Source organism: Lactuca serriola, chromosome 9 (assembly GCF_051521515.1).
Source record: "Lactuca serriola cultivar US96UC23 chromosome 9, Lser_US96UC23_V15, whole genome shotgun sequence".
Classification (NCBI taxonomy): Eukaryota; Viridiplantae; Streptophyta; class Magnoliopsida; order Asterales; family Asteraceae; genus Lactuca; species Lactuca serriola.
This window is the reverse complement of record NC_136416.1, coordinates 115987700-116059788: the sequence shown is the minus strand read 5'-3', so window position 1 is coordinate 116059788 and position 72089 is coordinate 115987700. Positions and strand designations below refer to the sequence as shown.

Here is a 72089-nt window from a genome sequence, read left to right as displayed (position 1 = left end):
ATGGAAACATTTCCATATTTTCCAATACTATACTTTCAACTACTCACAAGCGACCAATCCTCGACGAACTTTGGATTGTCCTTTGATAGCTGTTTAATTATCTTAGTCAAAACCGATTCTTGTCCCTTTTCCCTCTAAATGCGCTAGACATTTGGAAATTTTAAAATGGTCAAATATTATAGCATTTTCAATCGATCCTATACCCGAAGCGTATGGGACACAATGCATAATGTCTTACATAAAGATTTGATACTTTATCAATCTCCCGCCATAATATTTCATTTGCTATGTTCTCAAAATTCGAATTGTGAAGAGGAATGCCGTAATCATAATCGAAATTTTAAGAACACACTATATACCTTTGACTAAATTTATTAACATTCCACAACCTAAGCCTTTAGATTTGAAATGAAGCATAATATTCTCTCCCTTAATTATAGCAAAACAACTTTACAACTCTTACGACTTTGCAAGGTGCAACTCTTGTTTTTCTATAATTAATATTGCCAACTTGCAATATGTGCCTTAATAATCATACAATCATAACTTTTATGCTCCCACTATCATGATGATTATTATAAACATAACACTTATGCTCCCACTAGCTTTGACTTGTATTCAGAAACAGCTTAACTTTCAGAAAAACAATGCTTATTGAATTTCTTAAGTTCATGTTTCTAATACTTAGTGCTTTAATAATCTTTTATCAAGACTTCTTGAACTTATACACCTTTGTCTTAGATAGTTCATATGTGTGTCCAAACAATTAAGACTAATTGCCAAACCTAACAATTCAAATTATGGAAAGGGATACCGTAACCATAATCGAATTCGAGAATGCAATTTTATAATCACTATCTTCTTAAAATATTTCTTAGTGAAAGCATTTCCTCACAATCATTTTCATGAAGGAGGAAATCTTATGACACTTAGATTTAAACGGTGTATGTGTTCCTATCCAAGTGAATTTTTCAAAACCAAAGTTTACGACAAACTCATTTGGACCGAACTTTCTTAATCTTGATTTCTTGCCTTATGGTAGCACAGCTGCCCACCATGTCTTCCAAGTAGTTAAGCAACTCACCTTTTCCTATCAATGTACTTTTCATTGATCAAGTGCTTGCCTTCTATACATTCAAATGAGAACTCATAGGACTCACATGCATAATTAACTCGATTGGATTGGCACAGAAACAAAATAGTGTCAACACGATAGGTTGCAAACCTCAACCCGTGTGCTAGTGATGATCGATAAGGTTTATTTTGATTTGTTCTTGAACCTTTTCAAGACCATTAAGACTCTCACTGACTTCTTGACATATAAGATTCTCTTGTCAATGAACATTTCTTGACAAACAAATATTCAAGACTTAGTGTAGCTTTTATCAAAACACTTCATAAATTGGTCCTAGTTGGTCTTTGTCTTATCCAAGACATCACAACTTACCAATTTCAAATGTGCAAGAATAAGAAAACCTTTTTCCATATTCTACATTTGATGAATGTTATAAACAGTAACGCCTGTGTTTCTGGGCCTGTCATTAATGTTGATATAATAGTCTAGGTTAACCTTTGTAACCCATTTTGAAATAATAGAAGTGTATTATTTGAGTATTATGTGTTTTGTGCTTAATTGCTTAATTATGTGGTTGGATTAATTAAGAATAAAAATAAGCATCAAAATTTAAGTGTAAAATAAACTTGATATCTTTGGATAATGTTGTAGTAGTTGAAACGAGGTTTCTGAATATATAAAGAACGCCCAAATCTGACTTTGTATGAGGAAGTTACGATTTTCTGAAGTTTCGACTTAGCGGTATGCAGCCTGAAATACTCGATTTGAGATCGAGCGGTTTTTAGCCGAAACAATCTAAACGAGAATCGAAGATCTCGTTGTTGGTATCGAAGCGATGAAAAGTTAGGCGAGAACGGACGTCAAACGAAGAAGTTATGAATTTATAACGAAGTTTTTCTGTCCCGACTTATTAAAAATAAATAATAAAAATAAAGTCAAAATTAGCCGACGGAGTCTAAACGAAAGTTGTAGAGCGTAGTCTCACCTACGCGTGGATATAAAGAAGTCGAAAACAGAGTTCGTATGAAGAAGATATGAATTTTCGAAGTTTATTAAATAATTAATAATTAAATTTAATTATTAAATCCGACATTATCCGAAGAGGAGTCATCAGACTCATACGAAGTACGCCCAACGTACTAGCGTACGCCCCGCATACAGCGAAGCATGACACGCCTCGCACTCGAGTTCTTCGGATACGTAGGCAATGACGATTCTGAGGCAGTACGCCCCGCGTACTCCGAGGCTCCAGCCTCCTATAAATAGGATGCGAGGGCAGCCGACTCCTTTGCTATTTTTCTCTCTTCTCTCGCCCGTTTTGCATCGATTTGCATGCCAGAAGTACCCCGAAGCCCCGGTATCATTCTCGAGTCCCGAAGCAAGATCCGAAGCCCCGAGAATCCCGAAGAGCGTGAGTCCCGAGCTGAAGCTCTGCCCGCGAGAAGTTTGATTTTTGTGAAGATCTTCCAGATCTGCGGAGAGATACTACTTCTACAAGCCGTAGTGCTGTCTGATCGTCTTCTGATCAAGTGAGTGTATACTACCTTTCATAAACACGATAATAATACAAGTATGGTTTGAGTGTATTAAGTATATTGTTGTTTATGTGTATAATTTTGTTGTTATAAGTGTGAATGTATATTCATTCTCTTCTATCTCATAGATCTGATTTACTTTCTATGAAATACGTGTTATGTGGGTGTGCCTCATCTGTTATGTGGAATATGTATTGAATGAAAATGATATACAGGTTTTAAACTATGTATGAAAATATATATTTTTATCTACTAATATGTTGGGTAGAACATGGGTAGATAGTTGGTGTGTAATAAACAGATGAGAGGCCTCGATGTTGTTGTTGTTGTTGATCTAGTTATTCAGCGGAGTATGGATAACGACCACGGACTCTTTCTAGACAGTCCAGTGGAACGCTAGCAGGTTCATAACCTGTAGGTGTTGTGAACGATGTGTTCACCGGTGTACTCTATCCCCCTCATGGTTGCCTTTAGGATATCTATTGTTGAGGAAACCCCTTAACAGTAATGTCTGTCCCGATGAAAATCCTAGATTAGGTCCCTTGAGATAGATGTTATTTTAGGGACGTGAAGTGAGGATAACGGGAATGGGTAATTGGGATAGTGATTGGTTGGTGAAATTAAATATAATTTATTTATTGTGGGTTGAAAACCCTATATGCTCACCAAGCTCCCAAGCCTGACCCACTCTGTTTTATTTGTATTACAGGAAGTGGCGCAAGGGCGTAAGATGGATGAATCATCGAGTTGTTTTGTTTACAAGTCTGTATATGTATATATTTGTTGAACGACTTGTAATGTTGTCGTTTATGCTTTATGGTCTGTATCGGAACATGACATCCCGAGTTTTGACTATATAATGAAAATGCATCTCTTGATGAAATGCTTTGATAAATATTATTTTATCATGTTTTGTTTTGGGAACAAATTCCGCAACACTTTTAAATCAAAAGGATTTACTCTGAAATTATTTTAAAAAACATAAATGAAATCGGTCTTTTCTGGCCGTGATTTTGGGGATGTCACAGTTGGTATCAGAGCATTAGTTTAAGCGAACTAGGAATTTGTAGGATTTCTAGACTTAAACTTAGAATGCTAATTGGAGATTGTGAGAAGTGTGTCTGATATATTATGGACACGAGCACTAGTTTATTTTAGGAAAGTTGCCTAAAATGCTTTTATGTGCTAAATGTTATATGTTGCCATATATGATATTAATTGTTCGGATCTACGGTCTGTTGCCGACCGGATCTGGAAACCTTATGTGTGTAGGATTCTAAGCATATGCCTACGTTATTAGAACTAGCATGTAAACGTTTCGGAGTAATAAGGATGATTTGAATATCTATCGTGAATGAGGATCTAATTTCACCTTATTTGGTGTGTATATCAAAAATGGTGAGAACAAGGAGTGGCGTTGGAAACGCAGATGAAAACAGGAATCAACCGCCAGTGATTGAGCAAATACCTGTTGTAGCAGCAGCACCAGAACCAATAACAATGGCTGGGGTGCAAGCCATGATTCGGGCTATGCTAGCCGAACAAAGTGATGAGATGCGACAGATGTTGCATGATAATAGGGACGAACCTATCATACCTATTGAGGAACCCGAATTGGTTCCCGAGCAATCGGAGTAAGGGAACAATAGTCGCATTTTGAGTCAAGTTGGGACTCAAGGAGAACGAAGGAACGATCCGGAAAGGAGAAACAACAAGGATGGGCGAATGTACAAGAACTTCTTGGGCGCCAAGCTGCCAAGTCTTTCTGGAAGCCCAAAGCCTGTTGAGATAATGGATTGGATCTCCGAAATGGAGATGGTATTTGAAAGTTAAGACTGTAGCAACAAACAGAAGACCGTCTGTGCAGTTAGACAACTAAAGACTGGAGTATTGAGTTGGTGGAAGTTGTTGGCAGATACTATGCCACGAGGAGAAGCCCTGAAAATGTCATGGGAGGAGTTCTTGGAACAACTAAGGGTGCAGTATTGTTCAGAGATAGATCTGATTGATCTGAACAATGAGTTCCAAAACTTGAAGAAGGGGAGGATGAGCATAGATGACTATGCTACTGCATTTACTGAGAAAATGAAGTTATTTCCGTACCTGGTGCCAACGAAACTCTCCAAGATTGAGAGGTTTGCTAATGGACTGCCTGCCGACTTTGGTCCAACAGTCAAGATGGCAACTACTCTGAAAACGGCTGTTCGTGCAGCTAAGAATGTGGAGGCCCAACAGAAGGAAAAGCGTTTGGAAAGGATAGATGTTGCTGAAAAGAGGAAGTTCGATGGAACTTCAGGGTCCAACAAGAAAAACAAGTTCTCGAAGTCTGGTTCGAGGGGAAGTGGAGGCGAAGCGAAATGGTGCGACAAATGTAAGAAGAAGCATCATGGGAAGTGTGAAGTGGTGGCCACATGCTACAAATGTGGAAAGCCAGGGCACTATGCCAACGAATGCACACTTACCAAGAAAGTTTGCTATGGTTGTGGTGAGGAGGGTCACATGTCGAGGGACTGCCCTAAGAAGAAAGAAGCAGCAAGACCCAACATTCCACCAAAGCCGAAGGCGAGAGCATTCCAGATGACACTGGAAGCTGCTAAAGATGAAGCTGATGTCGCTTCAAGTACCTTTCTCGTTAACAATTTGCCTGCCCAAATTTTATTTGATTCTGGAGCCAACTACTTCTTTATATCGCATGAATTTGGTAGAAAACTAGCTTTGCCTGTTGATAGACTAGATAATGCCTTATTAGTCGAAGTTGCTAGTGGCAAGTTTGTACCTGTTAGCCATCGTATGAAAAACATCTTAATTGATCTGAATGGGAATAAGTTCCACGAGGAATTATTGCCTATCGAACTTAATGGTTTTGACATCGTGCTTGGAATGGATTGGCTTAGCACCAATGATGCCGAAATTTTATGCAAGAAGAAGATAGTTAAAGTAAACCCGCCTGGGAAAGATTCGTTTATGGTGTATGGGGGCAAACGCAGAGTGAATTCTGGAATCATTTCCCTAATGAAAGCCAGAAAATGTTTGACCAAGGGATGTACATCATATTTAGCATTCGTGATCAATGCTAAGAAGGAAAAGAAGGTGATGCAGAATATTCCTGTTGTGTGTGATTATCCGGAAGTATTTCCCGAAGATCTTCCTGGATTACCGCCTGATAGACAAGTGGAGTTTAGAATAAACTTGTTGCCAGGGACAACGCCAATAGCAAAAGCACCTTATCGATTAGCACCGACGGAGATGAAGGACCTGATGATGCAACTTCAGGAGTTATTGGACAAATATTTCATTAGACCTAGTTCATCGCCCTGGGGAGCTCCGGTGTTATTTGTGAAGAAGAAAGATGGAAGTATGAGAATGTGCATTGATTACCGAGAGCTAAATAAGGCAACAATAAAGAATAGATATACGTTTCCAAGGATTGATGACATGTTTGATCAATTGCAAGGTTCGAGCTATTTCTCGAAGATCGACCTAAGGTCAGGATATCATCGGCTGAAAGTAAGAGAGCAGGATATAGAGAAGACTGTATTCAAAACCCGATATGGACACTATGAGTTTTTGGTTATGTCGTTTGGACTAACCAATGCTCCAGCAGCATTCATGGATTTAATGAACAGAGTTTGTAATCCGTTCCTAGATAAATCTGTGATAGTGTTCATAGATGACATTCTGATTTATTCGAAAAGCCAAGAGGAGCATGGCAGACACTTGCGAGAAGTGTTAGAAGTCTTGAAGAAGGAGAAGCTGTATGCAAAGTTCTCCAAATGTGATTTTTGGATTCGTGAAGTCCAATTCTTGGGTCACGTGGTCAACCAAGAAGGGATAATGGTTGATCCAGCGAAGATCGAAGCTGTGATGAAATGGGAACAACCGAAAAGTCCCATGAAGATCCGAAGCTTTTTGGGATTAGCCGGATATTACCGAAGGTTTATCCAAGGCTTTTCTTCGATCGCTACTCCATTAACAGCTTTGACCCACAAAGGAGCTACTTATGCTTGGAGTGATAAGCATAAAAAGCATTCGAGAAGCTAAAGAAGAAGCTATGCGAGGCACCGATACTTTCTCTACCCGATGGGGTTGAAGACTTCGCTGTTTATAGTGATGCGTCTGGGGTTGGATTGGGTTGTGTTTTGACCCAAAGAGAAAATGTGATAGCATATGCGTCTCGACAGCTGAAGGAGCATGAAAAGAACTACCCGACTCATGATTTGGAGTTGGCAGCAGTAGTTTTCGCTCTGAAGATATGGAGGCATTACTTCTATGGCACGAAGTGCAAACTTTTTACTGATCATAAGAGTTTCCAATATCTCTTTAATCAGAAAGAATTGAATATGAGGCAACGACGCTGGCTAGAATTGCTCATGGACTACGACTGCGAGATACTTTACCACCCCGGTAAGGCTAATGTTGTTGCTGATGCTCTCAGTCGGAAAGTCAATCTTGAAAGGAAAAGGCCAAGAGCATTGAGAATTGAAGTTGTCTCGACCATTGTGGAAAGTATAAAGAAAGCTCAAGAGGAAGCTTCTAAAAAGAATGATCGAAAGGAGGAACGTTTGGGCAAAACGTTGGTATTCGGTGTAAACAGTCATGGACTGAAGGTGTTCCAAGATCGGATTTGGATACCTAAGATAGGAGGAGTCAGAGATCTTCTGATGGAAGAAGCTCACAAGACCATGTACTCGATTCATCCCGATAGCACTAAAATGTATAGGGACCTGAAACCCTACTATTGGTGGCCAACGATGAAGCTTGATGTTGCAAAGTATGTGGCTGAGTGTGTGACTTGTGCAAGAGTAAAGACACAACATCAGAAACCGTACGGGAGTTTAGAACCATTGCCTGTGCCTATGGGTAAGTGGGAAGACATTGCTATGGATTTTATCACTAAACTGCCCAGAACAATGAATGGTCACGACATGATTTGGGTGGTCGTTGATCGATTCACTAAGAGTGCGCATTTCATAGCAGCCAAGGAGAAATGGTCTATGGAGAAGCTTGCAAATTCTTACGTGAAGGAAATTGTGAGGCTTCACGATGTTCCGTTAACGATTGTGTCGGATCGTGATAGCCGTTTCACCTCGCGATTTTGGAAAAGTCTACAAGAGGAATTGGGTACCAAGTTGTGTTTAAGTACAGCTTACCATCCGCAGACTGATGCTCAGAGCGAATGGACGATACAAACGCTTGAAGATATGCTGAGAGCATGTACCTTGGAATTCCTAGGTAACTGGGATGAACATTTACCTTTGGTAAAATTTTCCTATAATAATAGTTTTCACTCGAGCATTAAGATGGCACCTTACCAAGCTTTGTATGGACAGAAGTGTCGTACGCCGTCTTGTTGGCTTGAGGCTGGGGAAAAGCAGTTTATGGGACCGGAGATGGTTCATCAAACTGCTGAAAAGTTGAAAATAATTAGGGAAAGAATATTAGCAGCTTAGGATCGTCAAAAGAGCTATGCTGACAAAAAGCGAAGACCGATGACTTTTGAAATTGGAGATTCGGTTTTGCTTAAAGTCTCGCCGTGGAAGGGACTTATAAGATTTGGTAAAAGGGGAAAGTTGAGTCCAAGGTTTATTGGACCGTTTAAAGTTCTTCAGAGGATTGGGAACCAAGCTTACAAGCTCGAACTACCAGAAGAACTGAATGGAATTCATAACACTTTTCATGTGTGTTATTTGAGGAAGTTCACGGGGGAAGTTCCCGACATGATTCCACTTTCGGAGTTGAGAATCGATGAGAACAAAAGGTTGATTGAAGAACCAGAGGCAATCGTTGACCGAAAGACTAAGAAGTTGCGACGCAAGATGGTCAAGTTAGTGCTTGTCCGATGGAAACACACGAATGGGCCGAATCTCACCTGGGAGACGGAGAGTGACATGATGGGTCGCTATCCGCAGTTGTTTGTTGATGTGTGATTCCGGGGACGGAATCATTCTAAGGTGGAGAGAATTGTAACGCCTGTGTTTCTGGGCCTGTCATTAATGTTGATATAATAGTCTAGGTTAACCTTTGTAACCCGTTTTGAAATAATAGAAGTGTATTATTTGAGTATTATGTGTTTTGTGCTAAATTGCTTAATTATGTGGTTGGATTAATTAAGAATAAAAATAAGCGTCAAAATTTAAGTGTAAAATAAACTTGATATCTTTGGATAATGTTGTACTAGTTGAAACGAGGTTTCCGAATATATAAAGAACGCCCAAATCTGACTTCGTATGAGGAAGTTACGATTTTCTAAAGTTTCAACTTAGCGGTATGCAGCCTGAAATACTCGATTTGAGATCGAGCGGTTTTTAGCCGAAACAATCTAAGCGAGAATCGAAGATCTCGTTGTTGGTATCAAAGCGATGAAAAGTTAGGCGAGAACGGACGTCAAACGAAGAAGTTATGTATTTATAACGAAGTTTTTCTGTCCCGACTTATTAAAAATAAATAATAAAAATAAAGTCAAAATTAGCCGATGGAGTCTAAACGAAAGTTGTAGAGCGTAGTCTCACCTACGCGTGGATACAAAGAACGTCGAAAACGTAGTTCGTATGAAGAAGATATGAATTTTCGAAGTTTATTAAATAATTAATAATTAAATTTAATTATTAAATCCGGCATTATCCGAAGAGGAGTCATCGGACTCATCCGAAGTACGCCCAGCGTACTAGCGTACGCCCCGTGTACAGCGAAGCATGACACGCCTCGCACTCGAGTTCATCGGATACGTAGGCAATGACGATTCTGAGGCAGTACGCCCCGCGTAACGCAGTACGCCCCGCGTACTCCGAGGCTCCAGCCTCCTATAAATAGGATGCGAGGGCAGCCGACTCCTTTGCTATTTTTCTCTCTTCTCTCGCCCGTTTTGCATCGATTTGCATGCCAGAAGTACCCCGAAGCCCCGGTATCATTCCTGAGTCCCGAAGGAAGATCCGAAGCCCCAAGAATCCCGAAGAGCGTGATTCCCGAGCCGAAGCTCTGCCCGCGAGAAGTTCGATTTTTGTGAAGATCTTCCAGATCTGCGGAGAGATACTACTTCTACAAGCCGTAGTGCTGTCTGATCGTCTTTTGATCAAGTGAGTGTATACTACCTTTCATAAACACGATAATAATACAAGTATGGTTTGAGTGTATTAAGTATATTGTTGTTTATGTGTATAATTTTGTTGTTATAAGTGTGAATGTATATTCATTCTCTTCTATCTCATAGATCTGATTTACTTTCTATGAAATACGTGTTATGTGGGTGTGCGTCATCTGTTATGTGGAATATGTATTGAATGAAAATGATATACAGGTTTTAAACTATGTATGAAAATATATATATTTATCTACTAATATGTTGGGTAGAACATGGGTAGATAGTTGGTGTGTAATAAACAGATGAGAGGCCTCGATGTTGTTGTTGTTGATCTAGTTATTCAGCGGAGTATGGATAACGACCACGGACTCTTTCTAGACAGTCCAGTGGAACGCTAGCAGGTTCATAACCTGTAAGTGTTTTGAACGATGTGTTCACCGGTGTACTCTATCCCCCTCATGGTTGCCTTTAGGATATCTATTGTTGAGGAAACCCCTTAACAGTAATGTCCGTCCCGATGAAAATCCTAGATTAGGTCCCTTGAGATAGATGTTATTTTAGGGACGTGAAGTGAGGATAACGGGAATGGGTAATGGGATAGTGATTGGTTGGTGAACTTAAATATAATTTATTTATTGTGGGTTGAAAACCCTATATGCTCACCAGGCTCCCAAGCCTGACCCACTCTATTTTATTTGTATTACAGGAAGTAGCGCAAGGGCGTAAGATGGATGAATCATCGAGTTGTTTTGTTTACAAGTCTGTATAAGTATATATTTGTTGAACGACTTGTAATGTTATCGTTTATGCTTTATGGTCTGTATCGGAACATGACATCCCGAGTTTTGACTATATAATGAAAATGCATCTCTTGATGAAATGCTTTGATAAATATTATTTTATCATGTTTTGTTTTGGGAACAAATTCCACAACACTTTTAAATCAAAAGGATTTACTCTGAAATTATTTTAAAAAGCATAAATGAAATCGGTCTTTTCTGGCCGTGATTTTGGGGATGTCACATAAACCTTCTTAATACTTGTCACTCATTGTCACAATCTTAACTTTAAGACTTGTTATGGAACGAAGTATGATTGACCTCTTGATTTAACCATTTCTTCAATCCTTGATTCCTCTTCTTAAACATAGAATTGTACTAAGACTCACTTAGAGGATCAATTGAGATATGGTTCTTAATCATTAAGACCTATCATAAAGCATAAAAGCTACTCTCCCTTCTTCTTAGAATGGAGAAACTTTTATCTTTCTGCCTACATGATTCTTCTTATTCGTTTTGCTATTGATTTAAACCTTTTTAATCAATTCCGAATTACACTTTAACTTATAAGTATAATCATATTTACTAAACCTTTAGTAAATCATGACGAATATTTTTGTTATTCTTATGGTGGACTTGATCAACACGCAACTTTGTGTACTCGATCTCCTAGTCCTTCACTTGACACTTTGTCAATGAATTAGTCTAATTTCCAAAATATGAAATTTCTCATTCATCGTGCAACCAAGTTGCATGATTCCAAGTTTCTGTCCAATTGAAACTTGGGCGATGAGAAACTCTCCCTATTTGGTAAATTCTCGACTTTCCATAAATAACATAATAAGAACCAAATCCATTATTGCTAATATTCAAACATCAATTTTTCATATACGCCATTGCAAGGATAATATAAAAATCAAAATTTGTTTTATGCGGAAAAATTTGTCCTTATAATGCAACTCATTGAAAAACTTATGCTAATACATCTTTCTTAGCAATCTAATTCTAACTCTAAGTAGTAGCTTAAGAACCTAATCTTCGAGAAATGCGATCGAAATCCATTCCTTCACGGTTAGATTCTGCTCACTTCTTCCTTTAAGCTCCCTTTCTTTTCTTTGATTCTACAAAACATCAATTGTAATCTTATCACATTATGTATTAAGAATCTAGAATAGAAGCTTAAAAGAGTTAGTGGATTTTACCTATATTAGAGCCATACGTTTCGACTCTCCCATCTCTTAGATCTCTTAGGTAAATGGGGCAGCTTCGTCTCCAATGCCCTTTCTCTTGGCAATAAAAGCAAATTGACTCTTTTGGAACATGACATGGAACTACTTCAGACATTGTCTTTCTCTTATGATCAAACTTTCCGATCATAGCATGTCTTTCATTGCCATTGTCTATATCCATAGAGGTCTTGAAGGCAGATTCACCAATCAACTTTGCTTTTCTATTGTGCCAAACCATTGCTGATTCAGCGGCAATAAGCATATAGGTGAGATCTATAAGGGTCACGTCGTAGTTCATCATATAGTACTCTCTTAGAAACTCACTATATGAGTTAGGAAGTGATTGAAGAACCCAATCAACAGCCATTTCCTCACAGATGACGGATCCCAAAATTCTTAACCTATCAATGTGTGACTTCATCCCTAGGACGTGTGCACACACCGACTTTCCTTCTTTATGTTTACTTGCCAAAAGGGCTTGAGTGATCTTGAACTTTTCAAGCCTTCGAACTTGTGGGTTAGGGAGAATAATTGGAGGAGGAGGAGGAAGTGAAGTATGATCTCTTGTTCCTCGATCGAATCGTGGAATATCATCTTCATGTGGAATGCTTGTTCTACGGGATTTGGGAAGACCATAGTTGTCGAACTTAGACATCTACAAAACGGGAGAAACAAATTCAAGTTAGTTGATTGATTGAGTCCTTAGTAAATCACCTAAATGAGATACTAAGGCTAGGACCCAACACAATATTCTACAACTCGGGAGAGGGATGCCGTAACCCAAATTGCAGAACATTTGAAGGTAAGTGAATGACGATTCACTAATTTCCACCATGAAAAACGAAAAAGAAATTTAAGTTTTAAATCTATGAAAACTCCTAGATCCTATGAGATTCATTGAACACTTCAATGGCATGTTTAAATCTCGATATGCCCCTCTTGTTTGTGACTGGGATGCCGAGGATCACAAAGCGGGTGTGAATAACCATGCAAACTACATGGTGCCTCCACATGTTACAGTCACCTATTCGATGTGCCAGTAAACCACACACGCTCCACCGAACTATGACAAACATTGAGTCACCCTTTGCTACCTTTGCTTAGAACCATTTAGTGTGCCGGTTAACCACACACGCTCCACTAACGTCTTCGCAAGGGCACAAAGTGTAATTTTATGGAATTGCATCAATTCACTTTGCCTAAGTAACTAAGATTGGGAATTTGTAAAACATTTAGTTACTTTTGTAATTCATTATACTTATAATGGAAGGTTTCCTCCTATCCTACTCGTTCGGCTAACGACCCTCCACTAGTCAAGAGTGCGGTGGGTAAGAGTGGATACCCATTCAATCGCCATTTTATAGGCAATTTCCTTAAACACCCCTTATAGATCAGCTTCATGAATGAGGCCTACTAACGGTAAGACTGACTTTTATTCATACATATATATAATGTTAGACTTTTAATGTTATATATATAGTATAGGGTGTATTTTACATTTTTAAAATATTAGGTGGTCAAATTTAACAATTATACTTTTAATTCAATTAAATTTTAAACCAAAAACTTTATGGATTTATTAAACCTCCTTTAATTATACACCTTAATTAATTAATAAAACCATAAGGGTGTGATTTGAATTTTTTCAAAACTATAATAAGGTTTTAGAATTTAACATTCCTAATTAAACTTTTAATCAACTTTTAAATTCTAAAACTTGAGGGCAAGTTTTGAAACATTTCAAAACATTAGGTTTAGAATTTAAATATACATCAAAATTAAACTATTAATCAAAATTTAAATTTCAAAACTTGAGGGCAAGTTTTGAAACCTTTTTCAAAACATTAGAGTTTCAACTATTTAAATTTCAAAACAACAAAACTTTTGAGGTCAAATTTAAACTATAAAACCTAAAGGGGAAAATATGAAACATTTCATAACACAAGTATCAAATAACAAATAATCTAAATTAACATTTAATCACATAATTATCCATATTTGATTTATTTAATGATTTCTTGCAAAACAATTTATCAATTTAATCAAAATAATTAATCAATTATCACATAAGGAAACAAATATTTTATTAATTAATAAATATCTTCAATTAGATCAAGAATATAGTCAAATATATCATAAAATCGGATTTATATTGATCTAATATGATAAGGTAACTATCCCAAAGCAAAAACAGCAAGAAATCCCGAGATATGCTCCATCTGACGAGTTGACTCTTCGAGTCTGCATGGACTCGGCGAGTTCAGCTATGGACTCGGCGAGTCCAGCCTCCAGAAACCAAAAAATCAAATTTTTCATACATATCAAGCATCAATACAATAGAAACCAGTCTAGGCTCTGATACCATTGATGAGTTTTGGCCATAAGAACATCCTATGTGCTCATACAAACCCTAATGCTTGGATCTAGGTTTCTCTATTGTACATGCAAGTTATCCAAGACTATAAACCCTAATTCTAGAATATGATAACCAATATAACATATAATTAGGGTTTAGATCATACCTTGATTGTTATATAGCAATAACAATCCCAATTCCTCCTTGTATTGACTTTAGAAAGCTTTGAGTCACAAATGTCACTCCTCTAATGGTTCACAAACACCAAGAGAAAGAGGATGAAGAGGCGAGAGGATGGAGGCTGCCCTAAAACGTGTGAAACCCTAGAAGGATGGTTGGCCACGTTTTTGGGTCATAAGGAATGTATATATAGTTAGGCTATTAGGGTTATCTAACAAGGAAACCCTAATTTGGATGCTTAAACCCTAAGCAACCCATGGATCCCTTTCCTCAAGGCCTTGGACGATTTGCTTATGGGTTTCCCCATAGAATTTGTCCACTCCTTAATACAAGGCAATCCATGGCCCAATTGCAATTATCTTATAATTACAATTCCAGTCCCTTAAGTTTAATTAATCTCTTTTAGTCACAAAACTAATTACCAATTAATTATTGACTAATATTAATTAAACAATATGATTTCTCCTTTAATATATTATTCTCATAATATATTAATAAATCATATTTAATCCTTTCTCTCCATAATTCATCCTATCAAGTTGCTTTGGTGAAGGTAACCCAAAAGGACCATGCACTATTGGGTCAAGTACATACCAAAATAGTTATGGACTTAGACACTAATCCAACAGAAAAATGTCTAGAAGCAATTCCATTGTTGTAAAGGCTTTAAACTTCAATAAATCCAAGAAAATAGGAGTTTACGGCCGTAAACCCCCTAGGAAAGGTCCATAGGCCGTAAACTCCCATTAAGTGCCCAAATGATGCCCTAAACTCCCCATTTGACTTGGAAAAATGCATAGGATTTTATTCTCTATCATTTAAGACTTAAAACACCAAAGGAATATGTGTGGGGGAGTTTACGGCTGTAAACTCCTAGTTTACTGCCGTAAACTCCTAGTTTACTACCGTAAACTCCAATAAATGGCCCATTTGTGAGTTAAAACCTTTTCCAATGCATTAGACTCAAACCTAGATTTAATCCCCAAGTGTTTCAAGGCCATTTTATACCATAAACCTCCCATCCATGAGTTCACGGCCGTGAACTCATGTGAATATGGTGTTCAGGGCCGTAAACTCCCATTTGGTCCATTTAGATGCCTTAAATCCACTCATGTGCCTTATATTTGGACCTAGCATAAATCTATAATTTATATAAGACATTTTGGCATCCTAGAACACCCTCACCATGAGTTTACGGCCGTAAACCCATGGGGAGTTAGTCCCAGGGCCGTGAACTCTATATAGAGTTTACTCTTGAAGAGTAAACTCCCTATCTAGGCCATACACACCCTTAGATGTTACCCGGGACACTCCAAACACTTAATTTAAGTGTTTTCCGCACTTTAGGATGTGTATACTTGTTTAATTAGTATTATATGTACTAATTGTATGTAAACATATGTTATCATATGTTAATAGGTCACTAAGTGTGTTCAAGTCTTTACTTGACACCGAGCACCCAACCGGCACCTTCGTCGGATCCACTTACATCAGGTGAGTTCATACCCCTGAATTAACATTTTCAAATGTTTTTACATGTTTTAGGAGGGGGGATACAAGTTAAACATGTCAGTTATCATCAATCACATGTGATTGATAACCCGCATGCATAAGGATTTATTATACTGTTAACTGTTTTACCAAGAATGATACTGTAAATGATTTTCCTAAAATGTTTTCACTTGTTCAAAGCTCTTCTCAAATTGTTTCTCACGCTGTATGTCTTATTTCAAATTCCGTTACAGCAGCATTTTAAACAAAGGTTTTCTTTACTTAAAATATTTTATCAACGTTTCATTTAAAACTTATTTTACAAAAGAATACCAAGACGTGATTTTCTCAAGTATAAAGGTTTTCCTAAAGTTTTTCATCAAGCTTTTCTCCCATGTTTTTATACTCCTACTTGGTTAAGATACTACTGCTTCACTTCTACTTAGTTTAAACTCCTACTTGATAACGCTTTCACTTCGTGATGCGCTTATACTTGTTAACGCTTCTACTTCACTTATACTTGTTAACGCTTCTACTTCACTTATACCTGTTAATGCTCCTACTTCACAATACGCTTATACTTCACGATACGCTCCTACTTCACGATACGCTCCTACTTCACGATACACTCCTACTTGTTAACACTTATACTTTGTGAAACACTTCTACTTCGTTAAATGTTCCTATTTGTTAAATTTATGCATGTGCTTGTATAGATACATATATATATATATATATATATATATATATATATATATATATATATATATATAATGTTTAAAGGACTTAGGAAGGGTTGTTCGCCCTATTTCCTTTTCTTCGTTGAGATGTGGTCTGGTGGGATTGGATGTCCGTCCGAAGGTCGTTTGATCGTTAGTTATATATTATGTATACAAGTATAGACATATAGGTTTACAATAGTCAGTTCAGTTGTGAGTCTCTATCATTACTCCAGTATTTTACATCAGATCTCACTATACGAGATACATCTTCAGTACACGGCCTTCTCCGTTGTCAAGTTGGTAACCAGAGTCTCTTGTAGGGAGAGCGGACATTGTGTGTATATATCTATACGGGATTGACACCCCCGTACCCTGACTGCTAGCTACAGTCCACGGCCTACCAAGCCAAGGGGTGACAAATGTCACACTTACATTGACCATTGCAGGGCGTCAAGTTCTCTAGTGTCTATCGGTATGGTTACGAGTATCTCGGGGTTACCTTATAATTCATGGCCTTAAGGTAACGGTTTTTAACACTGTTCTCATTGTTTTTAGACCTTGCTAGACGTATCATTCAGTTGATACTGTATGGGGTCTGTTCTCACTGTTTTTAGACCTTGTTAGACGTATCATTCAGTTGATATTGTCTGGGGTCTGTTCTTACTGTTTTTAGACCTTGCTAGACGTATCTTTCATTTGATACCGTCTGGGGTCTGTGTCTCCCTTTTGTTAGACTGAGCCAGGCGTGTCGTCCATTCGACACTCTCCTGAAGTCTATGATTTCTTTGCCTTAGTCAGCAGTCTTCACTGCTGAGGCATATGTTATTTTCCCTGATTGGTCGCAGTACATAACAATTACTATAATTTTGAAATTCAAATCACCATTTTATTTGGACCGTTCATTCTCTTCCAATATTTCATAGCTTTAAGAAAAAAATGAAAGTACAATAAAAAAGTATGATAGTATTTTTATAATATAATAATAAAAATTTTCAAATAAGTAGTTTTTAATTAGTAAAAAGTAATAATTGTTTTAAATAACGTAAAACTAAATAATAGATTATATTATATTAAAAAATTATTATTACTTGAAATAATAATAATAATAATAATAATAATAATAATAATAATAATAATATAGGAAATAAATAATATTCAAATAAATTATTTATAAATTAGCTAAAAATACCTATAGTTTAAAATAATTTTAAATCAAAAACTTAATTTAGTTTGATTTAAACACAACTTTTTATATCTTTCTTATCGTATACTTAAAATTATTATAATATTAGTTACAACTTAGTATAAAAATTATTATTTCAATGATAAATACATATAATATTGCTTTTATAACATATAATTGTTAATATTTATGTTACATTATTGGGCACAAATCAAGAGCTTAAAACTCTCACTACAACTCAATAGTTTTTTATTTAAATTTATTGTAATTTGCCTTTATATTTTCCACTACATTCAAAAGTTTTTTAAACTTATAGTTATTAATGTTCAATGCTTTTTTATTTTCCATTTATTTATCATACACATTGTAGCTATATTAATAGTATATAAGTAAGTTTTTATTAAAAAATATGTTTGAAAAGATTAGTGATTCAAAATGAAAGAGTCGAAAAAAAATGTTTTGTCGCATCAGTGGTTATTTCAACACAAAATTTTTTATAACAATGTTTTTATATATCAAATGTATGTTGATTTCTGAATATTCATTTTGAATTATTTATAAGTGTTTAATAAGTTTTTTTATTTAAATGTTATAATGTTGTAGTGTTTTTATTTTATTAATAACTATAATGTTTTTGATACTATTTGGTATTTGTTTTATATACAAATCGGCATACATTTTATATATAATATCCACTACTTAAAACGTTCTATAAAATCATTAAAAGTTGTAGTATTTAATTTTTCATATAACTTTGTTTTTAATGGATAAAAATCAATATATGTTTTATATGTAATTTACACGATATAAATCGGTCTATAAAATCATGAATTAATAGTGGAAGTAACTGATGATATAAATTTATTACAACTAATAAAACTAATATGTAAACTATAGAGTTTGTTTTGCTATTGACATTGGTTTTACATGTATAAATATTAAATAACAGTTTGTTAAATGTTTTTATTTTAATTAAATAATTATATTCAAGCGCAACGCGCGGGGATTCGACTAGTAAATACCTTAAATCTTGCACACTAAACAGTCTATAATAGTAAATGGATCGTATCCATGGAGATTGATTCAATTTATAATTCTATTTATGAAAATCTTTTTGTACAAATACTTCTGAAACGAAAATAAAAGTAAAAATGAAGGTTTTAATCTTTTGCTTGTTTAAAGAAACTAAAATTATACTCAGACTTGGATATTACAATTCAAAAAAAAAAAGTTTGATGTAAATCAATGAGTCAAATATGGTTGACTCTGGCTTTCATCACATGGACTCTTAGTTAATTATCATTAGACATTATGGTGCAAAGCTTATGGTTCAATTAAATTTGGCTACAGCAATCCAAGAAACTTGAGATTACCTAGACTTTTCTTAGTTAATAAAATAACTAGAGGAGCTCATAATATATTTCCTTAGTTAAAGTCAAAATTTCCAAGGATTCCCTGCCGAACCTATTTACAAAGTCCCTAAGGGATTCCTTAGGATCCTGGGTTACCCGATAAAGATCACTAGTGATCTTTTTGAAAGTTCCGCTACAAGAAATTAATTGTTAAAAAGATTAACTAAATGTGAAAATGAAGTAATAGTTTAAGGTAGAACATTAAGTAGCTATTTTAAGGATGATCCTGTGAGGGTTGGACCAAAACCCTTACACGGGCAAGATTCCTTCAAATGTGAGGGAATGGGTATGATCTCCATTCTTTCCCTAACTTTGCTAGACATAAAAAAAAAAATTAGATTTTTCTTCCCCTCCTTGCCTTACCCACGTGGGATATCCCCCTTCCCTATTCTTGGTTGCTTACATACCTTCTCAAATTGTACAAAGCATGGATGAGTGATGTGTTGGACTTTCTTTCAAAGCATGGTGGTGCATGGCTTGTGAGAGGCCTTCATACACTATAAATAGAAGGCTTTGGTTCCCATTATCATCACCAATTCACCAGCCAATAATCTCCTTACTGTCCCCTCTCCATTCTCTCTCTTTTCTTGGTTTGGAACCCACTACCAAGAACCACCACTCCACCACCGTAGCCACCTCCTTTTGCCCTTATTTTCGACGACCAACCACCACCACCTTGTGCTACCTTTGTGTTGTTATCTTTTTTTTGTGTTTCCTAGTTCAATACTTTAGTCTTCATTGTTCTTTGTGGGTTTAAATCAAGCCCAAAACATCCTTGGTTTAGATCAATTCTAGTTCGTGTTTTCTCAAAGTGTTTCTCAAAGATAATTGCACTATTGAATCTAGTTCACAAATCACGCATCAAGGGTGAGTGTTTACGGACTATTTTTAATGTTTTTTACATATCTTGGGGGGGGGGGGGGGTAATATATGTGCTTCTACAAAAACACTCTTGAAAACATACTACAAAATGTGATCAATTTATGTGAAAAATTATGGTCTGTTCAAGACATGTTTTGCCCATTTTAAACCTTATAGTTTCCAAAACTGTTTTATATGCAAGTAGTTCAGATCGATACCTTTTCAATGACTACTCTCACACATTCATACATTTTTTATACAATTTATTATGATTATTTTCAAAACTGTCTATCATTGCAGTCCTTTTTCGGATCAGTCTGTAAAAATGGTCACTTTTAGCTTAGTTAGGGTCAATATCAGGTCAAGGAAAAAATTAGGGACAAATTAGACTCAATTTCTAAACCTTAAGAATTTACGGATCCTAATTCTGAATCCCGATAATTTTTCTAGACTTTTTCTAAAACAGGGAAAAAATCGTTATTCTAAATTAAATTTTCTGTTTTGATTTACAACTCATATCAAGTTTATAAAATGTTAATTAAACAAGTAACAAGTTATTTTCAAATAAACTAGTTATCATAAGTCATATAGATACATTATAGTTGTTACGATTTTATTACAACCAATAAAAATGATATATCTTTCTACTACAAAGTGCTATGACCTTTTATGTATAAAAAGCTAGAATACATGTGTTATAATTTATTCGGTTTTTTAGAAACACTTACAAATTTATAACTAGTTTATATATGTTATTTTGTTAAATAACACCTCATATACAAATAAAATAGTAATCATATGTCATATAGATATATTATAGTTGTTATGATTATATTACAACTAGTAAAAATGATATGACTTTCTACTACAAAGTGCTATAACTTTTTATGTATAAAAAGCTTGTCATAAAACATGTGTCGTAATCGGTTATCAACTCTGTAGTTTTAAACATTATATCGTGCTTATATATATATATATATATATATATATATATATATATATATATATATATATATATATATATATATATATATCCTAGATTCTTCATGTATTTGTGTACACTCCCATAAGATTTGTCGCCTATTTACACAAATATCATACACTGTTACGTTTATACTTATCAAACATACTCGACTTTTATTCATATACTTTAGATAATCACCTTTATAGTCAAACTTTATTAAACAACTTTATGTGTATATCCGTTTATCCGTATCTGCGGTTGCTAACTACAACCATGGCAGATAACTTTTTCTCCCAGAAAAAATGTTTTGTAGAACTTTAATGAAATTAAATAAAGATTATATATACATGTGAAGGAAATAAAACATATATGACTTCTGGCTTAACTGGTTAGATGCGTTTTATGGGAGTGAGAAGTTGCGTGTTCGATACCTTTGTCACTCTTTTCTCTACAAAAATTCGATTTTTTTAAGCAAATTGAATTATGCTGACATGGCTGCCACGTCAGCATCCCCTTCCAGTTTGGCATGCCACATAAGTGATTGCCGGCTAAAAAGGTTATAAAAAAAAAGAGTTAAAGTGTAACGTTTATCCGGGGTCTTGGACTTTTTTATTCAAAAAACTTTTTTGGGAGTAAAGTATAATTTTTGCGAAAATATTGGGACTTTTCTGACAATTTCCCTAAGATTCACTATAGAATTAAGCTCTCTTACTACAAAACCATGAATTTGATTGCTTTCAAAACTATTTTAAGTATGAAATTACTTATGTAAAGATACATTTTGGCTTTCAAAGTTTATTCAAAGATTCCTTGCAAATATTGTTTTAAGCATGGTTACACTTACAAAGAAAATATTTTTTAGACTTTTAAAAGTATTACTGTTGTTAGCAGAAAACCTATAACTCCACCAACCTTATTTTGACCCTCTAAACGACATGTATTCTCAAGATATCATAAAACAAACGTTCAGACAAAAGGTTAGTCATGGAGTTTCAGGCGATTTAAATATCTAGTTTTATTTCGTTATATTTGCCTACATGTTTAAGCAATTTATGTACTATACTATTATTTGTAAGAACCATGTATTCAAACATCAAGATGGAATATAAATGTTGTTTTGTTTATTGTCGTACTTGTGTTATATATCCAATTGCATGTGATTCATGAACTTTGTCGCACAGCCCGACGTGTTCTGCCGCCTCGGTCAGGGGTGTGACATATACTCGAGAAATATCACTACATGAGGAAACGTGTTGAGGATATAGACATCATCGTGGATAGGGTATCATTAGAGATTAGACATAACATAGAGATTGCGCTAACACTCATGATTACTTAATAGAGATCTACGTAGTGGAACAACTTACACTTAGAGATTACTTCATGGATCAAGTCACGAGTAATTCTAAGATGATAATATCTTTTATTCTTCAAACCAAGAAATGTTATTTATAATTGATATTAATAAAGGGTATGCACATGTATGATATGGTAAGTAGATAAAAACCATGTAGTTTATGTTTATTTGTTCCTTCTACCTTAACAGGAAAAGCAATACCTATGGGTTCGTCGATGATTTGATGCCGACATCTAATGTGTCTGGTTGGGTCCTGACTGAATTGATGTGTTCAATTTGGTAGTCGGATGCAATCATCACAAATCTTTATTGAGAAACATAATCTTCAAAATTGAGAACCTTGTTCATATATTAGGTTCATATAGATATCTAAAGCAAAAGAATAACCAATCACTTATCTAAGGAATGAATCTTGATTAGATCAAAGTTTGGCAGTTGCATTAGAATGCACACTCTCTGCTGATTATTAGGGAAGTATTGGACTACATGTAGTTGATGACTTGTCCAAGTGAGAGACTACTGGATTGAGTGTCCAATGTCATTAACTAATTGGTAATATTTTTAATAATAGTAGGGTCATTTTGGGTTACCTTCATAACTCAATTAAGCAATAAGGAATTAGGAGAAAATAAGTTATTAATTTATTATGAATTAATAAAGTAATTGAAAATTATTTCGGAATGAATTTCATTGTTTTAATTAATTAAATGAGTTGAATATTAATTAGTTCATTAGTAATTAATTACAATATTTCATAACCTCCTAGGATAATAAAGAGATCGATTTTATCCTAGAGATAAAAAGATGTGGCGTGATTCGCATAAGGATAAGGATTATCCTTGGCTTGGATATATGAATTAAAACTTTAAGACTATAAATAAACTGTTAGGGGTTATAAACCAGGTGATTCTCTTTTGCGCTTAAAAACTCTCTCTCTCTCTCTCTCTCTCTCTCTCTCTCTCTCTCTCTCTCTCTCTCTCTCTCTCTCTCTCTCTCTCTCTCTCTCTCTCTCTCTCTCTCTCTCTCTCTCTCTCTCTCTCTCTCTCTCTCTCTCTCTCTCTCTCTCTCTCTCTCTCCTGACGAAATATATAACCCTCCTAGGATTAGATTTTCTATCCTAGCTTTTCTCCTAAAGAACCCTTTTGCTAGTTGGTGTTTTGGGTGTGATTTCACTAGTGGAATTCCTGGTTTGGGTCTTTTTCATCTTTTGCAAGTGTGGCCGTCAAGATCTCAATCAAGAAATCAAAAGGAACCAAAGGTTAATAATTTTTTATTTTGAAAGTAGATTGCTATTATATTAAAAACCTAGATCTTTAGGATGCATGTACACATAGGGTTATCTGTTTGTTTCCACTGTATAAAACTAGCACGTATAGATCGCATCAAATCCCAACGGACACTCCTTGGGTTGGCGATTCTGGTATGGGGGGTTGTGTGTTATTTATTTTGCTTTCCCATTCTTATTGTAACTTCTTCCTCTGGTCCAGCAATGCCTTAATTTTTTATAGGCACATCGAAACTATCGGTAGCAAGGTATGCACTAACCTACGCACAATAGTACAGTTTCCTTTTCCTATGAGTTTTTCATTTCTTGCATTAGCATCATTTACATAGCTTTAAATACATTATTAATATTGAAAACAAATTGTGCACAAATAATAAAACAAACACAGTTAGATGTAGAATGCCATGCACCTTCTTTGTATTCTGCGATTTACCTCTTACAATTACATGTTTAATGTGATCTAAACAGGCAATTTCCTGGTATTAAACTCGATGATGAATCGGAAAATCAACAGGATTCAACTACCATGACAATAAAAAATCCGGGTATCATCATTTTCATAAACTCACGAGTAAAGCCACCGAATACAACGCCTTCACAATTCCTAATAAAACTAAATACAACACCATTCACAATTTCTACCAAACCTAATACATCAAATATCTAACAACAAAGAAGTTACAAGTTTTCATGAACACGTGTTCGATTGGACTCGACTGGACAAGCTTTTTGAAAACTAGTTTTGATGATGAGAACGACAACAGTATTCACGTCTTTTGCACAGATGAGAGATCAAGCGTGAATCCATTATCCCTGTCCCACCTTTTTGGGTTGGCCATCAGTCTCAGTCTCATTCTTTGTCACAGTCCAATGCATGTCAAACACAGTACACATAATGTCATGGCCTAATTCTCTTGCTTCGTGCTTTCATTCTTATTGCATGTTTCCGTGACCATAGGTTCACTATCACCACCAATAATAGACTCACGCACATCTTCATTTTCTTTAACTTCCTTTTTCTCCGAAGTATCTTCAACGTTTTTATTCGAATCATTTTTCAAAACCAACCCCTCCACTTTCACAAGATTGCCATTTTCACCTTGTCCCGTTTTAGGCAAATTCGCCAGCGTGGAAACCGCAACACCATTTGTTTCCCGGGCCGGATTTACGGGGCCCACGGGTCCGAGATTCGAGGTATGATCAAGCGGGCGTGAGGTGTTTGGTGAATGTAGGTCCCGGAAGTTGGTAGCATTTGTTTTAATGTGGATGGCGCCCTTTAACTGTTGCTTTAAGATAGCGGCGGCGGCTGATTGGGTGGCGATGCGGGCCCCGGCGGCAACCGCGGCGGCTTTCACCAGATCGGGGCCGTTGAGGAGAGACTTTGGTGGTGTTTTCGGGGAGATTTTAGGGAATGTTTTTGTGGAAGAGTCTTCACGGGTGCTAGTGGATGGAGTGTCAGGGGGTATGATATTAATAGGGCGGATGGAAGTATTGGTGGTGATGCTTGATTTTGTCCTACCTGTCACGTTACGATTGGTGGAAATTAAATGAGTTAGGAAGAAATGAGGTCTTTCATTGTTTTCATCTTCCTATTACAGCATTATACTTTAAAAAATCGACCCAATTATTATAATGTCATTCTACTTTCTTTTCTTCATATAATATCTAATTAAAAAGAAGTATATTTTAAGATTTTATATTTTGGTCACAATAGTTTTGTATCTTTACAGGTTTGGTCCTTGTGTAGAAAATAACTTACAAAAACTGTCCATTTATGTTACAGAAAAGGTCTCTGTGTAAAAATTTTGTAGTAAAACAGTCCATATGTTTATGATTTTCATATGTTGGCAGGTTTGGTCCCTGTGTAGAAAATAAACTACAAAAATTGTCCCTGTGTTAGAGCTATGTGTAGAAAAAGTCATACCAAGTGAAGAAGATGACTTTAAACTATCAACTCCAGGCTGATCAAGAGCCATGTTAAGTGCCCTTCTAGCTGCTAAATGTACCTCAGAAAGCTGTGATCCTGTCTTCACATTCGAGTTTTCTTTACGCTTTTTTATAATATTCCATCTCTGTAGATGTCAATCATTTTCATAATATTAGCACAGAGTATCAGACTTTGACTTTCTTATGGAGTCAAACTGAAGATGTATATGTAGGAACTATGAAATCTTGGTAAATATAAAATAAAAAATGTTAATTTTCTGAGATACTATTACTTACATGGGTTTCACATTCATTAATTTTCCATGGATATGACATTCACTGATTAAAAACTTAAAGAAAACAAACCTGAGAAAGCTGAGAAGCAGTTCTATCACCCTTAAAATCTCCTTTTAAGATATTTGCCCAATTTCCTTCACCACATTTCTGAACTGCAGCAAAAAGTTCCATATCTTCAGCTGCAGACCATGGCTTTCTTTTCCTCCTAGGTGGCAAATTCCCACTTCCTGAACAATTTGTTTCAACTCCTTCTGTAGATCCAACTACTGCAACTGGTTGTTTTTGAACAGAAACTGGAACTGTGATGTTTGTCCCCCTCATATTACTACCTACTTGTGAATTTTCAGAAAGATCTCCTGTTGACTTTCCGCTAGGTATGTTTATAGTCAATGGAGCCTCAATGGTCAACCCTTTTTCCAATCCAGAATCACATGTAGAGCCTGAAGCTATGAGTACCTAAAGCATTCAATCAGTTCAACAACACTTATGTTTAGGGTTTAGGGTTTGTAGTAAAATTGGAGCAACAGTTACTTATATGTGTAACACCTGATTAAATGGAAGTATTCTTGGTTACCTTCACGCATGCTGCAGCCTCCATTGAAGCTTCGTTGTTGACAGGTGGAGAAACTTCAAGCTCGTATTCTAAATCGCTTTCATCATCCTGCAAATTGGAATTTAAGAAATATGTGAACTGAAAGATGGACGATGGAAAACATCTTATATCAGATGAGTGTTTTAAGAATAGATATACATACAAGATGCTTACCAGAGGTTTAGCTTCGTCTTCAAGGTTTTCAAGCATTACATCACGATAAGCTAAATGACGCCAAAGCATTTGGTATTCCCTTGGATTTGTGATACCAGTCATGGTTCGTTTCACCATTGCATTCCAGTCTATTTTTGATTCTTCGAGTTGAGCCACTTCCTGAAGCAAAGCTAGGACTGTTGTAGCTGTGTACCTTCGAAACAATCACATCAAAAACGAACATTTATTCAACAAAAGAGCTTCCTTTGAGATGAATTCATCCATTATAAGAGATTAACTTAATGAAATAAGTGCGGATATGAGCGTTTGTTCCAAATCGCAACAAAGCAGCAATGAATCCGAATTTGTGTTCTTTCGCTAAAACCCTAATAAAAGAAGTAAAAAGGGAGAAAAGAAACCTTTGTAAGATGATGGATACATCTTCTTCGCTAATGGTGCCCTTCTTCTGCTTCTTGGATTCCTCACTCATTTGTGATTCCTGATTCATCTACTGAAATCGCATGAATTTCGCAGTATAAGGAAAAATCCCTTGAATTTTTTTGAGACCCTAATAATTGGGTTTTCTTGTTGTTCTTTGGGATTTAAGAAATTAACAAAGTATGCGATCGATTCGAGTTTCGGAGTGAAGAACCGGATGAAATCCAAAGGCAATCAATTGGATTCTAATGTGTAACGAGGCAAAACATTGACTACGAAGTACAATCAGTCAAATCAAATCATACATTTATAAGGTTAACGGTTGATTAAAAATTCATTATCCTTAAATGGAAAAGCAAACATTCCAAAGAATATAGAATTACCAAATTGATATTTAGGTGCTGTATCTCAAATAAAAAATAAAAAATAAAAAATAAAAAAGATAAAAAATAAAAGTAGTTTATAAATCAGTTTATCGTAATTTATTTATTTTTTTAAACTTAAAAAAGAATAATATATTGTAGGGAAATTAAGTAATCTAATCATTTTTTGATGGTTTTTTGTAAATACTTAATTTTACATTTTTTTGTAAAATAACTTTTTTTTTTCAAAATGGACTATTTTGGAGTCCTCTTCATACTAAATGGATCAGATCCGACCCAATCAACATGCTCTGGAATGATCATTTCAACATGTTTCGAGGAAAAAGTATATATCCTTTATTCTGGATTTTATTTTAAAATATCTACGTATTTCGACGATCTACATATTTTGAAATAACCATTGACCACTTCCCTCTTATAGGCTTGGATCAAGAACTCTTACCCTAAATCACACAAAATAAAGCCATTGTAATGGCAAAATTACCACATTTCTGAATTTTTGCATCTATATCAATCAGTTATCTCATATTTCAAGTATTACCAAATAATACTTCATAATGTACTTTTATTATGGCTATAACAATTGGTAAAAATATATACTTACTTAATTTTTAGGTATGATATATTACTCCTAATTTATTTCAATGTCTAGGGTATTAGGATAAACTCATCTTATAACAGAGGACAATGTAACCTTAAGTAAAATTCAATGTTCTTATTTTAATACACTTTGTGAAAATAAGTATATTTATACATGATCTTTTATTTATAAATTATCAAGTATCATTTAATCGTCTAATAATTCATTTAATCAATTAGAAATTTATTTATTTAGGTAACCCCACTTATATTTAATAATTGTCAATTCAACAATCACTTAAGCGCTTTTTGGTAGTATCTGGATGATTCATATTTGAATGATATAGAGATTTTTTATGAATCTGTATCTGAACGATAAATTGATATTTGGTTAGGCAATTGAGTGTTTGTCTCTTAATGAGGAAATGACAATTTTGACCCTTTAAACTATTTTTTGCATACAGATTAAACATCCTACAAGATATAACATCCAAATTAGACAACATACAACAACAAAATTTGTCATATATGGATCCTTAGATCATATTATCATAATATTAAAAAATATATATAACAATATATAATAATAAATTGGTTCAAACAACTTTGGATTGATGGGTTTCGAGTTGATTGTGAACAAAGCGTAACGCATTGTTCCGAATCATTTCCTAATCCGGGGCGGTGACCTGAAGATCGGTTATCATAAGGCTTAGCGCCTTTGAGAAATACAGATTTAGATCTATTTAGGTGTGCGTAATGTATTTTAGATGATTCGGGTGTTCGATTTGTGTTTTGGAGTCAAGGAGGATATCGGTAAAGTGTGAGTCTGGGCTTTTGTTGGATTTTGGATTTTAGTTCAGGAAGTTTTAAGGTAAGGATGAGTTGATAGAAGTGTAGGGCTTCTTGTCACCTTTTGTGGATATAAGGATCGTCGAAATCGGATTTAAAATGAATAAGATATGCCATTCGGAAGTTTGAATGATTAAGGGGAAGCCTAGTAGGCGGGGCGTACTTGGGGAGTACGTTGGGCATACTAGGCAAGGGGGTCGTGATTCATCATTGGAGTATGTTGGGCATACCAAAGTTATGCATGGCATACTCCAGTCAGACCCAAACCCTAATTTAGGGTCTTGGACCCTATTTAAGCTTCTTAACTCAACATTAAACCTTATGATTGTAACATCCCAAAATTCAAGACCAAAAATTTCATTTTTAATTTAATAACTCATAAAACAGATTATGGAAAACATTATTGAGTTATTTCATTTCATAAAAACCATAGATCATATGTCTCAAAAGCATGTCATAAAATAATAATAATGTCAGAGTACAAATCCCAAGAACATCATAGTGCGGAAAATCGTGGTGTGATGTGCTACTATCGTGTCGACTCTTTTCCCCTCGAAGAAGGATTTGAAACAAAAACTGAAAGCCATAAGAACAAAGCTTAGTGAGTTCCCCCATCATACCACACATTATACAATAAACATATTATCAGGCATATATGGGTGCCAGACCTACCCTGCTGAGCATATCAGGGTGCTCAACCTACCCATGTCAGACATAACAGGGTGTCCGACCTACCCCTGTCAAGCATATTTGGGTGCCCGACCTACCCTCCGGTTTATCTCAAGTTCTCAACCGGTTACGGGGACTATTTCACCCCTACCACTACTACATAATAACATATCATAAACATAGTGCTAGGCATAAATAGGTACTATTTACCCCTTCGGTCTCTTTCATATGGTAACCGGGGACTATTTTACCCCTCCTACCACAATCACATAATATCATAGCATTCTAGCACATAAAGCATAACAGATAGTGGCATACCATACAATTATCACAAAGACAATCGTCTCAACTACAAACAACTACTAGTGAGACGGCATTGGTGCATTCGACCCACTTCTACTGGAAGGTAACTCACCTCGATGTCGTGTAGTAATTGAACTTCCCTCGGCTCTAGAATCAACTCCTCTCAAACTCCTACACATAACAATCTCCTTTAATTACTCTATCATACTCATAACCCAATTAAGGATCAACTCTGGTCAAAGTCTATGTCAAAGTCAACATCCTAGTCAAATTCAACATTCTGATTGACTCAACTTGCCGAGTTGGTCCATCAACTCGTCGAGTTCCATGAACCATAGATCCTGAAATCACGATCCAACTCATCGAGTCCTCCTTCAGACTCGTCGAGTTCTTCCCTATAACAGAATCGAGACATTTCACTATAACCCGTCAAGTCCTTCCTTGAACTTGTCGAGTTCTTCAATCTACGAAACCCCGGAAACCTTAGCCAACTCATTGAGTCATCTCTTAGACTCACCGAGTTTGCACAGTAATCAGAAAAGGTTGGGGGACCACAACCCAACTCGCCGAGTTAGATGAACAACTCGTCGAGCCCCCTTAGGACTAAGTTACCACGTAAAGTTGCTAACTTTACGTTCATGCATGGTGTCATGAAGCTAGAAACACCAAAACTAAGCTATATAAGAGGTCTAGGGCATGGGGGAAGGACCAAGGCTAGATAAAGCTGGCAACTTTAAGCCTCATAAGCTCATGAGTGTCTAGATCTGAAGTCACAAATTCATGATACACTCAAATCCCGAAAATGACTTCAATATGGCCCAAAAGTGACAATATACTACCCTAAATGAAGATCTAAGTAATAGAAAGCCAAGGTATCAACTTTATACGTCAAATGAGTCAGAAATTCAGCTCAAATTCCAGATCTACTATCTTCCTCTTGAACCCCCAAGCTTCTCCTTCCTTCTCAAGCTTCAAAATCACAAAGAACACACGACAATGGCTCAAAAACACTCAAAAGTGGATTAGGGTTTCGTGGCTAGGGTTTGGGTGATGGAGGCTGCAAATGAGGCCAACCTTTGGAGGTTAAGGTGCTTAAATAGGGTGCAAAACCCTGAAAAATAAGGTTTCACCCTAGCAGCCCTACTCGTCGAGTTGAAGCTCTCAACTCGTTGAATAGACTTCAAGTCCCACATCCAAATTACATTCCTACTCGACGATTTTGGGCCTACAACTCGTCGAGTCGCTTTGAAAAAATGAATAATTTGATTTAAAGTTACATACCAGGATCCGGGCGTTATAATGATCTTCAACCTCCATCCCTTTAAACCCTAGAATCGAAACCCTATCCTCATTTGGTGTGGTTTTTGGAGCTTTTGGATCCAGCCTTTATGTACCATGATCTATCTTCTGGAGGTATAAAGTTTCTATCTTGATGACTCTAAGTGTTAGATATAGTTTAAGGAGTATTTTTGGGTTCATTTTGGTCCTTAGAGTCATCCTTGTGAGTATGGGCTACTCCAAGAGCTTAGTATGCTGAATCTTGACATTTGGGAGGTCCCTTGTTCCTAAAATTGTCATCTTGATGAGTTGTGTTGGACCATGCATGAGTTTGGGTGTTTATTATGGTTTGTTTTAAGGTTTTGGTACCATTAAGCCATGAAAAGGAAGTAAAGTTGCCAACTTTACTTGTTAAGACATCTCATTAGGGTCATATCTGAGTTTGGAAGTCATTGTCTTAACCATCAAGAGCTTAATTTTATTTTTGGGTCCCTATTGAGTACGTTAGGCGTACATGGAGGTACACTCAACGTAATGTTGGATTTCTGCATCGTTCGTTTGTACCTTGTGCTTCGAGGGTGAGTACGCGGGGCTAACTCCCCAGCAAGTTGATTTTGGGCCTTTTTAAGGCCTGGGCCGTGTTGGGCCATTGGACTTCTGACTTTTGGCCATGGATAGTCTGTGAGCCTTCTCAATATTGGTCTCATGATGGTTTTGGGTCCAATTAGGAAGTTGGGCCATATTGGGCTTTGGGTTGCCATTTAGAGATTTGGGCTTTTATGCTAATGGATTGGATCTTGGTTTTGGGCCAAGTAAGAAAATGGTAAAATAGTCTTTTACCCTTTAGGAAGTTGGATTATGGAGTGGGCCTCAGATTTTGAGTTATTGTGTTAGTTATTAATTAAGGTTTTATGTATTGTTAGTTGGTACGAGGTAATCCGGTTCAGCGACCCGAGCAGTTAGTGGATTATCAGCGGTTAGAGGTGAGTCTTCCTTCATAGTAGCCGTGGGTCGAAAGCATCAAGGTCAGCCCACTAGTTTGTGTGTAACATCTCAAAAATACGGGCCAAAAATTTTATTTTTGGTTAAGTGATTTGTAAAAACGTTTGTAACAAAATATCATACGATCATAACATTTGATAAAACATGTCCCGTGGCCGTAAACCAAAACATAAAACATGATAATGTCAGAGTACAAATCCCAAAATGACTCATAGTGCGGAAAACAAGGAGCGTGTGTGTGATGGGCCGCTACCGCGCCTGCTCATTCCCTTTGACTGAAGAGGTACCTGAAACAACAACTGAAAACCGTAAGCACGAAGCTTAGTGAGTTCCCCCACTGTACCGCATACCATATAACCACATAACATACATATATTGTCAGGCATATCTGGGTGCCCGACCTACCCCTTCGGTCATCTCGACCAGGTACTGACTAGCATATCTAGGTGCTGGCCTCCCCTTCGGTCCTCTCGACCGGGTACTGACTAGCATATCTGGGTGTTAGCCTCCCCTTCGGTCCTCTCGACCGGATACTGACTAGCATATCTGGGTGCTGGTCTCCCCTTCGTTCCTCTCGACCAGATGCTGGGGACTATTTCACCCCTACTACTACTACCACATAACACATATCACATTATCTATCTAGCATGGCTGGGCATGACCGCCCCTTCGGTCCTATCAACCGGTAATCTGGGGACTATCTCCCCCTACTGTCACTAGCACATGGCATCATATCATACTAGCACATAAACATATCACATGTAGTAGCAACCCTAGATAAATATCACAGAGACAATCATCTAACATATAACTCCTACTGGTGGGCCGACATTGTGGCCGTAGACCCACTGCTACTGGAAGGTAACTCACCTCGGAGTAGCTGTTGATTTGAGCGGGAACTGCCTGTCTACTGCTGGTGCTGTTGTTCCGGAAGTCCTCTGGCTATAATTCCCACAAAACGTTCAGTCAAACACTGCTAGATGTACTTAGGGTAAAATGACCATTTTACCCTTGACCAGGTCAAAGTCCAAGTCAAGGTTGTCCTTAATCCCGACTCTACTCATCGAGTTAGGCATTGACTCGACGAGTTCTCCTTCTAAATTGATGACCACAAGTACTTCATCCTACTCGCCGAGTTGTATGAACAACTCGTCGAGTTTATCTTCACCCGATGAACACTCTATGCTGAGACTTGCCAAGTTGTATGAACAACTCGCCGAGTCTGTTCTTGCGGTAAGAAGATTGCCTTGGACTTCCGACTCACTGAGTCCACCCATGACTCACAACTTTACCCAGCAACACGAAAAGGGGAAAACTTGGGGACTCGCGACTCGACTCGCCGAGTCGTTCACATGCAATTACTACACACTCGATTTTTCCTGAATCCAGCTCATGCCATACATAGATCTGGGCTCTTAGGGTAGGTTTTACACGTAAAGTTTCCAACTTTACGTGTATACATGCATAGGATGGGGATTTAAGGCTTAATAAAGGCTAAAATGGTAGATCTAGGACATTCAAGCAATTTACTTCCATAAAGGCCATGGATCTGAGCTTCTGGGAGCTCAAACATGCCTAGATCTAGAGGTTAATCAACTCATTACCATCCATAATCCATAAACAAGCTTGGAAATGGCTCAATAAGGACTTTAATGGTGCTCTAAGGGACTCTTAGCATAAAAACAGAAGGGAAACTGAGTTATACCTCAAGGAATCTCTGAAATAACACCAAGATATCTTGCCTCCTTCTTCTCCTCTTGATATACCCTCCTTCTTCTCTCAAAATCTTCAAGAAATCATACCAAAACACTTCAATCTCACAAGAAACGAGGTTGGGATGATATAGAGAGCTCTGAGGGTGAAGGGGTCGGGCTTGGGGCGCATAAGGTTGGTTTAAATCGGGTGCAAACCCTTGAAATTAGGGTTTTATCCAGACAGCGGGGACTCGCCGAATCCAGAATATGGACTCACCGAGTCGCCAACTTAAACGTGTTCAAATGTCCCAGCTCTACTCGGCGAGTCGGGCCTACAACTCGCTGAGTCCAGGCTAAAAAATGTAAATTACTTAGATAGGTCATACGCACCAGGAACCAGGTGCTACATTGTGTTATAGTGTGATGATTGTCTTTGTGATAATTGTTAGTTATGCATGTATTTTCTTGATGACAATGTGATTATAGTTATTATATTATGTAATAGTAGTAAGTGTGAAATAGACCCAGTATCCGGTTGAAATAGACCAAAGGGGTATGCCAACACCCATATATGCTTGGCAGTATCTGGTTGAAATAGACTGAAGGAGTAGACCAGCACTCACATATGCTTGGCAGTATCCAATTGAAATAGACCGAAGGGGTAGGTTGACACCCATATATGATTGACAGTACGTTTGTTTAGTATGTGGTATTTGGGGGAACTCACTAAGTTTCGTTCTTATGGTTTTCAGTTTATGTTTCAGGTACTTTCAGTTTGAATGGAAAGGGCCCGGCTTGATCGCAACGCATCCACCCATGCTTCCGCATTATGATGATTTTGGGATTGTATTATGATAACTTTTTTTCCTTTAAAGTACTTTTGAATATATAGAAAAGGATAATGAATGTTTGGCTTAAAGATAATTAATGTTTTGTTTGAATTAAAAATGAAATTTTTACCTCATAATTTTCGGGACGTTTCAAGTTGGTATCAGAGCCTTGGTTTGAGGGATTCAAGCACATTCTCAGGTATGTCTAAACTCAAACTGAGGGTTTGGTAAATTTTTCATAAAATAACTATCTTATTAAAGGATTATCTAATCAAAGAAAGGGGTGTGGTGCGTGCAATCATTCGAACTCAAGTAAGTGATTCCTAGAATACCCATACATGTTGTTATGTTATATGTTATGAGAATTGCATGCTAGATTAGGGCTAAGGATCTAGTATAGATGCCTTTGTGTGCCTGCTGTATGAACTTGTAGACTTGCATGCTAGTACCGATCAGTCAATGATAGGATGGCCTATGTAGGTTCCGCTTTGTGCTTTTAGGAGTTCCCATTAACTTCGGCTAACTTGTAAGTGAATACACTAAGTTACATGTTATTGAGAGTGGATAATTTCATAAGGTTAGGTTTAAACATTATTGCACAGCTCTCATTTAAGTCCAACAGTTGTAGTTTGAGACCTTTCATTCGAAGAATTATCTGGTGTCGGTGATATGTAATTGTATTCGTAAGCTAGTTAGAGAGTGTTAGAGGGAGTTCCTTCTGTAAATGATAGTGGGGAAATAGTGTGGTGGTTGCCCTAGAAGGATCTAGGAAGAATGTTAGTGCAACAAAGACGCTAGTAGCCAGTAAGCTTGAGAAGTCTTCTTGACCAGTCTATGGATTGGAGTGTTACTACACAAATGTTGCTTGCTTTGTGCTTTGTAGAACTCTTAAGTGATGTGATTTAATTGTTAAGTAAATATGTTAAGTCACATGTGGTGAAGGATGAATAATCTTAGAGTAATGGGTTTGACCCTATTGTATTCATGAGGTGATTAACTGACATTATAGGGAGTTCTTCAGCAGCTGACGGCAGGGTGAGGTCGGAAACCTAGGAGAGCCGAGGAAGTGCTTCAGTAGGTTTAGTTGCGCTGTTTAGAGAGTACTTAGAGTACCAGTTTGAGAAGGTGACCTGGATGATTCAGGATGATTCTTGAGGAAAGTATGGATAAGTGTGGAAGGTAGTATTGGGTATGTACTACTGAAACAAGGCTTAAGTAGACAAATATTTTACAAATGACAAATTAGACTAACTATTGTTAGTCATACTAGACATTATTATAGTCATTATTGTTTTCATGAACTAACTATTGTTAGCCATACTAGACATTATTATAGTCATTATTGCTTTCATATTAGACTAACTATAGTTAGGGGTTTTAATAATATTATAATTTCTTGATCATTTTTATTTTTTAAATGATCTAAAGGGTTTTCATTACATACTTCTTCTAGTTGTTTTTCAGCAATTTCTTTTACTAATGTTAGTAATATTCATAATTGAAAACCAACCTCTTGTTTATTATTTTTATAAAATCATAATGTTTGATAATAGCAGTTTTTATAACACCTTTTATGGGGTGGTTAAGACTTATATGATCGCTTGTTTGTATAAATTGTTGATATAATTTAAGGAAATTATTTCTTATTAATAAATCTATTCCTAAATCATGTTAACATATATTGTTGGTGTTTATGAACCATTTAAAAAATTCACCAAGCATCTTGCAGAATTATCAAGAGAAATAAAAAACAGTCATGTCAAATAATACTCAATTCACCAAGACATCGTTGTCAATACTGTAAAGAAAATCTAAAAGAAACACCAATAATGGAACAATGACTCGTTTGATAATGTATGATATCCATGGGAAGAGATAAGAGCAAGCCGCTACAATCCGTCTACTACAATCCGTTAAAAATGTAATAATTATTGTAATGTATTTTTTTATTTTTTTTTATTTTTTCCTTTATTTAGTTTTAAGTAGTTTTGTACTATTTTTTATTGGATTATATCTCAAGTAAATTGGACATTTGGACTATTGGAATATAAAATATAGGCTTTAGAAATCTTGATCTATAAAAGGTATTTTTTTTCCAAAACATTAAGATAGATCCTTTAAAAAATTTAAGATAGGTCATAATTTTTTTTTTTTATTTCTACTAAAAAAAATCATTTTAAGTGGGTCCAATGACCTAAGTTGTGTAGATATAAACCGACCACTGTCCGCTACACTGTCTGAGTACCCCCCACCTACACATCATACTATTTGATAAACATCTCCCCAAATCCAAGTTTGAATAGATTTGTTGAAAATTACTGAAAACCAACTGTTGATATAAAAAATTAAAAATAAGTAACCATGACGCATTTTCTTGTCCACAGCAACATTATTGTAAAGATACATAGAGGATGCATAAAATACAAGTCATTGTATGTGGAACCGATTTCTATAATTGTTATATGTAGTTACAAAAAAAACGAATGAATTAAAGATTTCAAATGACAAATAGAGGAAAGTGAGCATGTTGACCAAGATCTCAACAATGATCATTTGTAATATGCATAATCGTTCTTTTATTATATACAAGAACAATTTGTTACTAATAAAAGTAACTGTTCTTCTTGTGTGTAGAAGTGCCTGTATCTTTGCATAACATTGACCGGACTTCAATGATGGATCTTGGTGGTTCAATGTCTTTCTCTTCAAGTGCATTTCCAAGTAGTTTTTGCATTTGTGATGCAAACGTATCATCCAAAATCTACAAAAAAAATTAAAAAAAAAAAAAAAATACATATATAACGTATCTATATAATTAATAATAATTAAAAAGAAGAATAAAAATCTACTTACAGATACAGCAACTCTTGAGCCTTTGTACAATGATCTGTTTTCTTTCCTGTTCTCAAGGAAACTCAAAACATCCTGCAGCAACATCAACACAGTTACACAAGACGTTATCGGACAAAATTTCTAGGGCTTTTTATCAATGATAATCATGAAAATGGCATTTATGTCTTTTGGACATACGAGAGACCTTGAGAAAAGCCCTATCCCATCTTTTTTTTGTGGGCCAAAAAAGTTGCAATCTTTGTCCTATCTTGCAACTTTTTTGGTGGGACAAAAAATTTACAATTTTTGTCCCATCTTGTTGCACCTTTTTAGGTGGGCCTAAAAATGTGCAATTTTTTTGTCCCCTCTTGTTTTGCCTTTTGGGCGAGACAAAAAAATCCCAGTAAATGAGAGGTTACCTGTCCCATGCGGTCCCAATATCCACGACAAATGGCAATGAAAACATGAGACTGAAAGATGGAATGGAGATGATTCACGGTGTTTGTAAGTTGCTCTGTTAGCGGTTGCATTCTGCTTCGGATCTCGGATTCTGCCAAACTTTCTTTTGAATCTTGTAGAATTTTCTTTAGTTTTGTACTATTTTGCAGCCTTGTCTGCATCATATAAAAATGATTTTAAAAAAAATCCGATAATAATAACTATTGTTTTTACAAAATGCATAAAAGTAACAATTAGGCACTGACATTCTCAACAAGTTTCTCGACTACTGCTTGAAGATAATTCCGGAATTTGGATCTAAGCATGACTGTGACTTCACTTAAACGCTCTCCGGGTGCTGTATTTCCCTCATTGGGAATACAACACGAACCCCATGACTTTAATTGAACTTCAATCTTAGGACGCAAAACATCCAACATTCTCTTCATTGAGTTTAAGAAAATCCCAAGCTGAATCAAGAAATCAACCCAAACATTATTAGATTTTCTTTTTTTTTTTTAAAGAAAAACATGTCCACAAAAAGATATACATTTAGACTAGAAAAATGAACGAATTGGACTGGGACTGTAACTGATGTCAATAGGATAACAGTTGGAGTAAATTACTGAAATCGTCCCTGTGGTTTGGTCAAAATTGCACGTTTGGTCCCTAACTTTTTTTTTGCACTCGGATCGTCCCGTTGGTTTGATTTTGTTGCGTTTTTCGTCCCTATGATTTGATAGAAAATGCATTTAACATTTTTTTTGCACTTGGATCGTCCCTATGGTTTGATTTTGTTACATTTTTCGTCCCTGTGGTTTGATTTTGTTGCATTTTTCGTCCCTTACATACAAAGTTAGGGACCAAACATGCATTTTTTATCAAACCATAGGGACGAAAAACGCAACAAAATCAAACCAACGGGACGATCCGAGTGCAAAAAAAAAAAGTTAGGGACCAAACATGCAATTTTGACCAAACCACAGGGACGATTTCAGTAATTTACTCTAAAAGTTGCAATTCTTTGTCCCACACAAAAAGACCTAATCATCTTCATTATAGAAAATAGCCATAGGGTAAAATTTAAATTATAGAAAAAAGAAAAATAGAGACAAGACAAACCTCAGGAGGCACAATATAAGGATTTGTGGTTCGTTTGGCAAGCTTTTGGACATATTTTAAGCCAAATTTCTTTGGTGTCAAGTTCTCTTTCAAAGGTGCTACAACATCCGCATATTGTTTGTCCAAAGCCTCAATAACTGCCTTTTCAATGTCTGCAATCGCCTATTTACCAAAAACCAAATTTAAATTATTATAAATTCGGATTACCACCTTCTTTTTAATTTGTTTTTATCGAAAATCGCCAATTAAGGAATCATAATAGAATTAATGACTTACATTCTCCAAAGCAAATGTATACTCAGGCCATCTGCATATAATGACCTCATAATCATTTAAAGTTTCTTTAAGGCGCTCATACATTTCATCCACAAACGGGGTTGTTGAATGTTGAGTCCTCACTCCAGAACATTTTACCTATATTTTCAATCATCCGATTAAAACTTTATATAATTTAAGAAATACGTTTAATTCTTTATTTATAATTATACCTTGTCAAGTTTACATGTCTCAAGCAACGATAATCGCTTATCTTGAATCCAAATGATGATATAAAGATGAAAAAGTTCTTTTGCATCAACTCCACCTTTCACAGGACTGAGAAAGAGTTAAATATTAAGTTGTGGAAAGTTGGAAACAACTAGAAATATTATAAAAATAAATAAAAAATTACTTGATATTCCAGCTGGCAAGATCTTTTTGGAAATCTGCAGTTGCAATTACAAGGTCTGTAACAGGGCGAGAAGGACCTGTGGGAGGACATGCCACAAGAAAGGATCTCAATCTGCTGCAAAGTTCAGCACTGTATATTGCAGATGATAGATTTGGTAGGTCGATGAAACTGCATAATTTTCAAACATTGTAGCATAAATTAGTTGAAAAGGTAAACATTGATGCATAGATTGATAAAAAAAGTGAACCATTGTTTTGTAGATAGGTAAATAGTGAACCATTGTTGCATAAATTGGTCAAAAAAAAAAGCAAACCATTGTTGAATAGATTGACAAAAAAAAATGAACCATTGTTGCATAGATAGGTAAAAAAGTGAAACATTGTTACATAAATCGGTAAAAAGGTGAAACATTGATGCATAGATTGGTAAAAAAGTAAATCATGGATGCATAGATAGGTAAAAAAGTGAAACATTGTTACATAAATTGGTAAAAAGGTGAAACATTGTTGCATAGATTGGTAAAAAAGTAAATCATTGATGCATAGATTGGTAAAAAAGTAAATCATGGATGCATAGATAGGTAAAAAAGTGAAACATTGTTACATAAATTGGTAAAAAGGTGAATCATTGTTGCATAGATTGGTAAAAAAGTAAATCATTGATGCATAGATTGGTAAAAAAGTAAATCATGGATGCATAGATAGGTAAAAAAGTGAAACATTGTTACATAAATCGGTAAAAAGGTGAAACATTGATGCATAGATTGGTAAAAAAGTAAATCATGGATGCATAGATAGGTAAAAAAGTGAAACATTGTTACATAAATTGGTAAAAAGGTGAAACATTGTTGCATAGATTGGTAAAAAAGTAAATCATTGATGCATAGATTGGTAAAAAAGTAAATCATGGATGCATAGATAGGTAAAAAAGTGAAACATTGTTACATAAATTGGTAAAAAGGTGAATCATTGTTGCATAGATTGGTAAAAAAGTAAATCATTGATGCATAGATTGGTAAAAAAGTAAATCATGGATGCATAGATAGGTAAAAAAGTGAAACATTGTTACATAAATCGGTAAAAAGGTGAAACATTGATGCATAGATTGGTAAAAAAGTAAATCATGGATGCATAGATAGGTAAAAAAGTGAAACATTGTTACATAAATTGGTAAAAAGGTGAAACATTGTTGCATAGATTGGTAAAAAAGTAAATCATTGATGCATAGATTGGTAAAAAAGTAAATCATGGATGCATAGATAGGTAAAAAAGTGAAACATTGTTACATAAATTGGTAAAAAGGTGAAACATTGTTGCATAGATTGGTAAAAAAGTAAATCATTGATGCATAGATTGGTAAAAAAGTAAATCATGGATGCATAGATAGGTAAAAAAGTGAAACATTGTTACATAAATTGGTAAAAAGGTGAAACATTGTTGCATAGATTGGTAAAAAAGTAAATCATTGATGCATAGATTGGTAAAAAAGTAAATCATGGATGCATAGATAGGTAAAAAAGTGAAACATTGTTACATAAATTGGTAAAAAGGTGAATCATTGTTGCATAGATTGGTAAAAAAGTAAATCATTGATGCATAGATTGGTAAAAAAGTAAATCATGGATGCATAGATAGGTAAAAAAGTGAAACATTGTTACATAAATTGGTAAAAAGGTGAAACATTGTTGCATAGATTGGTAAAAAAGTAAATCATTGATGCATAGATTGGTAAAAAAGTAAATCATTGATGCATAGATTGGTAAAAAAAAGTGAAACATTGTTGCATATAGTGTAATAGCAAGTCAAAAAGTATTTTTTTAGTAGATAGGTATAAAATAAATGCTTTTTTTTTATGTTGCAACACCACTTAATTGAAACTTTGTTAATTTGTTAATTTTCAACTTCAAATTTTTTTATATTTAGTTAATTTGTTATGTAGGATTATAAAAACACAATGCATCTATGTAAAATTTTACCTTGGAAGAACATTGCTATTATGAATCTCAATATCTGTAAATATCTCATTCCGAATGTTTAAACAAAGGGATTTCATTTTCTGATAAGCTGTAGAAACAGCAACAGGATCCATCATCAAATTTCCTTCACCATTGCCACTAAGATATTCATCCGTATCACTCAAATGCCTTCTTGATCTTTTCTTTGCAGCAGCCTAATAATAATAATAATATAATAATAACAAAAGATATGTCATCAATATCATTCAATCAAAATATCTTTTAAACAACATAACACTTAATAAGAATACAAAAGAAAGAAACCTGGAAGTAGCTGTATAATTTATTTTGTGCCTCAGGAGACAATATATCATGAAGAAGTTTATATAATTTCACAGAAGGTTCCAGAACAGGTGCAGCAACTCCAGTAGCAGGTTTAAAAACATCCATCATGCCAGATGGAGACAACTCATCTAAAGACTTGTAGTTCTCAAAAACAACTGCAAAAATCTCTTCAATTTGCTCTTCAATCTCACCCAATATTCTATTCTGCAAATTTAAAAACAGATATGAAATAATAATTTTATCAAATCTTATATCATAACATGTGACTTTTGTAATTTCTTTTACCTCTTGATGACTGAGGGTGGTTTTAGTATTCCCCTTCATTATAACAGGCAATAACAAGTCGTATACTAATGAGAGACAATCATTTGTTGGAGTAGCAACATCCATGATGTAAGACAAGTATCTGAAGACTCAAGTGGTTAGGGGAGGAGAAAGGGTAAAATGGTAATTTTACATTTTAGTACCTTAGCTTTGTGTAAGCATCTGAAACTCCATAATATGCTGCAAACTCAGTGAGTAACCACTTCCATGGATCATGGAACAAAAGGTTTCTTTGTTGAAAGTTTTGCTCTTTCATGGCAACCTCCATTGCAAGATCATATGCCATTGTTTCAGCAATGGAACCACACTGTTATACAAAAAGATTGTTTGGTCAAAGTCAAACTGCTTTGAATTTTAGTCAATAAAGATGAAAAAAGACTCCAGCAATCAAAAAGTAAGTCGAGAAAACTTTAAAGAATCACACAATTTCCGATTTCTTTAACGTTCTTATTCTTCAAGCTAAATCTACATATCTGGAAATTGTAATCATTGCAAAATATTAATAATATGGGAAATTCACCTTCATGCTGTTGTCATCTAAACTTGTTGTGTAATTTATATAGAGTTGAATTTTTCCAACAAGTTCATGCTCTGGTTCTCGGTATATAGACCACCATCTTAGTTTGTCATTCTGCATTAAAAAGTATCAGCTTCAGACTAAAAGGGTAAAATGGTAATAAAAAAAAGTTACCTGATCTTCAGAAATAGTGGCGACTTGAGCTAGAACACGACCATAATGGTTTCCCTTGGAATCTTGAACTTCAACAATCAAGTCATCCCCAAGGCTATCTGGTAAACTGTGATTTCATGATTTCATTAATTTCACAAAACCATGTAATAATAAGAAATAATATAATGAGATTTTTGGATTAAAAAACACATACAATATATGGGTTTCACCAGATCCAGGTTGCATTCGAATGGTATCCCCTTCTGCTGAACTTTTAAGTCTTAGAAGACATGAGTATGATTCTGTTTAATATCACGAGTATATATCATTAGCTACTACTAGGTTCTCCTTAAAACAATCCAAAATGTCGATTCACATTCCTAGAACATAAAATATTTCTATAGATGAATGAATAAAACATAACCTTAGAAGGATTTTAGGTGTAATTTTATTAAAAGATTGTTATAGACTGACTAAACAATCATAAGTAACAAAAAGAAAATGAGAGATTGTTAAACATAAGTTAGTTTATTTAATTCAGTCTTGCATGATTCACCATATAAACTTAACTCTTATTCTTTTTCCCATTATATACATTGTAAACAGAAGTTGGTGTTCCTTTTTTACTTAATGCAAAAAGAACAATTTTACCCCTCATTTATCTAGACACATTTGAACAAAAACCATTGTCTAACTCTAATCCAACATATTTCAACACATAGAAAGTTCACAAACCTTTCATTAAGTCTTATGTTTTTACAATTTATCTAGACACATTTGAACTAAAACCATTGTCTAATACAACATATTTCAACACAAGTAGTTACATATAAAAAACAATTACATAGAAAGTTCACAAACCTTGTACTTCATAGCTCGATGAACTGCTTCGAAGAGTTGAGACCCCAATTTTAAGAAGGCCTGAAACTTGTTTGATGTATTGAGTGCTTGCTTGCATGTATGCCAAACTATGGCGAGAAAATGAACCATTTTTAGGGACACGAGGAGAGAAATGAATACTTCTAACTGACTTCCATCCAGAAGACACTTTCATTTGTAAATTGGCAAAATGGCGTTTTACAGTTTCCATTTTCACTTTTGGTGGTTTTATTGATGAAAAGTTGCATCCCGTAGGTGGATCCAATGTCATTTTCACCTTACGTACTACACCATTCAATAACAGTGTCAGTGTCAGTGTCAAGATTGTACTATTAATTTAAGAAAGAAACACACAAAGACAGATATGCCCTCCATCACATGACATGATGTTGGTGGGATAGGGACTTTGAGGGTGTTTGGGATTTCATCTAAAAACAACTTATTGACTTTTTGAAAAGTCAACAAGTCAAAAAAAAAGTGTTTGGCAATATGAGAAGGACTTTTAAAATAACTTCTCGTTAACCCTTCAAAAAGGAGATTTTAATAAGTTAAGATTTCTAACTTTTCAAAACTCCTCACAACTTTTTGGGTTGTAAAAGACAAATAAATACCCCTTAAAAAACAACTTATTGACTTTTTCCACCACAAAAACTAATCCAAACACTTTTTAAAAAACTCATTTTCTCATCACCGTAAGTCAATAAGTCCTTTTGCCTAAAAGTCCTTTTGAAGTTCAAAATGAAATCCACCCTCTTTGTCTTTGCAAAAGTCGGAAATACCCTCCTCATCCTCATTATTGAATATATAGCCCTAGAAAGCTTGTCCAGTGTCCAATCATGCATGTCATGTGGTGTCCCCATGTAACAAATGCAACATTAGCAAATAATAATGTTTTACAAGAGCTCAATACCTTGCACCTTCATCTTGCCAACCATTTTCTTTGGTTTTTGGGAAGGCCCTTTGTTATCAACTTCAGATGATTGCTTAACAAGCAATTCTTCCTCCGATTGTAGCAACATTTGTTGCAAACTGTTATTCAAGATTAACGTTAGAGTACAAAAACAAGCACAAAACATTCATAATGCTTTCAATGTTGTAAATCATTATTGTAAAGGGTATTTAAATGTACTTTACTCGTAACAACATGGGCGATGTACTCTACTTTTTATACTAGCATACTTACATTTTGCTACAAATACGTGCATTATACTTTATTCATTACATATTGCTATTATTGGTTAAGAAATGTTCCTACTATACGCAAAAATAAATTATATTTTACAAGTTTAGGAGTTATATACAACTATTGACAACAAGAGTAAAGTATGTTGATATTTCATGCAATTTTCCCTAATGAAAATGCAATATCCATTTCAATTGTATCCAATGAAAGTTGATATTTCAAAAGTCACTCTCAATGTTGGTATTACTCATATCCATAAATATCCAAAATGCAAAGTGTTGCACTTTTTAAGTATATCGTATTTGATTATTTGCTAAATTGTAGAATCAAATATTTTTAATATGTTAACAAAAAATACTCATAAATAGGATATAAAATTATAACAAAAACTAAACTCACCCAAAGGTGCTTCGTAGTAGAGCACATTCATTTTCCAAAAATATGGGGGCTTCCATGCAACCCTTTGCCCAAGCATGTAGACACAGTCGAACACATGCATCATATGCAATCACAGCATGCCAAGGCCCCAATGAACTAAATTTAATAAAAATTAAATAAGTTTGTAAATTTTATTAATAAATTTAATAAAAATAGTATAATATTTAACGTACCTTGCGTGAAACGTTGGAAGACGTGTAGGAAAAGAACCGGAACCAGTTTTGACACCAACATTCCTATTGCAAAGAAAGTAAAAGATATTAAGATATAAATAAACATCAAAAAAAGAGGTAATGTTATATTAACTTTTTATGATATGTGTAATATAATATATAGTTTTAACTTTACTCTATTAGTTATAATTTATATAATTATAAATAATAAGTTTTTTTATTTACATTAGAACCCATATAAGGTCATGATAAAAAATATATTTTCTAGTTATTTTTGGAAGATATAAGTACAATTTAATTAACATCATGAAATTACAAAAATAAAGATATACGTCATTTCATATATGTCACTGAAATGACATAAATAAAAATGGGCAATATTGCAAATAAAAATGGAATGAAAAAAAAATATATCATAGCTAAGAAAAGAAAATTAATGAAATTAAAGGAATCACATTCTTTCAAGAACTATCCATTCCATTTCATCAGACAAAATAAATAGCTTTTTTTTAAGGAAAATCACATAATGATGAATTATAGTTTACAAATTTTGAGGAAGTAGAAAGAAACCTTGATGGGTTTGAGGTCTCCTGTTTATGATTCGTTTTCAAATCTACAACAGAAGTCTTCTCTACAGTTGACTTAGGTACAAAGTCAACCGAGTCAGCTGTAGATGGAGTATAATTAGCTTTAGAACCTGGAGAATGCTCCTTCTCTTGTTTGATTTCCCCAAATGAACCTGAAAATGGAGGTGCACTTGGAAAATCTTCCTTGGATGCTTGTCGATTCTCAATATTTTTACCATTTGACTCCTGTAACAGTTGACTCTCAAAAGTCAACACCAAGTCATAGCAAAGTAAACTCCTTTTTCACCAAAATTAGATAAGAGAAATAAGAGAATTGATCGATTCCTTATGAATTGGAGTGAAATTTCCATTCCGGAGTTTGATTGAAAAATGAATACATAATTGAATTCTGTTGGAATTCATAAAAGCCAATAGGTTAAGGAATTCAATTTTCCTTCAATAGACTCATGGAATTCAACTCCAATCCTCCCTCATTTGTACAAAATGACGGAAATACCCTTTCTAAACCGTATTAGTAGATGGTAATTTAAATATTTTTGCAAGTTTTAAATGAATTTGTTAACAAAAATCAATAAAGGACAATTCTGTCAATTGTCGTTACTTACATTCCAAATCCTTTGACATGTTTAGAAACCAAACAAAATATATATAAAGGAATGGAATTGAATTCCATTCCAATTCCCTTAACAAATTCCAATTCTTTCAAACACACAAAAACTTAAACAAGATGAAAATGAAGCTAGAATTGTACCTTTCTTGAAGAAGTATCTCCATTAACATGTGATGAAACATAAGACGAATAACCATCCGAAACATACGAATCTTTATGTGGCAAATTTTCCATACTTGCCCCTACTTGTGTACTTGAAAACTCTGAGCTTCTAGAATCATCTGACTCATCCTCCGTATAAACACTGCTTCTCACATTATACCTATCACCTCCCCTCATCAACAATCTATCTGACACCTTCCTCATTTCAATCGAAGAGCTCACATCACTAGAGTACACATGATACCGTGGGCCCCGTTTCACAGGATCATGATCACGGTGCCTATTGCTACTACCAGAAGGAACTCTATCATCATGAGGGGAGGAATCCACTGAGTATCTTCCACCGTATACCTCTCCTTCTGAATCACTTGACATGTCTTCAGAAGTGGAATTAGTGTCATCTCTTGGCAAGACTTGAGATATTGGAACAACACCATTTTTGAATTTTGAAGGTTGAGGCAATCCGAACCCTCGAGAGTTGTTTCTAGAAGTGATTGGATCGAATCTTGTTCGTTGATTTGATGTGGAGGGAGGGGTTTCTTTTTTTGGATTGTTGGATCCCTGTATTTGAAAGGATTTGAATTTGAAATCACCATTTATGAACAATAGTTGCATATAGAAAACCAACAAAGTTTATTCAAATCATTAAGTGAATGCTACTGTTTTGAATTTTTGAATCCAAAGAAACAAATTTTAAAAATGCCCAGGTGCAAATTGAGATCGAACGATCAGAAAGTTGAGATTTCAGTGATTTTACAGATAAATTTTTGTATAATTATAGTTCAGAGCAGAATATCACCATTTATGAACAATAGTGCAGGTGAAAGATTGACAAATTCATTCAAATTCTCAAGTAAATGATGAATTTTTTGGAATCCAAAATATAACAAATTTGAATTTTTGAATCCAAGAAAAAGAAAAAAGCAAAACAAATCCCCGTATATACAAATTGAGAGCGAACAAGCAAAATTTAACGAGACTTTAGTGATTTTGTCGAGGAAAAGGTAAGATTTTAAATGAAAAGCCCTAGAATAAAAGATTAATAAAAGCTCAGATACAAATTGTAGATAATGAACGATTATATCGAATACGAAGTGATTAAAATAGTAATTAACATCAATAAGGAAAGCGTAATCTCAACAATTTACTTGACGAAACCGAAGTGACTCCATAAAACCCCAAATAATATTATTTAAAAATGCAATGTGGAGATGTTGATAACCAACCTCTTTGACCCATCTAAGGGCATTTGTATCTAGCCCTTCTGTAAACATCATGTGCTCTTTTTGAGCGAAATCACATCCAGCCACCTCAACTACAAAGAAAATTGAAAAGGACGAACATCAAGATCTGAATCTTAGAAACCCAGAAAGGTAAAGTAATTACAGTTACAAGTAAAACTACTAGTTTAGAGCTGAGTCATACTATAGTATGTTGAAGTAGTAGTGTTTCAATGGACTCTTTTGCTGCTCAAATCAAGTGTTTTGATTCTTTGAATGTGTAGCAGAAGGACGTATAGATGGAAAGAGACGTTGGGGAAAAAATTTGAAAGAGAGAGAGAGAAAGTAATCAGATTGATTGAAGATAAAAAGGAACAAAATGGGCATTAAAATTTTCAAAAAAATAAGAAGATGCTCGTGATGACTCAGAAATCAGGGACTTTTGGTTTTTTGCTGTGCTTTGCTTTGCAGAAAGAAAAATGTAAAAGGCCATTAGTTTATTAAATTTGATTTTATGGTGTGGGGTTTACAAATGGATTTTTATTTAACATGTTTTAATTTATATAATAAAGTAATTTTTATAAGAAATATTTTAATGATATTTCATATTTAAATTTGGAAATAAACAATTTTAAACTCTATTTTACATTCTGAATATAAATATAAAAAGAAAATATGGTTGGATATGTTCTTATTGCATAAAAGATATTTAACGACTGTCACACATTTCTTCTTAACCAAATTTGAGTTACAAAGATTTTTGTCCTACAGTACAATATAATCACACGTGTTTCATTTAAAACCATTTGATTATATATATTTATAAAAATATAAAATGTTATTGGATATATGTGTATTTAACATTGCATACATAATTAGATATTCTAATCATTTAATTAGTTATATTGATTATTAGTGCAAAATCTTAAACTTTTAAGAAAATTAGGATCAAAAAATTATATAGATTATAATCAGTTTAACTACTTTAAAGTAACAATTAGATGAAAAAGGAAACACATTACTATTTTAAACCTCATTAAATATTTAGATTTTTATGGTTAATTATATGAATAATAATATATTGATTTTTTTGTTTGTTTGATATAAGATTTATTTTCAATAATATATATATATATATATATATATTAATGTAAATTTCAAATTCAAAACAACTTCATCAATTTTCTATCATATAATATATCAAATTATAGAAATATCATTCAAATACAAAACAATATCATCTATAAGACTATTACCATTCATAAATAACTCAACAAAAATCGGCACAAACAATAAAAAAAATATTGATAAAATCCTCAAAACCTTACAAACCCCCCCCCCCCCCCCCCCCCCCCAACGAATATGTATATTATTATTTCATAAATATTTTAAAATATAATTTATTTAAAAAAAACGTTGCTAAAATATTAAAATAAAAAGTAGTGTGATAAAAGATAAGGGAAATAAAAATGGTTGTTATTTCTTTAGATTCAGTTTTATTTTTCAAAGATGTAGAAAATATAAATTATGTTGCTTGCAACTAAAAAAATGATAGAGAAGGTAGAAACGAACGTTGGAGCGGAGACATACTTGATGGCGATTCCCGCTTGTTTAAGCAAAAGGCGTCACATGAATAGAGTGGCGCCCACCTTCCATTCCCATCCAAACTTATTTTATTTCATTAAAATATATATAATCAAATTTATTATTACTTTTACGGAATATTTAAATTCTCTCGCTTTTTTATTATATTCCGTAAGTTATTCATAACGGAACTAGTTAGAGGATAGCAGATTTACAATTTACAATTCGGCAAATTCAGATTAACAGCACCAACCAACTAGCGTCATATCAGTCCGGTTGGTTGACAAATATATAAATAGTATATTGATTTATCTTAATCTTATTGCATATTACTTTCATTCATTTATATATTAGTTTAGATAGAATCACCAACAATGACAAACCAAGTAAGATCTTTTGGGAAAACCTAGTAAGATCATTTGACATATGATACCCCAACAATAATATGTTTCGTCATAAAGACAAAAAAAACATGAATGTACCATGTCATCCATACATTTAAAATAATTGAATAATAAATATGTCTAAAACCTATTATAAAAAGCTTAATCTACCTAATAATTTCAATTAACCTATAAAAAAACTGAGGACTACGATGATATGAAAACTGAAATTTGAAAATTGGAAGAGAAATACAATCTAGAAAACAATGTCAAAAAACTTCAAAAGTAAATTGAATTCAACTAACAATATCATCTTCCGAAGACTCTTCACACAATCGTGGAAGTCGACGCTTCCTTGGTGTTATTGAGGATCCAATAAATGATTTTCAGAAGAATCTACTTCAATAACAGCACAAGCATCCTAATTGTAAAAAAAAAAAAAAAGGAAAATAAGAATCATAACTAACAAAGTAATGTATCAAATGAGGTGTCAATAATCGTTGAAATTTTGTATACAATATATTGTAACTTACTTCACTTTCTCCATCATCTTGTAAACCACATATGAAGATAGGTATCTTAGACATATCATCTTCAATAGTATCATCACCAACCTAATTGAATATATCAATGAAAACAATAAGAAAACTTCAAATATATCAAATAAGGTGACAATAATCGTTGAAATTCTGTTCCATATCATAAGGAAAATAGAAAGTGTACACAATATGTTGTAACTTACTTCACTTTCTCCACCATCTTGTGAACCACATATGGAGATAGGTGTCTTAGAAATATCATCTTCAATAGTATCATCACCAACCTAATTGAATAGAACAATAAGAACAATAAGAAAACTTCAAACATAAAAAATTATACAACAATAGTAAAAAAGAATTAATAATACATTGTCACATCTGTCACTATTTTCGACATCCTTTTCCTTCGATACACATTTTGTAACACCATCATTTTCATTACTATTAAAAGCAACCTAATTATAAGAAAATAACATAAGTAAAACCATATGACAAAACATATGTTACAACTTACATTATAAAATATATTTCTCATATCTAACCTCATACATAGGTGCCACAATAGCATCATCTTTCATATTACGAGAATCATCCTAGTAAGAGAAAAGAAAAGATGAATAATAACCATCGTCAATGCTACAATCTGGAGGTCGTCCTCTTACCCTAGGACGACCTCCATGGCGTCGTCTCGTGACTTGTTCGGCTTCAATAGTATCAGAAGGTAAACCAGTAGAAACATCAGTTGTTGAGGGTAAATCAAAGTCACTTGAATGAAGAGATGTATTACCAAGACTATCCATTACAATATATATGTTTCGATAACATATAATACATCATTAGATCCATAAACAAAGCATTTCATACACTACTTAAAAGATAAAGAACATATTGTTATGGTTTAACATAAACTCTATTAGCAATTAAAATCTATTATTTGCATAATTGACGTTTTTTATTGTTGTTATGATCCTTTTTTATGTTATAACATACATATGAAATTTGATTGTTATGTTTACAAAATAGTAACTATTTTAAATTGAACCGAATAGCAATTTTTTTGGTTTCACTATATCATTATAAGACAAACATAAGTTAAAGAAATTTGAAAATAAAACAGTACTATATACATATAAAGGTTCAAAAAAAATCTAATAAAAATAAACTAATAGCTAATCAAAGTAAAATTCTACTTTACTATTATACTAAATCTAAATATTGTATGCTTCAGGCATATCTGGTTTAAATGCAAGTTACGTAAATTTTTTTGATACAAAAAGACACACTGCAAAAAAAAATTAATATATATTACAGATAAAACAATGTCATTTAATAATTTGAAAGACAAAATATTGTATAATAATAAGGATAATATAATTTATAACATACTTGACAGTAAGTGAAGCAACTTGACCTAAGACGCAAAAATTTCCTTGATATTGCACGATACGTTGGAACAATAATGTAACACCCAAGATCAGGAAGACCAAGAAAGGAAAGGAAACCCTAAGTTTAAGGGCCGACTCGTCGAGTCCAAGGAGGAACTCGGCGAGTCCGAGCGGGATCCGGGTCAATGAGTAAGTGACCGACTCGACGAGTCGGCTAAGGGGACTCGGCGAGTCTGGTCTGAACGAGGAGAACCCTATCTCGAGAGTTGTATCCTATATAAAGGGTGTTATGTCCCTCCCTCAGCCTCCATATCATCCTAGAGAACTTGTAAACCCTAGATTTCGTGTGAGATTCCATCATTTGAGAGAAATAGCTTTGGAGGAAGGAAACTTTAGAAAGGAACTTAAAGATCAAGAAGGTTGCTTCAAAGGAGAGGTGTATATCCGAGATCTACTTCAGTTTGTGTTCATCTTGGAGGTAATAAGCTGCTATCTTCCCTCCTTTGCATCTAGATCTATTTTTGTTATGAGATTTGGGGGTTTTATGGTTGTTTGAGACCCAATTCGAGTTTGTGGCTTAGATATGTTGTTTCCACTTCAGATCTAGTGTTGGGATGGTCCAATATGTCGTAAAGCATCAGAAGATGAGTAGTTGGTGAAGCCTTTTTGTCCTTAAACCTAGCCCTAGAGTGTTTTGAGCCTAGATCTCTTTAGTTATACGTAAAGTTTGCAACTTTACGTGAGGATTGAGCTTTGGAAGTATGGATCTATGATTTGAAGCCCTGTATGGCTCGAAAAGCCATTGTATGGATTAAGAACTGGAGCGACTCGGCGAGTTGGATGAAGTTGGGCAGGAACTCGGCAAGTTGGAAGAACAAATCGGTGAGTCTGTTGAAGATTGTCTTGAACTCGGCGAGTCTGTTCTTTGACTCGGCGAGTCAAGTCGCGAAACCCCAAACCCTTCGAGTTGAGACTTGAATCAATGAGTCGAGTGGAGACTCGGTGAGTTGGACAGGTCAGGACTCGAAAATCGGTAGACTCGGCGAGTCGAGTCGCGAATGGAAGGACTCTGAGCATATGAACTCGGCGAGTCAGTAGGCAGACTCGGCGAGTAGGGTTGACCTGGAAGGTTGAATTTGACCAGGACTTTGACTTTGACCAAAGTTGACTTAGTTGACTCTCGGGGGACAGTTAGACTAAGTGTTATATTGATATTGATAGCTCGGGGAGCTAGTGGAGCCGCAGTTCAGAAGAGTCGTCGGGCAACAACTAGAGGGGCTATCAACAAGTTCAGCAAGTGCAGGTGAGTTTCCCTTTGTATGAATGGGTCTAAGGCCACAATGCCGACCCATGTAGTTATGAGTAGAAGACCTGGGGGTTAGCCCTAGGCATAATATGCTAGTATGATATTCAGGACAAGGTCCAATGATAGCGGGCGGGTGCCCAAAGGATGGTTTATGTGATAGTTTATACTTGTTGTCTGTGTAATACTTGTATGTGCCTGTTAGGGAGGTGAGTGTGGGCGAGGTCCCATATCTCACCAATAGCAGAGTGTGGATGGTGTTCCACATCTCATTAGCAACAGATCAGGGGCGAGGCCCAAGTTAAGGAAAGAGTGAGTGTGGGCTAGGATCGTATCTCACTATTAGCAGAGTGTGGATGGTGTTCCACATCTCATTAGCAACAGATCAGGGGCGAGGCCCAAGTTAGGGAAAGAGTGAGTGTGGGCTGGGCCCGTATCTCATTATTAGCAGAGTGTGGATGGTGTTCCACATCTCATTAGCAACAGATCAGGGGCGAGGCCCAAGTTAGGGAAATAGTGAGTGTGGGTTGGGCCCGTATCTCACTATCAGTAGGAGCATGGACGGGGTTCCATGACTCATCGGTAGCATGACAAGGGCGAGGCCCAGGATAGGCGAGGCCTTAGGACATGATACGTTAGTATGTGTTTAGCTTATGTGTTGTGATATGTTTATGTGCTATTATATGTTAGCGGGCGAGGCCCTGTGACAGGCGAGGCCTAAGTGAAACAGATATGTATCCGAGCGGGGCTCGAAGCCAGGCGAGGCCTGGAGCGGCGGGGCCGTTGTAGCAAGCGAGGCTCGAGGTAGAGGGCGTGGCCCAATATATGCAGTATGTGTAGTATGTGGTTATGCATGGTATGTGGTAGGGTGGGGAACTCACTAAGCTTCGTGCTTACGGTTTTTAGTTTTGGTTTCAGGTACTTCCAGTAGCAGAGGGAAGAGCTCGGGGTGATCGCATGGCACACACCACAGATTAGACAGCCTGGGGATGTTTTACTCTGATAACGAACATGTGTTTTGGAAATTAATACTCTGATTATGTTTTGGATTGATGATTTTGCTTTAAGTAATGTTTTATTAAAAGAAATTTTTAGTCTTTAATTTTGGGATGTTACAAGTTGGTATCAGAGACTTGGTTTGAGGGATTCGGACATGCTCTCGGGTGTGTCTGAACTCAAACTGAGGAATTGGTATAGAAGTTTTCAAAATGAAAAGACAGTTTTGTAAAAAGAGAGTTTTGAGAAAGAAAACAGTTTTAGAAAAGCAAAAAGAATTCAGAAAGAAAAGAACTTTGAAAAGAGAAAAAGGGGTGTGGTGCATGTAATCAGCCGAGCTCAAGTAAGTACCCCAAAATACCCATACAAGTTTATGATTTGATTATAAGTTAATAGAACAGCATGCTAGATTAGGACTAAGGATCTAAGGAGGATGCCTTATGTGCCTGTTATATGTGCTTTGAGTTGCATGATAGTGCTAATTAGATAGTAGTAGGATAGCCTGTTTAGGTTATGCCTGAGTTTATGAGTTTGTGTTGCATGCTAGTGCAGATTCTTGATATGATATTATGATTGTTTGAGTATGTTATGGTTAGATTTTCCCCTTTTCTGAATGCTGCTTGCTTTGTGCAACATGGGATTCCGAGTGATGGGAGTTAGCCATTAGGTGGATACGTCACGTCACATGTGATCAGGGTTGAATAATCTTAGAGTGCTGGATTTGGCCCTATTGTGCAGCTCTTGTTTGAGTCCAACCGTTGTAGGGACGAGTCTTTTACTCGAAGGATTATCTGAGCCTCGTCGCATGTGATGGTATTAAGGTGATGGCTAATTGGCATCACAAGGAGGCCTTCAGCAGCTGAGGACTGGTTTGAGTTGAGTCGGAGATTCCCTAGGGTAAGCCTAGGATGAGGTAGTGCTAGGAGCAGTAGTAGTGGGAAAGGGACATGGTGGAGTCAAAGCAGTTCTTGAGGAAAGTACGGATAGATGTGGAAGGTAGTATGGGCCCGTACTACTAAAAGCAGAGGATCCGTACTCGATTCGGGAAAGGCCGAGGCAAGACCGGGAACCTGGTAGTGCGTGTGTTTGGTCTCGCAGCGGTGATAAGTATTCTGATAAGAGGGTGTATTATATTTTCAGCATGGTGACGTTGCGAGAGAGACCAGTGGGCGGATCAGGCGCCGGAGAGGGATCAGGCTCGGGTTCAGGAGCCGAGCAGCTCGAGGAGCGGATGAGGGAGTTGATATCAGTTGAGGTTACGCGCAACATACTAGACCAGCCTCATGTGATCTTTGGCACAGTCAAGGAGGGTATACTGGAGATTTTGGATGAGAGGCTGGGAGCCTTCCGTACCGAGATGATGGCTTTGATGGGAGCTCGTACTTTGACATTCCGAGAGTTTAGAGCTTGTGGAGCGCCAAATTATCATGGGGCTAAGGACCCCATTGCTAGCAGCAGGTGGTTGGCCGATGTCGCCAATGCATTTCGTACGAGTCGGTGTCCCGAGGGGGACAAGGTCAGACTCGCCTCCTGTCTTCTGAAGGACAGAGCGAGGGATTGGTGGGAGGAGATCGGTCATGCTTTGGGGGATGATGCCGTGTTGGACGCGATGATATGGAGCGATTTCTAGGCCAGGTTCAGGGCGGAGTTTTCGCCGATTATTGAGGTGCAGTAGTTAGCACGGGAGTTTCAAGATTTGACGCAGACCACTGAGACTGTGGCGGAGATCACCGCCAAGTTTAGGGAGAGGGCTCTTCTTGTACCGCAGTATGTCACAGATGAGGAGATGAAGAAGGCCCGATACCATGAGATGTTAAGGGATGACATCAGGCAGTTTGTGAGCAGGTCCAGCTGCAAAACGTTAGAGGATATGATCGCTCGGGCTAGAGAGAGTGAAATTGATTTAGAGCAGATCCGGAAGAGGAAGTCGGATGAGACTCAGGTAGCCATAGGTTCGGGCAAAAGGCCTAAGGGATCGGATTCGAGATCGAGAGATTATCAGGACCGTAGCCGATGCGGGAAGTGTGACAGGGCGCACGGGGGTGCGTGCAGGAGTGGTAGCGATGGTGAGCCTGGCTGCTTCAAGTGCGGTCGGACTGGTCATTTTAGCAGGGATTGTACTGTTACCACCACATAGGGATCAGACTTGATATGTTTTCACTGCAATCAGCGGGGCCACAAGAAGGCCCAGTGCCCCAGTTTGTTTTCAGTAGGATGGGTGATGGCACCTGCCCCTGCAACTTTGAGGATCACAGACGGTCGTCAAGGCCGTGCAGAGGCGCCTGCGGTAGGAGGCAGGGCTTTTCAGATGACTACCTTGGAGACGCGGGCAGCGTCGAACGTTATAGGTATGCGACTTCCGTTTTCAGTCCTTTTATTTGTGCATGATTATATTGTTATGGTTCTGCATCATTATCGGTATGAGTATTTTATTTTGTGCAGCTTGATTGCGGCCGAGTTATATGCCATCTGCATACCTTGGATATTTGAATGGTAGTTAAGGGATGGGCTTTATCGGAGAAGGTTACTTAGGATGCAGTAACTGTGGCATGCCTGGGAGGGACTTGGTATGTCTCGCTAGTTCGGAGCCGTATAGTTTTAGAGATAGACTGGTTAGATCCCTAGCTATGGTAAGCTTGGGGTTCCTCAACAGATTGGTTATGCAATGGTAGCAAGGATTGGGATTTCTTTTCGAGCATTGAGCAGCAAGGGGTAAGCATGATCGAAGTGGGGGAGAATCCTCCAAGTGTGCAAGGGTAAGAGCACGCAGATCCAGAATAAGTGTGTGACCTCTGAGAAGGAAAAGAAATAGTACAACGTTTGATGGATTGAGGAGTTCAGGGTTGGGAGTTTGAGAAACTCCCCATCAATTAGTGTGTGTAATGGTGATGGTTAGTACATGGTTGGGAATTCAGGTTGGAGGATCGCCTGTAGGACTCGAGTGAGTCAGAAGGAGGATCTTGAGAACTGATAGCATGGGGTGCTTTCGTATTAGCGGTCAGTGATGGGAAGTGTTGTAAGACTACAGGGCAGCCGTAGCATCCACTAGCAATCAGTGATGGAAGGTGATGTAAGACTGCGAGTAAGCCGTAGCATTCCATAGTAGCTTCGTTGGCGGAGTTGGGGCGAGGCCCTTATCTCCTAGCGATCGGATAGGGATCAGGAATGGGTAGTGGATGAGAATAGTAGGGGGTTCGCCTGTATAGCCCTGGAGAGGTGAAACCTTGGGAGAGGCCGCTCCAGAATGTAGTTGGGTGAGACCTGTGGGCGAGGCCCGTATGAGAGTAGCAATATAGGTGAGACCTGAGAGCAGGGTTGCTCAGTAGTGTGGTTGGGTGAGAACCGTGGGCGAGGCCCGAGCGAGAGTGGTTAGACAAGTGGGACTAGAAGGATAGAGGCGGGTGAGACCCATGGGCGAGGCCTGTGAGTTTTAGCAGCACAGGTGGGACCTGGTAGGGACCTTAGTGTCGAGGTAGGGGATCGAGGATCCTAGGATTGTAGTGCCTGAATAGAAGAATAGATTGAGCAGTTATAGGTGGTCGAAGTTTCTTTGAAAGTCGCTAGGAGCAACTAGGAGTTGTGTTGGGGCTAGCGACCGGTGGGAGCCGGTAATCCAGATATTGATAGATTGGTAGGGACCAGGGTGGTCTCGGTTCATCCGGAAGGCAGATAAGGAATAACAGAAATTTCCAGCCAGTAGCAGTGCTGGTAAGCGGTCTATGGTGGAATTCAGTTAGTTGATTGTGGGGTGCTCGGCACCGAATTATAGTAGAGAGGAAAGCCCAGTGGATACTGGCAATAATGACCCGTACTGGAGGTAGCGGGAGTAATGGATTGGGTGAAGGATAGGACCTTCACAGTGACAAAGGAAATAGTTGGTTATGGAACATCGCCTTGGGAAGGCAAGAAAACGTACAAGGAAAGAGGGGGTGAATCCCTGTAGGCTCAGTTACAGTACCCGGAGAGTACCAGAAGGATTGTCGGTTGAGTAACTGGTGTTTCCAGGATGTTCAGGGTCAGGGTTGACCCGAGATTATTATCCGCAAGGATTAATGTTATTCGGAATGACCGGGCGAAAGACCAGCGAAGGTAGGCAGCTGGTGTTGGATTAATTAGTAGAGTATTGGAAGTAGATCGTAGGCGGTTGGCCATAGCAAACTTCGAGGACGAAGTTTAGTTTAAGGGTGGGAGAGTTGTAACACCCAAGATCAGGAAGACCAAGAAAGGAAAGGTCGAGTCCAAGGAGGAACTCGGCGAGTCTGAGCGGGATCCGGGTCGAGGAGTAAGTGACCGACTCGGTGAGTCGGCTAAGGGGACTTGACGAGTCTGGTCTGAACGAGGAAAAACCCTATCCCAGGAGTTGTATCCTATATAAAGGGTGTTATGTCCCTCCTTCAGCCTCCATATCATCCTAGAGAACCTGTAAACCCTAGATTTCGTGTGAGCTTCCATCATTTGAGAGAAATAGCTTTGGAGGAAGGAAACTTTGGAAAGGAACTTAAAGATCAAGAAGGTTGCTTCAAAGGAGTGGTGTAGATCCGAGATCTACTTCAGTTTGTGTTCATCTTGGAGGTAATAAGCTGCTGTCTTCCCTCCTTTGCATCTAGTTCTATTTTTGTTATGAGATTTGGGGGTTTTATGGTTGTTTGAGACCCAATTCGAGTTTGGGGCTTAGATATGTTGTTGCCACTTCAGATCTAGTGTTGGGATGGTCCAATATGTCGTAAAGCATCAGAAGATGAGTAGTTGGTGAAGCCCTTTTGTCTTTAAACCTAGCCCTAGAGTGTTTTGAGCCTAGATCTCTTTAGTTATACGTAAAGTTTGCAACTTTATGTAAGGATTGAGCTTTGGAAGTATGGATCTATGATGTGAAGCCCCTGCATGGCTCGAAACTCCACTGTATGGATTAAGAACTGGAGCGACTCGGCGAGTCACATGGGTGGACTCGGCGAGTTGGATGAAGTTGGGCAGGAACTCGGTGAGTTAGAAGAACAACTCGGTGAGTCTGTTGAAGATTGTCTTGAACTCGGCGAGTCTATTCTTGGACTCGGCGAGTCAAGTCGCGAAACCCCAAACCCTTCGAGTTGAGACTCGAATCAATGAGTCGAGTGGAGACTCGGTGATTTGGACAGGTCAGGACTCGGAAATCGGTAGACTCGGCTAGTCGAGTCGCGAATGGAAGGACTTTGAGCATATGAACTCGGCGAGTCAGTAGGCAGACTCGGCGAGTAGGGTTGACCTGGAAGGTTGACTTTGACCATAGTTGACTTAGTTGACTTTCGGGGGACAGTTAGACTAAGTGTTATATTGATATTGATAGCTCGGGGAGCTAGTGGAGCCGCAGTTCAGAAGAGTTGTCGGGCAACAGATAAAGGGGCTATCAGCAAGTGCAGGTGAGTTTCCCTTTGTGTGAATGGGTCTGAGGCCACAATGTTGGCCCATGTAGTCATGAGTAGAAGACCCGGGGGTTAGCCCTAGGCACAATATGCTAGTATGATATTCAGGACGAGGTCCAATGATAGCGGGCGGGTGCCCAAAGGATGGTTTATGTGATAGTTTATACTTGTTGTCTGTGTGATACTTGTATGTGCCTGGTAGGGAGGTGAGTGTGGGCGAGGTCCCGTATCTCACCAATAGCAGAGTGTGGATGGCGTTCCACATCTCATTGGCAACAGATCAGGGGCGAGGCCCAAGTTAGGGAAAGAGTGAGTGTGGGCTGGGATCGTATCTCACTATTAGCAGAGTGTGGATGGTGTTCCACATCTCATTAACAACAAATCAGGGGCAAGGCCCAAGTTAGGGAAAGAGTGAGTGTGGGCTGGGCCCGTATCTCACTATTAGCAGAGTGTGGATGGTGTTCCACATCTCATTAGCAACAGATGAAGGGCGAGTCCCAAGTTAGGGAAATAGTGAGTGTGGGTTGGGCCCGTATCTCACTATCAGTAAGAGCATGGACGGGGTTCCATGACTCATCGGTAGCAGGACAAGGGCGAGGCCCAGGATAGGCAAGGCCTTAGGACAGGATTCGTTAGTATGTGTTTAGCTTATGTGTTGTGATATGTTTATGTGCTATTATATGTTAGCGGGCGAGGCCCTGTGACAGGCAAGGCCTAAGTAAAACAGATCTGTATCCGAGCGGGGCTAGAAGCCAGGCAAGGCCTGGAGCGGCGGGTTGTTGTAGCGGGCGAGGCCCGAGGTAGAGGGCGAGGCCCAGAATAGCGGCTGTGGCCCAGTATGTGCAGTATGTGCAATATGTGGTTATGCATGGTATGTGATAGGGTGGGGAACTCACTAAACTTTGTGCTTACAGTTTTCAGTTTTGGTTTCAGGTACTTCCGGTAGCGGAGGGAAGAGCTCGGGGTGATCGCATGACACACACCACAGATTAGACAGCCTGGGGATGTTTTACTCTGATAACGAACATGTGTTTTGGAAATTAATATTCTGATTATGTTTTGGATTGATGATTTTGCTTTAAGTAATGTTTTATTAAAAGAAATTGTTAGTCTTTAATTTTGGGATGTTACAAATAAGCGAAGCACTTGTGTCATATAGCTTCATTTGAATTATATGTCCCCTACAAATAATTTATAGTTTTTAATAAAACATTTGATTTTTCTATCATTTTACATACAAAATACTTATGAAAAAAAATTTGATAAAAATATTTACTTACAATTCATCTTCCAAAAGTATTATAAACTCATCTTTGAATTTAATTCGTTTGCCCGAGACAATTTTTCCAACAAAATCTACGAAAAATGAAAACATAACCTAATAATATATTTATATATTTAATATATGTAATTGTTAATATGATCACAAAATAAGTATGGTTTTATATGTACCGATTATAAGTTTTCGAACAACACTGTCATGCACAACTGTTTTAATAGGAAACACTAATGGATATAAAAGAAATCCATTGTGAAAATCCACATCTATCGGAGTGAGTTGTGTCTTCTCATTGATAATAATCTTTAAATCACCATAAACGAAACAATACTTTTCATATCTCGGGTATTCATGGAAGTGAAAATTTTCCACTTGAAAAGACGATAATGAAAAAAGACATCCCGTCAAATGATCACCATATAAATAAAATAATTCTTGTGGGACAAAACCATATATATATATATATATATATATATATATATATATATATATATATATATATATATATATATATATATATATATATATATATATGAGAGGTGGGTTCAATTGAGAAAATAAAAAAAGGTTGAGAATGGGGGAATCATTCTCAGCCACTCATTTTATCTAAGCATAAAAAGACACGGTGACAAACTTGTAAATATGATAACAACCTTCAATCTCAAATACGTATCTGTAGTTCAAACCCATTCATCGTTGATCTTCCAAATTTCTTCTCCAACTCTCAACAATCATCCAGATTTCTTCAATTAAACCATCATCAACATCATCCAGTGCTAATCAATCATCGATCTTCGTCAATAATCAACACAATTCAACAGTTAACAACAAAAATTCGTTTTTGGTTCTTTTAATTCAACCTTCAATTGTGCTTGAATACGATCAGATCTTCAACATCTATGATTAATTATACTCCCAACGTTATTAGATCAACATCATCGATAATCAACAAAAATCCATTTCATATCATTCCTTCAACATCGATTATCAAATAAAACTTCAAAACTGAGGTTAGAAAAAAATCAAATCGTTTTTTTTTTTGAAAAATTTAATATAATTATCTATCAATCTACTCTTTTGTAAGATTTAAATAGTCAAAATATCATTTTTTTAACATTTTAAAAAAAAGTTAAATTGTATGCAATCCAACTGTTTGATGAAATGCATAAACTAAATTACCACGTTATATTCATATATGAATATGTTTTCTCAGTATATGATTATTAAAACAAAAAAACAAATATGCAAGTCTGTGTGTAATTCATATGTGAATAACATATAAAAATTATATATATTTGTGAAAATACCTTGTAATATTCATATGTGAATATACTGTATTCATAAGTGAATATATCATCTAATATTCACAAATGAATATACTATGTAATATTCACATGTGATATACCATGTAATACTATGTAATATTCAGATATGAAAATATAATCTAATATTCATAAGTGAATACACCATCTAATATTCACAAGGGAATATACTATGTAATATTCATAAGTGAATGCATCGTCTAATATTTAAATATGAATATACTATGTTTATTATATGCTATATTCATATATGAATGATACTTAAATTGTAAAAAAAAATAATCATAGTTTTTATTCATAACTGAATAACGAATGTACTGTAATAAAAATCTGATTCATTTTTATTCACTTATGAATAACGATAGCTGAAAATATAAAAAAAATATTTTATCTTAAAACTATATCAATATGGATGTCTATTTGTAGAGAATAAAAAATCATGAATTTTGCTATATTTAAAATCATTTTTCGATAAAAATAGCTTCTTAAAAATAAAAATAAAAAAACGAAAAAACTATGTTTTGTATATATTAAGGTAATGATTAGCATAGTTTAAGGAAATATGTTTTGTTGGAAAACACATGTCTATTCCTTTCCCATTTCTGCTGGTACGACGGAGGCTTTTGCGGCAAAAATAAATGAGTGGCTGAGAATGATTCCCCTATTCTCAACCTTTTTTTTCTCAATTGAACCTTCCTCATATATATATATATATATATATATATATATATATATATATATATATATATATATATATCAAAACTGGTCGGCTGACCCCATAGTCCCACACCACTCATCCATGAAATTTCTACCAACCCTGCAGCACTGTGTAAGCTAGCCATGCATAACGTTGGAGCCTATAGACATTCGAGTTTTTGATCCTACTCTAAGCCCATCATCAAACAAGAATAGGAAATAAGGTCAAACCAAACATTCTCAGGCTATAAGATCTTAGTTATGTACGACCATGATGCATACACTAGGAAACTACAGTAATTATGTAAATTCCATTAGAGAAGAACCCTAGGCGATCAGGCATCATATAATCAGGAAATTCTATCATGCAAACATCCTGAAGATCCCTAGTCTATCACTAGCATGATGTTCTCACATATCATAATATCAAATAACAGTAAGGTATTTTGGGGTCTACTTACTAGCTTCGGTTGATCGTACACATCACATCCTTCTTGATTATTTTGAAAACCGTTTACAAATCCTTTTAAAAATCGTTTTCCTCAGTTTGAGACTGGATTCACACGAGTGTTCCTCCAATTCACACATACCAAGGCTCTGATACCAACTTGTAACATTCACAAAATTCTCAAAAATTTTAAATTTTTAAAATTTACTCAAAAACCATCATTGTTTACAAATTGTTTTCAAAATAAGTTCAACATCAGAGAAATCCCAAAATCGTGAAATAAAACATGAGGAGGTGCACGATCATGCCTTCGCCTTCCCGCGATCCTCTGAAGTAGCTGAAACATAAACCAAAACTGTAAGCCCAAAGCTTAGTGCGTTCCCCCAAAATACCAATACATAGAAAACATCACAAAAATAATAACAACATGCAATGGGTCCACAACTAAGAGATTGGATTACCCCTGAGCCGACATCATAAGTCTGGCTTGCCCCCTGGGCCCACAACTTATGTTTGGTTTGCTCCCCATCCCTCAGTACGAGTCTGGCATTCCTTACCCGGCCTTCAGCTCGTATCTGGAATGCTCATGAGCCCTCAGTATGAGTTTGGCATGCCCTTCTTGGCCCTTAGCTCATATCTGGTATGCTCCAAGGTTTGTTGGCTACAATACGAAGCAGTACAACCTCAACCCAACCCACACCATATATCGACATATAAAATATAATATCATAATATCATATTTAGATAAAAGGTAGTATCACAGGTAGTCCTACAGATCTACCAAACTAGCATGCATATCTACTCCATACTCAGCATACAGTATCAGGTTATCAAACGAATGGACCGGCCCTGGTGCCTACGACCCGAAAGTATAGTGAGGAAGACTTACCTCACAAATAGTGCAAACTTGATAAGGTCTGACCCTGAATCTCATCTCCCGACTCAAACACCTACAACCATCATGTGACCAATTCCATCAAAATACCCAAAATGCCCTCAAAAGTCAAACTTGGTCAATCATGATCAAAGTCAAAGTTAACGGTCAAGGTCAACAGTCCATGTTGACCCAACTCGTCGAGTGCCCCAAAAAACATGTCATGTTTCTATAGTAATCAGATGGTCGGGAAAATCCCATCCAACTCGTTGTGTTGGCTTGCAAACACGCCGAGTTTGCTCGAGCTTAATACATTCAGTTGTTCCTACGATTCCAGGCACGCCAATAGTCCAATACTCAAATATAAACTCAAACACTATCAAAAGGGATAAAGTTTCCAACTTTATCCTTTGGGTCTACTCCAAGTGTTCAAAAACCCATCCACAAAGCTTGAAGATTCAAGGGCTTAACCAATAAGCAAAAAATCCTTAAGATCTAAAACCCAACCTTTCTAGAAGAGATTCTAGCATCAAAATCAACCCAAAGGTTGGTGCTTTATAGAAATGCATGTCTTGAACCCAAAATGGGTAAAAAAAGGGAAATATATCCTAAACTCCATTAATGGCATCAAAACTTGGCTAAAGACCAGATCCAAATCACTACAAGGTCACCTTGACCTGGAGATTCATAAAGTTGCAAACTTTATGAGATCCGTCTATTGCAACATCCAAGAATAAGGAGAAAAAGGGACAAAACTCAAGATCTAGCTACATAGAAGAATAAAAATTGGATCTTGGACACTACAGAGGTCCAGAAGAGTGCCAAACTGAAGATGAGAGCTTTTCTTGCTAGATCCTTGCTTCCTTCTTCCAACCTTGTTCTTCTTTTGCTCCAAAATACCAAACTAGCTCACTAATGAGAGGGAAGGATGATTAGGGTTCGCAAGGGCCGATATGGGGATTCGGAGGTTGATAAAAGATCAACCCTATGGACTTAAGAGGATTATATAAGGTGAAAAACCCTAAAATTTAGGGTTTCTCGTCCAGACGCCAACACGCCTAGTTTCCCTTCACCAACATGTCGCGTTGGTCCTTAAAAATACACGGCCCAAAATTCTTCAACACGTCGTGGTGAGGCTTCCACCACACTGTGTTCCATGTAAAAACATAGTTAAAAGAATCATTTTCATACCTGGAAGTCGGGATGTTAAAATATGTCAACATATAACAAATAACAAAAAAAATCAACAGACAAATAATCATGAAGCCATAAATCACAAGTAGTCCTACAGATCTACCGGTCTACGAACATCAGCAACTATCATATAATCATATAGGTCTATCCCATATTCATCATATCATAAATCTACGTATATTAGGATATCAATCCAATGGGTCGACCTTGGTGCCTTCGACCGGTAAGTAAAGGTAGGAAAACTCACCTCACAATCTGACGAATAGTTGATCAATACTCTGCTTCCAAATACCGGCTCAACCCAAATCCTAAATGTCAAAACATTATCCATTAATAATATTTCCCCAAAATGCCCTTGGTCAAACTTGGTCAACAGTCAGAAGTCAAGTCAACACCTAGCCGAGTCAACCCACCCGAGCCAACCCGACTGAGTCGACTTAGCCGAGTATGTTGGGCATACTCTTCTATATACGGGGCGTACTCAGTGGATGACCAACTCTTGAAACGCTGACCACTTATGTGCAGTGTACCACTTCGTATGCCCAGTGTACGTGTCGGTTCAACCCTTTCCCTATTAAGAGCTTAATACTCCAAATCTTCATGTCCAAAATCAGATCCAACACCAAAATATCCTCAAGAGTCATAAAGTTTTCAACTTTATGACTTTTCATGTCTATTAAGTGCTTAAAACACAAAATCTCAACATCTTAATGCATTAAGACCTTCTATAGCATGCATGGAGAAAAATTAACCATCAAGACCACATTTTTATGACCCAAGACCCCTCAAAAGGTCTGAAAAGACGACTTATTGGGTCAAGAACATGTTGTGCACAAGAATCACCATATTTAGGAAAAAACGGTGTCTTAAAGGGAGAAATGTCTGGATCTACAAGATGGGGTGATCAAGTTGTGAACTTTATAACTCCCGGTGGTTGCTAAAAAGAAGATAATCTCATATCTAAGATGCTTCCAATGTTGGATTAGTGTCTAAGTCCATAGCTATTTTGGTATGTACTTGACCCAATTGTGCATGGTCCTTTTGGGTTGCCTTCACACTAGTGACTAGACAGGATGATTGTTGAGGAGAGAGGCTAATTTATTGTTAAGAATAATAAACTAGGGTATAAATATGATTTGTTAATATATTATATGAATAATATATTAATTTGGAATCATATTATTAATTAGTATTTAATCAGAAATTAATTTAGAATTAATTTTGGGATTAAAGGAACTGACTGAAAGTGCAAGGGCTATTTTGTAATTATTCAATAGTTGAGGCTTTGGGCCATTGGATCACCTTTATTAAGGCTTGAACGGAAATCCTAGAAGGATCTAGGAGTTTTCTTCCAAGGGCTTAAGGAAAGGAGTCCATGGACTTGCTTAGGCCCTAAGCTAAGGGATTAGGGTTTACACCTTGAAACCCTAGTTAGCCTTAAGTATAAATAGCACCCTAAGGCACTAAGATTTCGTCTAAGCCTTGGGAAACCCTAAAAGGGACAAAATCTAGGGCAATATACCCTTCTCTCCTCTCTCCCATATTCATCCTTTCACCTAGTGTGTTTGTGAGCCATTAGAGGTACTACACTTGTGGTACTTGCTTTCAAGAGCTAAGGAAATTCAAGGAACTAGTTGTTATTGCTATATAACAACAAAAGGTATGTATTCTATTTTTATATATGAATTTCTAAAATAATAGTAGCATGCCAAGTCTCTTTTTGTGTTCATAAAGTTGTATAACTAATAGTGAAAACATAGATCCAACTCTAGGGTTGCATGCACACATAGGATTGTTTGTATAAAACCCATCAGTGGTATCAGAGCCATTGGTTTTTGTTTTCAATTAGCTTTATTCAAATGTATGAACCTGACATATTAGGATTTATGGCTAATAAACCCTGGAGGCTTGATTTTCGAAATTAGGGTTTCTAAACCCTAGATTTCGAATTTTTTTGGTAAGATTTCCTAAACCTTTTTCTTTGGCCCCAAGATTTCAATTTTAGGGTTGTCTAACCCTAGAATTTCGAAATTGCCTCTTTCCCCATGATTAGAACCTAAATTTTAGGGATTTGTATATTGCCATATCTTGTAAATATCATTTAAATGTTTAAATTTGGTAATTAAAGATTTTGAATATCCCATCCCATAATTTCGAATTCTAGGGGATTTAAGGGATTAGGTTAAATTGATTGTTTAATTTAAAAGATATCCTTACCAAAGTAAAAGATAATTGTCAAATTAATTAGATAATCATTTCCTTATGTGATAAACTTGATTTATTTGAATTATTTGATAGATTATCTTGCAAAAAATTGAATTAGGTCATATTTAGATAATTACTAATTAATTGGTTAATTATTATTATTTGTAATTTGATCTAGAATGTTCTTGCTTATGTGTTGAAAATTTTCAAAACTTGCCCTCAAGTTTTGGAATTTAAATTCTTTGATTAAAAGGTTTAATTTTGAAAAAGTCTAAATTCTAAAACCCTAATTTTGAAAAGTTCAAATTACACCCTTATGGTTTTATTAAATTAATTAAGTGTATAATTAAAAGAGAGTTAATAAATCCATAATGATATGGTTTATATTTAATTAAATTAAAAGTGTAATTTATAAAATTAAACCACCTAGTATTTAAAAAGTGTAAAATACACCCTTATACTATGTATAACATTAAAAGTCTAATATTATATATGTATAACTTAAATGCTAGTCTTACCGTTAGTAGGCCTCATTCACGAAGCCGATCTATAAGGGGGGTATAAGGTTATGGCCTATAAAATGGCAGTTTAATGGGTGTCCACTCTCACCCACTGCTTCCTTGATTGGTGGAGGATCGTTAGCCGAACGGGTAGGATAGGGCAAACTCTTTCCATTAAAAGTATAATGAAGTATAAAGTAACTAAATGTTTTTACAAAATTCCCAATCTTAGTTACTCTAGGCAAAAGTGAATTGATGCAATTCCATGAAATTAAACTTTGTGCCCTTGTGAAGACGTTAGTGGAGCGCGTGTGGTTAACCGACACACTAAATGGTTCTAAGCAAAGGTAGCAAAGGGTGACTCAATGTTTGTCATAGTTCGGTGGAGCATGTGTGGTTAACCGACACATCGAATAGGTGACTGTAACATTGGGGGCACCATGTAAGTTTGCATGGTTATTCACACCCTGTTTTGTGATCCTCGGCATCCCAGTCACAAATCGAGGGGCATGTCGAGATTTAAACATGCCATTGAAAAGTTCAATGAATCTCAAAAGATATAGGAGTTTTCAATACATTTGAAACTTAAGTTTCCTTTTCGTTTTTCATGGTGGAAATTGGTAAATCGTCATTTATCTACCTTCAAATATTGTGCAACTAGATTACGACATCCCTATTCTAGGTTGTAGAGTATTGTGTTGGATCCTAGCCTCGATGTTTCATTTGGGTGTCACATCAAGGATTCTAATCAACTTAACTTGAATTTTCTCCTGTTTTGTAGATGTCTAGTTATGACAATCATGGTCTTCCCAAATCCCATGGAACAAGCTTTCCAAACGAAGATGGTATTCCGCGATATGATCGAGGAACAAGAGATCATGCTTCACTTCCCCCACCTCCTCCAATTATTCTCCCTAACCCGCAAGTTCGAAGCCTTGAAAAGTTCAAACTCACTCAAGCCCTTATGGCAAGTAAACATGAAGATGGGAAACCTGTGTGTGCACACGTCTTAGAGATGAAGTCACACATCGATAGGTTAAGGATGTTGGGTGTCGAGATTTCAGGCGAGTTGGTTGTTCAGTCACTTCCTAAATCATATAGTTAGTTCGTTAGAGAGTATTATATGATACATCACGAGGCGACCCTCATTGATCTCACCTATTTGCTTATAGCTGCTGAATCAGCAATGATTTGGCGTGTTGGTCAAGCAAATTTGTCTGGTGAGTCAAACTCCTAAACTGCAATGGGCACTGGCAACATCGGAAGTCTAGAAAGAACTAAGTCTATGATTGTCCGATGTGCTGTGCCAAAGGAGTCCATTTGCTTTTATTGTCAAGAGAAGGGGCATTGGAGACGAAGCTGCCCTAACTACCTGAGAAATCTAAGAGATGGGAGAGTCAAGATGCATGGCTCTACTTCAGGTAAAATAACTCTTTTAAGTTCCTATTCTAGATTCTTAATACATGATGTAATAAGATTACATTTTGATGTTTTATAGGATCGAAGAAAAGAGAGGAAGCTTAAGGGAAGAAATGAGCTGAATCTAATCGTGAAGAAATGGATTTCGATCGCATTGCTTGAAGATTAGAATTTTGAGCTACTACTTGGAGTTAGAATAGATTGCTAAGAAATATGTATTAACATAGTTTTTCAATTGAATTGCATTGTAAGGACAAATTTTTCCGCAATAAAATAAATTTGATTTTATATTATTTATTTATCCATGCAATGGCGTGTATGAAAAATTGATGTTTGAATGTTTCAGTTATTAGCAATAATGGTTTATATTTACCAAATAGGGAGAGTTTCTCATCGCCCAAGTTTCAATTGGACAGAGACTTGGAATCATGCAACTTGGTTGCATGATGAATGAGAAATTTTATATTTGGAAATTAGACTAATTCGTTGACAAAATGTCAAGTGAAGGACTAGGAGATCGAGTACACAAAGTTGTGTGTTGATCAAGTCCACCACAAGAGTGACAAAAGATATTCGTCATGATTTACTAAAGGTTTAGTAAATATGATTATACTTATAAGATTAAGTGTAACTCCGAGTTGATTGAAAGAGTTTAAATCAATAGCAGAACGGATAACAAGAATCAAGTAGGTAGAAAGATAAAAGTTTCTCTATTCTAAGAAGAAGGGAGAGTACCTTTTATTATGTTTTATAATTGGTCTTAATGATTAAGAACCATATCTCAATTGATCCTCTAAATGAGTCTTAGTATAATTGTATGTCTGAGAAGAGGAATCAAGAATTAAAGAAATGGTTAAATCAAGAAGTCAATCATACTTCGTTCCAAAAAAAAAGTCTTAGAGTTAAGATTGTGACATTGAGTGACAAGTCTTAAGAAGGTTTATAACATTCATCAAATGTGGAAAGTTGTGATGTCTTGGATAAGACAAAGACCAACTAGGACCAATTTTGTGAAGTGTTTTGTCTTGATAAAAGCTACACTAACTCTTGAATATTTGTTTGTCGAGAAATGTTTATTGACAAGAGAATCTTATATGTCAAAGAGTCAGTGGGAGTCTTAATGGTCTTGAAAAGTTCAAGAACTAATCAAGAATAAACCTTATCGATCATCACTAGCACACGACTTGAGGTTCACAACCTATCGTGTTGACACTATCTTGTTTCTGTGTCGTTCCAATTGAGTTAATTATGCATGAGAGTTCTATGAGTTCTCATTTGAACGCATAAAAGGCAAGCACCTTGATCAATGGAAAGTACATTGATAGGAAAGGATGAGCTGCTTAACTACTTGGAAGACATGATGGGCACTCGTGTTACCATAAGGCAAAAAATCAAGATTGTGAAAGTTCGGTCCTTATGAGTTTGGATTTGTCGCAAACTTTGGTTTTGACAAATTCGCATGGATAGGAACACATACACCATTAAAATCTAAGTGTCATAAGATTCCCTCCTTCATGAAAATGACTGTGAGGAAATGCTTTCACTAAGAGAGATTTTAAGAAGATAGTGATTGTGAAAACTGTATTCTCGAATTCGATTATGGTTACGGTATCCCTTTCCATGATTCGAATTGTGAGATTTGGCAATTAGTCTGAATTGTTTAGACACACATATGAGCTATCTAAGGCAAAGGTGTATAAGTTTGAGAAGCTTAGATAAAGGATTATCAAAGCATTAGGTATTAGAAATATGAACTTAAGAAATTCAATGGGTATTGTTTTCTAGAAGTTAAGTTGTTTTCTGAATACATGTCAAAGCTAATGGGAGCATAAGTGTTATGCTTATATGATAATAATCATCATGATAGTGGGAGCATAAATGTTATGCTTGTATGATTATTATGGCAAGTATTGCAAGTTAGCAATATTAATTATAGAAAACAAGAGTTATACTTTGCAAAGTCGTAAGGGTTGAAAAGTTGTTTTGCTATAATTAAGGGAGAGAATATTATGCTTCATTTCAAATCTAAAGGCTTAGGTTGTGGAATGTTAACAAATTTAGTCAAGGATACATAGTGCGTTCTCAAAATTTCGATTATGATTATGGCATCCCTCTTCATAATTCGAATTGTAAGAACAAGACAAATAAAATATTATGGCAGAAGATTGATAAAGTATCATATCTTTATGTAAGACATTATGCATCATGTCCCATACGCTTTGGGTATAGGATTGATTGCAAATGCTATAATATTTGACCATTCTAAAATTTTCCAAATGTCTAGCGCATTTAGATGGAAAAAGGACAAGAATTGATTTTGACTAAGATAATTAAACAACTATCAAAGGACGATCCAAAGCTCGATGAGGATTGGTCACTTGTGAGTAGTTGGAAGTATGATATTGGATGGATCATATCGACATTATTATGAATAGATAAGATTCTATTAAGAATGAGCT

At 36.0% G+C, this 72089-nt stretch overlaps 2 protein-coding genes across 2 annotated transcripts; both read right to left on the bottom strand.

Moving 5' to 3' along the window:
* Nucleotides 1–24034: 24034 nt before the first annotated feature.
* Nucleotides 24035–27208, bottom strand: LOC145073501 (uncharacterized). The gene is made up of 6 exons (XM_079020047.1): nt 26895–27208; nt 26497–26689; nt 26305–26391; nt 25800–26186; nt 25432–25579; nt 24035–25026 (listed from the first exon to the last, which is right to left on the bottom strand). The coding sequence occupies exons 1-6, from the start codon at nt 26981–26983 to the stop codon at nt 24413–24415; spliced, it is 1518 nt and encodes a 505-aa protein (XP_078876173.1). The 5' UTR covers nt 26984–27208; the 3' UTR covers nt 24035–24412.
* A 9637-nt stretch (nt 27209–36845) lies between these two features.
* LOC145072407 (uncharacterized) lies at nt 36846–48477 on the bottom strand. Its single transcript, XM_079018824.1, has 23 exons — nt 48313–48477; nt 48114–48202; nt 46867–47448; nt 46099–46340; nt 45529–45591; nt 45317–45451; nt 44645–44763; nt 43717–44019; nt 43070–43157; nt 42877–42982; nt 42706–42816; nt 42329–42492; nt 42147–42267; nt 41841–42065; nt 41538–41731; nt 39563–39730; nt 39381–39486; nt 39169–39306; nt 38893–39054; nt 38037–38240; nt 37752–37946; nt 37354–37425; nt 36846–37261 (listed from the first exon to the last, which is right to left on the bottom strand). The coding sequence occupies exons 2-23, from the start codon at nt 48162–48164 to the stop codon at nt 37103–37105; spliced, it is 3708 nt and encodes a 1235-aa protein (XP_078874950.1). The 5' UTR covers nt 48165–48202; nt 48313–48477; the 3' UTR covers nt 36846–37102.
* Between the last annotated feature and the right edge of the window lie 23612 nt (nt 48478–72089).

What these genes read in the sequence shown, in the direction of transcription:
- LOC145073501 (XM_079020047.1), bottom strand. Translation starts at nt 26,983, where the DNA reads ATGAATCAGGAATCACAAATGAGTGAGGAATCCAAGAAGCAGAAGAAG. An exon ending in GTATCCATCATCTTACAAAG is followed by an intron (nt 26,690 to 26,894) that starts GTTTCTTTTCTC and finishes ATTGTTTCGAAG; the next exon opens with GTACACAGCTACAACAGTCC. An exon ending in AAAGTCATCTTCTTCACTTG is followed by an intron (nt 25,027 to 25,431) that starts GTATGACTTTTT and finishes GTAACGTGACAG; the next exon opens with GTAGGACAAAATCAAGCATC.
- LOC145072407 (XM_079018824.1), bottom strand. Translation starts at nt 48,164, where the DNA reads ATGATGTTTACAGAAGGGCTAGATACAAATGCCCTTAGATGGGTCAAA. An exon ending in TAGATGACAACAGCATGAAG is followed by an intron (nt 42,493 to 42,705) that starts GTGAATTTCCCA and finishes TTTGTATAACAG; the next exon opens with TGTGGTTCCATTGCTGAAAC. An exon ending in ATACATTTGCTTTGGAGAAT is followed by an intron (nt 39,055 to 39,168) that starts GTAAGTCATTAA and finishes TTTGGTAAATAG; the next exon opens with GCGATTGCAGACATTGAAAA.